Source organism: Haliotis rubra, unplaced genomic scaffold, assembly GCF_003918875.1.
Source record: "Haliotis rubra isolate DU_JTF1 unplaced genomic scaffold, ASM391887v1 Scf971, whole genome shotgun sequence".
Classification (NCBI taxonomy): domain Eukaryota; kingdom Metazoa; phylum Mollusca; class Gastropoda; order Lepetellida; family Haliotidae; genus Haliotis; species Haliotis rubra.
Genome location: NW_025767714.1, coordinates 288,819 through 360,135, shown reverse-complemented (window position 1 = coordinate 360,135; position 71,317 = coordinate 288,819). Strand labels below are relative to the sequence as shown.

At 40.6% G+C, this 71,317-nt stretch overlaps 1 protein-coding gene and 1 long non-coding RNA gene across 2 annotated transcripts; both read left to right on the top strand.

Annotated features, from left to right (window-relative positions):
• The first annotated feature begins 11,218 nt into the window (after positions 1-11,218).
• LOC124265337 lies at positions 11,219-25,385 on the top strand. Its single transcript, XR_006895428.1, has 3 exons — positions 11,219-11,232; positions 16,451-16,453; positions 25,306-25,385. It is a non-coding gene; the product is annotated as an uncharacterized LOC124265337 (long non-coding RNA).
• A 21,856-nt stretch (positions 25,386-47,241) lies between these two features.
• Positions 47,242-52,174, top strand: LOC124265335 (transmembrane protein 267-like). The gene is made up of 3 exons (XM_046700119.1): positions 47,242-47,664; positions 51,588-52,045; positions 52,076-52,174. Exons 1-2 carry the CDS (start codon positions 47,284-47,286, stop codon positions 51,942-51,944), a joined length of 738 nt encoding a protein of 245 aa, XP_046556075.1. The 5' UTR covers positions 47,242-47,283; the 3' UTR covers positions 51,945-52,045; positions 52,076-52,174.
• Positions 52,175-71,317: the final 19,143 nt, after the last annotated feature.

The following is a 71,317-nucleotide window of genomic DNA, read 5'->3' as shown; positions in this document are numbered from 1 at the left end:
CCTCACTTTTAATGGACCGTATCCATCAGTATACTGCTATACACCTCACCTCACCTCATCTCACCTCACCTCACCTTTTGGACGGTATCAGTATACTGCCACTTCTCATTTCTCAAATGTTTCCAGACATTTGCGGACAATCACTCATGTCTACTCCTGATATGGTGAGGCGATGGCCATATTATGCAGGAAATGAGACACTTGACGATTCTACAATTCAAGATGGACTTTACTTGGCCGCAAACGCTGGGTCACTTCTCGACTATCCCCTGGAGTTGGACTTTGTGGCGGGAAGTATCCCATCTGGCAGAAAGGTATCTTGAAACATCATATCCTATAACAAACTTCACATGAAGGCAAATGATTTGAGTTGAGTTTGACGTCGCATCGGCATTTTTCAGCCATATAGCGACGAGACCAAGTCTGCATGCATAGACATTTTAAGTGCAAAGCTTTTTATTTTTAAAATCCATTTTTATTCAATTCATTATTATTGACAAACAGAAAATGTCATAGCACCAATTTTAAAACCACGAAATAAGTCATTTGCTGTACAGAGATACAATTGATGGTACAAGTCAACTACCCTCAAGTAGTTAACAATGAGATGTCCGCTCACGTGGGAAAATATATCTTTTAGATTTCTCTCGCTTCATAGTGTGAATCCCTCGCGGTCGAAAAGTCCACACAGTCAAGCAGAATATGCTTGATGGTGAACAGTTCGTCGCAAGAGACACACATGAGAGGTCCATCCCCATCCGATTTCAGCAGATAGTCATGAGTAAACTGACTGTGGTATGTACGTTAGTTTTAAATGCGCTCAAAAAGTTTTAGGAATATTTTAAACAAGTGATACCCAGTATACGCGTATGCTTTTGCATTAAATGCATAGCTGGTTTGAAGTTAAAGCCCATTGAAATAATCCTTGAATTCCGAATCCGGATACATTATAATGATTCGAGTTTGACGAATCCTTGTTGAATTCATTGAAGGACCAATAAAATATCGAATATCCTTAACGATGCATGAATGAACTGCGACCTTCCGCCTGGCGATGCTCTCAACGTCCGTTACCACGAGTCCATTTTACGAACTTTGATAAAGTTTTGAATGCTCCAGATCTCAAAAGGAGCAGTTTTCAGTAAACCGCGCCCATTTCGACCTCGATGGCCTGGACCGTTGGTTAGCTCTTGAAATAATGCCAATCCCAGTTATGATTCCGATGTTTTGCTATAAATCATTCGGATTATTCATCCAGAATCTTTGATGACATTAAAGTCCAGAAGTTTGTCCGCCCGAAGTCATGTCGAGTTTAGTCAAAGAGGATAATATTTTTATCTTTGTGGTTCTACTGATGAGCGATCCTGGAACGTCGGCAGCACCAAACCATTTAAATCAAAGAATAAACCCAAACCGCATGATGTTCATACAGCCATTTGATAATATCCAGCCCAATTTGTCGCGACCGAACTGATTCGGACCGATGCCCACGAATAAATCACGAGTATACGCGGACGACACGACGTCGACGCATATGATCCGCAGACGATCGTCCCCATAACGCATGCTGATGTTCCGATTCCATCCTCTCGTCCCATCCCATTGCAACCCCATCATATATGATCCATTTTGCCAGACTTTTGTGCAGATGCAGCGATAGTTTCCGCCCCGAAACACGACGCTACCGATGCCTTAATCCCGGTAATTGAAGATCGAGGTGCAGCAAAGCCTGGCACGAAGTTTCCTGATCATCCCTACTGCAATAGCGTCATCAAAACCTCCAGATACCACGCGTTTGAGTAGTATACATATCGCCAACTGGTGTGGTGCGGTTACATAGGAAACAGTAGTTCATAGACAATGCTTTGGTTGGAAAGACTTTCAGATGGTTCCCGTCAGATATCCATGCATAGTATTAGTGTGTGTGGTGTGGTGGTGGGTAGGCATGGCTACTTTATAATACAACTGGAACTTCATCTTTACAGAACTGAAACAAGGCAGTTCAGTTGTGTGCGTCCAGAACGAGAATGACACATGTTTCAAGGAGTTTGAGGTCAAGCGACAAGATTGCAGCTATATCACCATATATGAACTGAGAACTGAAGTGAAGGGCAGTGCCTTCTGTTTACGTGAGTATTATAAGCTTTTTAACAATTTACATAAGATTTGTTATAAAATATTTTCAGGCTCGTGCTGCTCCCCATCATATCCTCATTCCAATCCGACCCGACCTGTTTGTCTCTCCCTTTGATTATCAGGCTTGTTAATAAATATAAAACCAAAATAAGACTGAGAAAACACAAGCCATACCAATATAAAACAGTGAACCTGACTACGCAAGTCACTTATTCACCTCATAGGATGATCATGTTTTGCTAAGCACCAAATCTAATCCAGAGCATCACATGGAGAGACAAGCATGGGTTGCTGAAGATCAAATCTAAGTTGGCCTGGCTCGGTTAATGCCTGCTGCTCACAAACGCTGTCATACATCTCACGTCTTGCATTATTTTACAGGGATGTTGAACAAGTTTTATACTGGTATGGCTTGTGTTTTCTCAGTCTAATTTTGGATTATATTTATTACATTTACTTGTTCGTTTATTTGTTTGCTATATTGTTCCTTGTTGGTTGAGCGTGGGTTGTTTTATAGTGTTGTTTTGTTGTTTGTTGGTCCGGTTGAACAATGCAGAGTGAGTAAACACCAAGCAACAACAACAACAACAACAACAATATCTCATAATATTAATTAATAAAACGCAGAATAACCAACTCGAAACGTCGAATATAGTGTGTAGTCCCGAGTGAATGTCTGTCGGCAAATTCTCAGGATTAGCACCGTGCTTTGTTCATCATCAACTTTCAGCTTCCAGAAGGTGATTATCCATTAATCTTCACAATTATGCTGTATGCAGTAATCACTCTGACAATATCATCACATATATTCAGTGTTCTCATTTTCCAGAGCCCAAATTCTGTCGGACGTCTAGTTATCTCTGTAGGAATGGCGGTACATGTATAGAAGAACGCGATGGCGTTTCTTGCCAGTGTCGTGATGGCTACTCTGGACCAACATGTGAAGGAGGTAGGTCTACTTAACCCACATGGTCGTGACCTTATTCTTAAGGGGCGACATTCAAACTGCTCTTGAATAACTGAGTGAGTATGGTTTTGCGCTGGGTTTTGCAATATTCCAGCGATATCACGGCAGAAATGGGTTTCAGACATTACCCTCGTAAGGGAGTTAAACTCGGGTCGATGGCGTGACGAGTGAACGCTATAACCACTAGGCTACTCCACCACCCTGGTATTGTTCCGCTCATATTCTTGGCTTTGATTTTGTATTTGAAACAATTTGGTCCGAAATTATTGAAAACGACAAAAGACAGAATGGTTCCACTTTTGTAGTAAACCCCTTTGTTACCCATCTTGTGATATCGACACACCTACCACCCATCCCCATCCCTCCCCTTTTGCTTCAGTAATTATCGTCTCGAAATTCCAATTATTTTCTCGTTCTTTCGTTTATCTGCTTGTTATTTCAAATCTCTTGGTAACTTGGTTCAATGCGTGTCATTGTTTACACAACAAACAGCCCTTCAGTTGGAAAGTTTAATGGCTTAAACATCTCAAATATGTCACATATACACAAATATACTTATATATTCTTCCGAAAATGGTTGCGGCCTTGTTTGCGAATACTGACCGCGTTTAAGGTAATTATTTGTAAAATGTAACAGAATGTTGATACAGCTGTGTTAGAGAATATATACGCCTTATAGTTGTGTGGCTTAACGTTGTTTGAGCTCCATCCGATGTACAAACACTCTACAATTGTTTGTGTTGACCTTCTCGTTGAAGATCCATGCAGCATCAGCAGACCCTTATCTCGAATAGATGACCGACTGCCTTCTAACCACGTGGTCATCGAAAGCGACGACTTTACCTGGCACCTGGGTGGTACAGTGTAGCTCCAGGAATAAAACACTTAATCGTGCACCAAAGTGTCCCTGCCTGTGGAGCCACCTACCCAGCGTGGAGTGCAGGTGGGTGACAGGCAATATAGTCATATCTCTGTGAAATGTGAGGAGCGGAGGTCGGTAACGTAAAATGAGCTGTGTCGCCTGTTATGTGTAAGGATCTGTAGCCAGTTTTATAATGTCATGTTTTGTTATAGGTTGTAATGTTTTATAGATACATGCTTGTTTTAAATACTAAATTAGCTGTTTTTCTGTCCATTTTGACAGATTGCCATGTGGTTTATATGTGTATTCATTTTAAATATAAAATGTTCTCGTCACGATATAGCTGAAGTATTGCCCAAGTGACGTAAAATGTTAGCCCAATGCCTATCTTCTAAAGTAGACAAATGTGGTTGATGCTGATGTGTCATATCGGATGCTATGTAAATAGCATTCCCGTCACAGGAATCCGTCGATTGCCCAATAACAAAGGGTGTGGTGGCAAGCTGTGCTTGCCGTAAAGGCGACTTAATGAATCGGGTGGTTGAAAGCGAGTCACTTAACCCAGAGGCCTGTACCATTGTTCAAGATATCTATGACTGGATTGCCTGGTCAAGACATAATTATTAAAATGCCACAGTCATATTGGTGGCAACTATGCATGTGTAGGGCATAATACTTGCTTTTAAATTGGTGTTGTGACGTTTCCTATTGTGAATAATACTGTTGTAAAGAGAATGTATTTTAATAAACGCCTTTAAACTTTGTGCTTCAAATGAACTTGAATATATTTGCAGACGTGCCCTCTTCGTTATACAATCCGGGGTAGAATAGGTCTCAACTCACTCACTCACTCTTCTCTATACAAATGCCGATACAACGTAAAAGTTTAACTAATATTGTTGAGTTAAACAGCAACCATATTCAGGCTATCAATCAATCATCCTATCTTAATTATGAGCAGGTTGTCCTCGTGTAGCCGGAGTGCTGAGTATGTCAACCTGTCAACTCCAAAAGTCGAAAGAGGCGACTAAAATGCAGACATTTAGTATCAGATTGTTTGGCATTTTACCTATGCAGGGTGGACCATGTTCATATCATCAACCACTAGGTTTATCATGTCTACATGTTGGATATTGCAGGCTTCACTCATTCACTCATTTAATTTTGCAGGAAGATGGCGACCCTGTTCAGGTCTACATGTTGGATATTGCAGGCTTCACTCATTCACTCATTCAGCCTTGCAGGAAGATGGCGACCCTGTTCATGTCTACATGTTGGATATTGCAGGCTTCACTCACTCACTCATTCAGCCTTGCAGGAAGATGGCGACCCTGTTCATGTCTACATGTTGGATATTGCAGGCTTCACTCATTCACCCATTTAATCTTGCAGGCAGATGGCGACCCTGTTCATGTCTACATGTTGGATATTGCAGGCTTCACTCATTCACCAATTTAATTTTGCAGGAAGATGGCGACCCTGTTCATGTCTACATGTTGGATATTGCAGGCTTCACTCATTCACCCATTTAATTTTGCAGGAAGATGGCGACCCTGTTCATGTCTACATGTTGGATATTGCAGGCTTCACTCATTCACTCATTTAATATTGCAGGAAGATGGCGACCCTGTTCATGTCTACATGTTGGATATTGCAGGCTTCACTCATTCACCCATTTAATCTTGCAGGCAGATGGCGACCCTGTTCATGTCTACATGTTGGATATTGCAGGCTTCACTCATTCACCCATTTAATTTTGCAGGAAGATGGCGACCCTGTTCATGTCTACATGTTGGATATTGCAGGCTTCACTCATTCACCCATTTAATTTTGCAGGAAGATGGCGACCCTGTTCATGTCTACATGTTGGATATTGCAGGCTTCACTCATTCACTCATTTAATATTGCAGGAAGATGGCGACCATGTTCATGTCTACATGTTGGATATTGCAGGGCGTCACTCATTCACTCATTTAATCTTGCAGGAAGATTGCGACCCTGTTCATAATAGCAACTACAGGTTTTAGTCACCTAGTCTCACTAAGCAATCTGTCGCCATGTATACATATTGCACTCAATCACTCACGTAATCTTGCAGGAAGACGGGGCAACATCGAATTGATGTGTGAAAATTTGCTGATGTTTCCTGCAGCCTTCTATATGTGAGCATGACAAAGACTTGCGCAAACACGAGGGTTTTTACACTACCAGCTTCTGCGAGTCATTGTTTCGGTAATGATTACTTAGGAATCAATAATCTAAACATTGTCATACAACATAAGATTGTATGCTGAGTGTGTTAGTGGAGCATGTGTCAGAGTCTCCATACACAAACGTTCGTAGCGTTACGCCCCATCGTAACTATATAGTGAGTGAGTGAGTTTAGTTTTACGCCGCACTCAGCAATATTCCAGCTATATGGCGGCGGTCTGTAAATAATCGAGTCTGGACCAGACAATCCAGTGATGAACAGCATGAGCATCGATCTGCGCAATTGGGAACCGATGACATGTGTCAACCAAGTCAGCGAAACTGACCAATCGATCCCGTTAGTCGCCTCTTACGACAAGATAGTCGCCTTTTATGGCAAGCACATGGGTTGCTGAAGACCTATTCTACCCCGGATCTTCACGGGTCGTAACTATATACCTTGTTATGATCAAGAAATGATGGTGTACGGCCCAGGTAACTATATACTTTTATTATGATCAAGAATAATGGTGTACAGCCCACGTGACTATATCCTTTATTAGGATCAAGAAATAATGGTGTACGGCCCACGTAACTAAATGCTTTATTAGGATCAAGAAATAATGGTGTACGGCCCACGTAACTAAATACTTTATTAGAATCAAGAAATAATGGTGTACAGCCAACGTAACTCAATACTTTATTAGGATCAAGAAATAATGGTGTACGGCCCACGTAACAATGTTGTATCGTCAATGCAACATTTGTGTATCAACATGTAACAATGGTGTTTCATCCATGTAACATTTGTATATCATCCATGTGACAATGGTGTATCACCATGTAACAATGGTGTATCATCCATATAACAATGGTGTTTCATCCATGTTACATTTGTGTATCATTCATGTAACATTTGTGTATCATCCATGTAAGATTTGTGCATCATCCATGTAAGATCTGCGCATCATCCATGTAACAGTGTGTATCATCCATGAAACAGTGGTATATCATTCATGTAACAGTGGTGTATCATCTATGTAACAGTGGTGTATCATCCATGTAATATTTGTGTATCATCTACATAACAGTGGGGTATCATCTATGTAACAGTGATGTATCATCTATGTAACAGAGGTGTATCATCTATTAAACAGTGGTGAATCATCCATGAAACAGTGCTGTATCATCCATGTAAGATGTGTATATCATCTATGTAACAGTGGTGTATCAGCTATGTAACAGTGGTGTATCATTATGTAACATTTGTGTATCATCCATGTAAGTTTTGTGTATCATCCATGTACGATGTGTGTATCATCCATGCAAGTTTTGTGTATCATCCATGTACGATGTGTATATCATCCATCTAATTATTATTAGTTTTATTATTACTATAGGATATTTATATAGGCGCACATATCCACGGACTAGTGCATGTTCAAGGCGCTCGTAACAGTGTGTATCATCCATGTAACATTGGTGTATCATCCATGTAACAATTGTGTATCATCCATGTAACAACTGTGTATCAACCATTTAACAATGGTGTACAATCCATGTAACAGTGGTGAACAATCCATGTAACCATGGTGTATCATTCATGTAACAATGGTGTATCATCCATGTAACAATGGTGTATCACCCATGTAACAGTGGTGTATCATCCATGTAACAGTGGTGTACAACCGATGTAACAGTAGTGTACAGTCCATGTAATAATGGAGTACGATCGATGTAACAATGTTGTATGCTACATGTAACAATGGTGTATCGTCCATGTAACAGTTGTGTATCATCCATGTAACAATGGTGTATCATCCATGTAACAATGGTGTATGATCCATGTAACAATGGTGTAAGCACTATCATTAACATATTACAGTGACGTATTCTTCAGATAAACCTTCCTGCTTGCAGAATGCCGCCCTGGTCCCCTGGATATCCTGGTCATAGAGGATGTATCTTCGTCCATCATGAACAGTAATAATTACAAGATGATGAAGTATTTCATCATCAACATTTTCAGATACCTGGATATCGGCCAAAGGGGCAACAATGTTGCGTTTTGTCTTTCGCCAAAACGGCCAAGGTGGGTTTTCATTTGAATACCTATAACAACCGCATGGATGTTATGAAAGCTATAGCAGCTAACCATGGGAGGGTGGAGGAACGCTCGTCTCCAGCGCTTTGGAACTCTCAGTGTCTGATGTCTTCACGTACCACAACGGCGACAGGGCTGATGCAGACAACATCGTTTTGCTCTTCACTGATGGTATCTACAAGGACGAAACCAGTCTCGAACAAGACCTTGAAGCTTTGAAATCAAGGGCCGAGATATATGTGGTGACAGTCGGTCCGGTTGTGAGCAACAGCACAGTGGTGGAAATGGCAACCTCGCCAGATCACATTCTGAAATACGGTGATCCATCAACAGCGACTGTGATCACTTCTGCACTCAACCCCGATCCTACATGCGGTGCTGAGCAGCAAACTGTGAATGAGGGACCCGACTAAAATAAAATAATAAGTTGCACTTAGCATATTGTTTTATCTGTTTTCATTTATCTGTTATCTTATGAGTTTTGCAGCCATTGTTATCAACAACATGGAGACGCTGTCTTCCAGACACTGATCAGACACATGTCGTTCTTGTCGACATAAGACACTGGCTGAAGTACCCTGATCAGATCATATACCCTTATCAGGCACACATTGTTCTTGTCGACATAAGACACTGGCTGGTGTACCCTGATCAGATCATATACCCTTATCAGGCACACAGTGTTCCTGTCGACATACGAGACTGGCTGATGTGCCCTGATCGGATCATATACTCTTATCAGGCACAGAGTGTTCTTGTTGACAATGCGACATTGGTTCATATGCTATAATCAGACAGAGCTACTGGCTAATGCTACATCGTCCTTACCCTTTGCAACAGATCATACACAGTGTGTTCTTATTCGACATCGGTACAATACCTCGTATGCACTTATTAGACACAGGGTGTTCTTGTCGACATGGGTACACTACCTCATGTACACTGATCAGACACGGTGTGTTCTTGCTGACATGGGTACAATACCCCATGTGCACTGATCAGACACAGTGTGTTCTTGTTGACATGGGTACAATACCTCGCATGCACTTATCAGACACATGGTGTTCTTGTCGACATGGGTACAATACCTCATGTACATTGATCAGACATAGTGCGTTCTTGTTCGACATGGGTACAATACCTCATATACACTGATCAGACACATGGTGTTGTTGTCGACATGGGTACAATACCTTATGTACACTGATCAGACACAGTGTGTTCTTGTTCGACATAGGTACAATACCTCATGTACACTGATCCGATACATGGTATTCTTGTCGACATGGGTACAATACCTCATGTACACTGATCAGATACATGGTATTCTTGTCGACATGGGTACAATACCTCATGTACACTGATCAGATACATGGTATTCTTGTCGACATGGGTACAATACCTCATGTAACACTGATCTTGACACATGGTGTTCTTGTCGACATGGGTACAATTCGACATGGGTACAATGATGAAATCAGAGGATGTTCTTGTCGACATCGGTACAATACCTCGTATGTACACTGATCATACACTGTGTGTTCTTGTTCGACATGGGTACAATGCCTCATGTACACTTATCAGACACATGGTGTTCTTGTCGACATGGGTACAATACCTCGTATGCACTTATCATACACAGTGTGTTCTTGTTCGACATGGGTACAATACCTCATGTACACTGATCAGACACATGGTGTTCTTGTCGACATGGGTACAATACCTCGTATGCACTTATCATACACAGGGTGTTCTTGTTCGACATGGGTACAATGCCTCATGTACACTGATCAGACACAGGGTGTTCTTGTTGACATGGGTACAATACCTCATGTACACTGATCAGATACATGGTGTTTATGTCGACATGGGTACTATACCTCGTATGCACTTATCATACACAGTGTGTTCTTGTTCGACATGGGTACAATGCCTCATGTACAATGATCAGACACAGGGTGTTTCTGGCCTCAAATGCCCAGTCATACAATACTTCAGGAAGGTGAAACTTCTAGTATTCTTTATATGGCGTGATCAAACATTGTTGCATCAGACATTGTTCTTAAGCACTTGGATGTACTTCTTCCATGTATCACAAGCATCGCGACCAAGAGTCTTGAATGTGGATCATTCCCAGAGAGTGTCAGCTCTTGTCAAGCCTCTCCCTCAAGAAGGACAACCTGGATCCATCAAACTTTAAAATATCCTCAAAAATTTAAAATATCTCCTATCTAAAAATCATCGAAAGGCTTTTCATATTCGCCTCAAAGGTCGCATTGCAAATAATTCTCAAACAACACAGGTTGTAAGTAATGCGGTTTCAGGTATAGTCCATTGAATATTTGGTTTGAATTCAATAACATCGTTCATAGAATTGAGAATTTAATCACCAAGCTTGATTGTGAAACCAATATAATGTGTGGCGATTTAATCTCGTACAAAATCAGGATATAGATACATAAAACTACAAGCACATTGATAATCCAAATCCAGAAATGTTGTCGTCGACATGTTAGAAGGACTTAACCTTTACGATCATTGGCGCGAAGCTAATTTGAACACAGAAAGATACACTTGGAGAAAATCGAAACCTCTTAAACAAGCCAGATTAGACTTCAAAATCTCGAGAAATCTGAGATGTAATCTGATATACTGACAGGTTATAGATCTGACCATTCAATGATACAACTAGAACTCTAATTCACAAGACTGGAAAGGGACGTGGGTTCTGGAATAGCTTGTTACATAAGCCAGAGTATGTTGGCAGTTACGAAATCTATCAGAGATACATTTGATGATACAGTAGAGTTGATGCAGAAGGGGAAAACATTTAACTATTGATGACCAACTGTTCTTCAAAGTACTTTTGTGTAATATCCGAGGTTCAACTTTAAAATATTCCTCTATAAAGAAACGTGAACGGTTGAAAGAAGAACAAGAAATTAACGATTGACTTGAGAAACTGGAAATTTCGTTAGATGATAAAAAATCAGGACAAATAAACGAACATACTCTTAAAGAGATAAATGAACTTAAAGACAGGCAGTTAGAGATAAATAAAGTAAACACGGAGGGAATTATGATTAGGGCTAAATCGAACTGGCAAGAAAAAGAAGAGAAAAAAATAGAAATTCGTTGACAAAGCGATAACAAAACTGAATAATGATATTTCTCTACTCACCAATACTGAGGATATCATTAAACGTGTGCATTGTTATTACAAAACAATTTTATTCTAGACAAAGCTCAAAAGATATAAAAATTCAGGACCCTTTGAAGAATCAAATATTCCCTAATCATCGAATACAAATTCTCTATCACTTGAAGGAGAACTCCAATATGATGAAGTTCTTAATGCTCTGAAAAATACGAAAATAGCAAACGCCCTTGACTTTCTGGTTACATATCCGAAATGCTTAAATTCGTTTGGAAGGATATTCATACATTTTTTATAATCTCGTTGAATTATGCGTATCTAAATTGGGAACTATCCGTCAGTCAAAAACAAGGCCTTTATTACATGTTTACCAAAAATGGAAACACCTTAAGAATACATAAAAACCTATAGACCCATATCCTTACTAAATATATCATACAAAATAGCATCCGCAACGATTGCATATCGTATAAAAAGTATACTACCAACTATAATTAGTGGGGAAACAAAAGGATGTGTGAAAGGGAGGTATGTTGGTGATTGCACTAGACTGGTAGCAGACATAATGGAATACACCAAACAAATGAGCTTACTAGGTGTCCTTATACTAATCGACTTTGGAAAAGCTTTTGACTCTGTTGAATGGAAATTTATTGAGAATCGTCTGGACTTATTTAATTTTGGACCCTTTATTACACATTGGATTAAAACATTTTACAATGATATAATGTCTTCTAGTAAATGTTTTTTTCCAGTCAAAGTTTGAATATTTCGAGAGGGTGGAGACAAGGTGATCCACTTTCACCATATCTTTTCCTTATCTGCACAGAAAGTTTGGCACACATGTTGAGGGGAAATAAAAACGTAAAGGATATGGAACTTTTTGAGATTGAACATTTATTATCGCAATTTGCAGATGACAAATGGACCCCCAAAATCGTCAGAAAACAAGGCCACCATGGCGCAGGAGAGAACGGCCTCTGAAATGGTTCTGTGAGAGAAAAAAATGGCCAACATAGTTGCACCAAGATCAAAGGGGATTAAATGACTATATATATCCTAAGTTATAGAGAAGAAAATGAAGACAACTGTTTATTAAAGTGTAACATGTTGTACATCATAAAAAGCATCATAAGATATAAACATTAAAATTGAGTACAGGCTGAACACCAGCCCATTTCACCGCTAACTTCAGTATTTGGAGTCTTACTGTTAACACCTAAAAAGAACCTACTTCACGGTTCTGACGGCATTTATGCAGTTGAATTGTCTCAGCTTATATCAAACTTATTACTTTGTCAAAAGCTTTTTGTATATCAATGAAACAAACATATGTAGACTGACGTTTCGACTTCCGTCACTAATGGCAGAGTGTAGACTATAAATATGTTCAGTGGAACTACGTTTAGAAGGGAAACCGTTTACTGCCTTTTCGCACTGTGACTACGGTACATTCTTCACCTTTTGGTCATCTTGCCATAACCTCTTCACATAAATTACAATAAAAATGTATTCTTTTAGCCTTGTATAACCCTTGGATGACGCTAATTGAATAGTGGTAAAACTCAAGAGATCCTTTTCAGAACCAAGCGGCAGCTCCAAAAGGTGGACATACACACCTTCAATGTTTCAGACATGGAAGTCTAGGTGGCATATACTGTCAAAGATCTTGGTGTCCTACTGGACCCAACACTCACCGTGGAAGCTAAGATTAACAGCGTCTGCAAGACTTGCTACTTGAATCTGCGAGTGATTGGGACCATTCGTCCCTTGATCACCTTGGAAGCTGCTAATTGTCTAGCTAGATGCCTGATACTGAGTAGACTCGACTACTGTAACAGCCTCTATGTAGGACTCCCTGATGTGTTCCTTGACAAACTTCAAAAGGTGAATAATACGATAGCAGAAAGCGTGACCCTCACCTCAAAGAAACCCCACAGGGATTCTGTTCTGTACGAAGCTCCACTGGCTTCCAATAAGAGCAAGGATCCTGTTCAAAATTCTCTGTCTGACGTACAAATCTCTGCATGAGCAATCTCAGAGCTGATATCAACCTATGTCCCAACACTGGAACTAAGGTCTCAACACCAGAACCTACGGACAGTGCCACAGTACATACTCAAGCGCTTTGGTGAGAGATCTTTTGAACATTATGCCCTCTATATGTGGAACTCTTTCCTTATGACCTTAAACCTTCTCCAACGTTTGAGTCATTCAAATCGAGTCTCAAAACATATATTTTCCGCAAGTTCTATGAATCATACTAACTTCGTCATCATCGCTTCCTGTGTACATTTTAATTGTTGCGCCTTGACCATGCTGCAAGCGTGAAAAATGACAGCATTATAAATGTGCACTATTAATACTTATGCTGTCGACAAGAACACCATGTGCCTGATCAGTGTCTCCATGTCAACAACAACACCTGTGCCTGATCAGTGTCTCCATGTCAACAAGAACACCATGTGCCTGATCAGTGTCTCCATGTCAACAAGAACACCTTGTGCCTGATCAGTGTCTCCATGTCGACAAGAACACCTTGTGCCTGATCAGTGTCTCCATGTCAACAAGAACACCTGTGTCTGATCAGTGTCTCCATGTCAACAAGAACACTGTGTCTGATCAGTGTCTCCATGTCAACAAGAACACCTTGTGCCTGATCAGTGTCTCCATGTCGACAAGAACACCATGTGCCTGATCAGTGTCTCCATGTCAACAAGAACACCTTGTGCCTGATCAGTGTCTCCATGTCGACAAGAACACCTTGTGCCTGATCAGTGTCTCCATGTCAACAAGAACACCTTGTGCCTGATCAGTGTCTCCATGTCAACAAGAACACCTTGTGCCTGATCAGTGTCTCCATGTCAACAAGAACACCTTGTGCCTGATCAGTGTCTCCATGTCGACAAGAACACCTTGTGCCTGATCAGTGTCTCCATGTCAACAAGAACACTTGTGTCTGATCAGTGTCTCCTTGTCGACAAGAACACCTTTGTGCCGGATCAGTGTCTTCATGTCAACAAGAACACCTCCTGATCAGTGTCTCCATGTCGACAAGAACACCTTGTGCCTGATCAGTTGATCAGTGTCTCCTTGCAGTGGTCAGAACGCATAATCAAAGATAAAAACAATATGATACAGTATGCAACTTACTTTTTTATTTCAGTCGGGTTTCCGATCGTCGGATCAACGTCCCTCGTACACAGTCTGCTGGCTGGCACCCCATGTAGGATCAGGGTTGAGGGCAGAAGTGATCACAGTCGCTGTTGATGGATCACCGTATTTCAGAATGTGATCTGGCGAGGTTGCCATTTCTACCACTGTGCTGTTGCTCACAACCGGACCGACTGTCACCACATATATCTCGGCCCTTGCTTTCAAAGCTTGATAATGGTGAGATTACAAAATAGATCGTACCTATGTAATGTGCATGACAAAAATAAATTTGCCTTTTCTAATTTTAAAAATACTGTAATGAAGAAATATTTATTTTAAGAAACACCTTTAAACTTTGTACTTAAAGTCTAGCTTGTGTATATGTTCAGACACGATCTCGTCGCTATATGGATGAAATAATGCAGATGCGACGTGACATTTTAAAATTCACTCCTACTCACTCAAGAACCCATGTTATGAGAGAAAGTGAGTAAATGAATTCAATAGCAAAAATAATCGGTTTTCATTAGATGTGAAAGATTAGATTAGAAAGCAAAGTTGAAATAATGTAGGTGCATGTACCACTTGGCACAATTGGTTTGTACCAGGGCGGAGCGTGGTACAATACTGATGGAGGTCTCAGACATGTACCACTTGGTTTTACCAGGAGCATGGTACAATACTGATGGAGGTCTCAGACATGTACCACTTGGTTTTACCAGGAGCGGGGTACAATACTGATGGAGGTCTCATACCGATACCCGTCATATAGCTGGAATATTGCTGAGTGCGGCGTAAATCTAAACTCACTCACTCACTCTCAGACTGATGCTGAAACTAAATACATAATCTGTTATGTGGTTTCTGGCAAGCCTAAGGGATGCAACACAAATTGTGGAACCTCAGACAACTTGGCCTCCAGTGCCCAAATCAGACGTATGTGACTTTTTTCACAGTCAGGGGCACTGGAGTAGCCGAGTGGGTAAAGCGTTCGCTCATCACGCTAAAGACCCGGTTTGATTCCCGCATAGGTAATATGCGTGAGGCATATTATTGGTGTCCCCGGCGTGATAAACCTTAGAAATTGCTACAAACGGCGTAAAACTACACTCACTATTAGGTAGTCACAATATGCTGACATCCTGTCGATGTGAAATTCCAAACTTAAGCGTATTCATTCCACGATTTCATTACTTTGTATGGCAATTAATTCAACGAAGGAACCCTACAAGAAATATATACATTTTGATAAAGGTCTTGATGAACTGTGTGTTCGATTATTAAAATCAATAAGTGACACGTTTTCCCGAGAAATGGCGTTTGTATGATAATTAATTCAACGACGAACATCTACAACGATTATACTTTGCAATAAAGTTCGGCATGAACCACGTGTGTGATTGGTAAAGCAATAAGTGACACGTTTTTCCTATAATTGGCGTTTAGAATCGAAAATAATTTGTGGAAAGTGCCACGGCAGCAGTATGGAGACACTGAATCTAGCTTTGTCCTTGGCAAACTGACATTTCATCACTATCGTAATTAAAAGCGACCTGTATATATACCGGTGTATCCCACCCTGACAATACAGTCCACGATGTTGCTGCTAAAGGTAAGTTGGTGATGGTGCTCTGCTCAGTCAGGAGATTAACATGATGTTTTGTCAACGTGGGTTACTTGCAGATTGTCTGAGTGTTCATAGATTTGTGCCGTCTTAGCAATATTCCAACAATGAGGGCGACCAGAAATGGGCTTCACATTGAACCAATGTAGGCAATCGAAGCCGGGTTTTCGGTGTAACGAGCGAATGTTTTATAACCACTAGGCTACCCACTGACCCTAACTGTACACCTAAGCGACTATTTGAGGTTAAGGGAGAAGGTGTCTGAGGCATTTCCTTGAGAATATTTCGTCTGTGAGTGGTTTCCTCACAACTGTGATGGTATAACAAGACCCTGTAAGTCAATGAATGTTTGTTTATATCTACCATCGTTTTTAACCATGGTCCTTTTTATGGTGGCCTAACTTCGGTTGCTGGTGACCGATTGACGGATAGTGACTGGTAGTATAAAATGCAAGCTTGTTATGTACATGTTTACCCTGTCTTAATATATTATTTAAAAATACAGTTCGCTCTACCACCATGTATAGTGTAATAAAACGAACTTTCGCCCTGAACTATTATAGTTAAAGTACGAGGACGCTTGCGTCCGAGTGCTTTAACGTTATAATAAGTTACTTTATTACACCATACATGGCGGTAGAGCGAACTGTATTTCTCTTCTAAGATGCCAAATTTAAGACTTTCTAAGGATAATTACGATTAAACTAAGGCAGAAAACAAACGACGGTGTCGATGACGTAAATTAAGAATGCTCGCACAGGGCTAACTGGTGCGCTGTTCTATTGATGTGTCATAAGTTTTGATCAGTACATCTGATGAAATGAAGCTGACTAGTCAAGCGACATTCCACGATTCTATTGTGGGAATTTAAACATTGCGAACGTTACCGTGTCGCTGAACACTTGTGAGTCGAATTGACACATTTTAACCGTCGTAAAACATAAACGTAATGTTTCTACCAGTGATGTTAGCTGCGATGACGTCATGCTTACATTGTGACGTAATGTAAAATGGTTCGATTACGAGGGGCACACTAGAATGGCGCAGTGACGGGATAAAGTCATTCAATTGTTTCGTCATCAAAAACTATACCTTTATTGTCTGATAATGTATTTTATTTTCGATTGTTCTAACCGCTTGGCATCTTAGAATGTGTATTAATAGGTGGGTATGGCGGTTGAGACTCGTCCAGTGATTACAGACAATAACAATTTTCTAACGATCAAACAACTCATTCTCTTTCGTCACGTCAGGCAATTGCAGATTATTCCCAAAGCAACCTGAGTTTCAAATGATTAAGTTCGGGTTTCAAATGGTACATTAACCAGGTAATGAGAGGTTTCAAATGATAAGTTAAACTGGGCAAAGTGATGTGTGAAATGGTAAATAACCCTGGTTTCAAATGGTACATTTAACTGGATAGTTGGGTTCAAAATGATACCTATTACGGGTAAATGGGGTGGTTTTTCACATGCCCTGAACCTTTCGGACTTCAAGGGGTTATTAGTTGATTACATTTAGAGTAATGCCTTAGGGTCTCATGTTCCTCTACTAATTCTGATCGTGTCATTAGCTAATGTCACACTCTGAATGCATATACAGTCAAATCCCGATGAGTCGAATCTCTTGGGACCAAGCAATATATTCGACTTAACGATGTATTCGAGACATAGGTATGTCTATGAGGGTAGAAAAAAAGATGATCCAGTCCTAATTCATCCGCCAAAGCATTTGTTTATCTAATGATTCCCCTATCACTAACAGGGGGCACCTTATCAGTTCCAGTCTGATTAGCACAGACAGTGATTTCCGTAAAACTCACTAACTCACCCGTCAAAGGCGGAAAGGTGTGAGCCGCGCTGGTTTGTTAATTGGATCAGTTTGCTACACCAATCAACTTCTCATTGACTGACTTCGGCTTATGTATACAAGATTGCTGTTGTTTGAATCTCACGGGACCAAATTTTCTTCTCGAGTCCTCGTGTGTATTTATGAGACGAATTCGTGCAACCGGTATTCAAATGATGACAACTATAACAGGGAATGGTCGGGACCGACAGGTACTTCGAGTTATGCATAATATTCGAGACACTGGCATTCGACTCATCGGGATTTGACTGTATATAGACTTTTATTCATCATAATTGTTCCCTTGAGAGGGTATGTAAATCCTATGTCATTCTAAGTTTTTTGTCCTCCGTTGTTTTAATCGTAAAATGCATGCTTGTTTTAACCATTGGCTCCATTTCTCAACAATCGCCTGCATGTTGAGGGGTGGCGTAAATCTTGAGGAAGCTGAAGTACTGTTTGTTCCAAAGAACCCCAGTAAGGTGGTGTACTAATAGCTTCTGTTGTCTATAGCTCGTAGCGTAATGGTGTTTATGTAATATTGATGTATTAGGGTGTTTTAGTATTTGAGCACAAAAATGTAACAACATTCTTAGTTTTTACAGTCCTTTGTGACAGATGTTTATCAATATAACAGTTCTCGGCTCTGTTGAAGAGACACTGCCGATATGGCGCTACATTCCACTTATATTTCTTCAGGAAATGATTCCGCGGATCCTGCTCATGGTGTTCCTGTTCTCCTTTTGTTCCGGCCAGAGCAGAGATGAGGGCGGAGAGGAGGGCGCCGAACCATATAGAGGTGACTCACATCTACTGATAATAAACTGACTTTTCGTAAATCGTAAAAATTGTTCATTGTCCATTGATTCCGACATTTTCAAAAAGTTTGTGTTTCTTAAACGGTGTCAAATATTGATGATGCCGGGTGTTGTGAGAAACATATGAAAACAATGGTAAATGCAGGCTAAACAAAGGTTCGCTGATATGAACGTTATCACCTCACCTCACCTCACCTCACCTCACCTCACCGCTAATCTAACAGGTTTTTAATCATAGGATATGTGCTATTTAAAGGAGCACACCTCACTTCACCTCACCTCACCTCACCTCAACCCGCCTCACCTCACCTCACCTCACCTCACCTCTTGTGGACGTTTATATATCAATCAGTATACTGTCATTTCTCATACATGTTCATATGTTTCAGATCCCTGCACACAAAAACGTATTTATCTTAAGGATATTGTGAGGCGATGGCCATTCTTTAAAGGAAATCAGACAATTGACGATTCAACGCTTCAACCTGGACTATATCAACCCTCATTCGCTGGGTCACTTCTCGACTATCCCCCTGGAGTTGGACATTGTGGCGGAAAGTATCCCATCTGGCAGAAAGGTATCTTGAGACATCATCTGTAACTTACTTCATATGAAGGCAAATTAGGAAGCCCATGGTTCCAAGTATGCTCACCACCTGTAGCATTTTACAATGCACTGTCGAATAATGATACTATGACCTCATGGGACGGTAGCCTTGTGGTTAAAGCGTTCACTCGTCACACCGAAAATCCGACTTCGATTCCTCACATGGGTACAATGTGTGAAGCCCATATCTGATGTTCCCCGCCGTGATATTGCTAGAACATTGCTAACAGAAATTTTAACTGGGGCAATGCGATTTTCTCAGATGAAAGTTCTGTGTGGCTGTTTCCTAATACACTGAAATTCTGGACCAAACAAACTGAAAAACCTTTGTATCAGCGCCCAAAGTACAGTCCGAAATTTAACGTATGGGGTGGCATATCTGTGTTAGGGGCAACGCCCCTCTGTGTATTGCTGAAATATTGCTGAAATGAAAGAAGAGGTGGCCCGATATTGGGACAGCATGGACCACGACTTTCCAACTTCTTTGATCAGTAGTATGCCCGCAATCGCATTGATTAAAGCCTACATTGCTGCCCATGGTGACTTGACAAGATACTAACTGTTCACCTGTCTTTGAATCTGAAGTTATGTTCTGCTAATATTCACATTTAATACGTGAGTAATGAGTGAAAAAATCAAAAAAAGATTACAATCTTTAAATTCTCAATAATTACTGGTTGTACTGTATCTCATGGGTACTTTACGATACACATGAGTCTATATCTTTACAGACAGCAAAATTGGCATATCGGTGGTATGCGTTCAGAACGAAAATGACACGTGCTTCAAGGAGTTTGAGATAAAAAATGGATACTGCCATAATGCCTACAGATATGAACTGAGAACTGAAGTAGAGGGGAGTGCCTTCTGTTTCAGTGAGTAGCATCCTTTGTTTTAACAACCAACATAAGACATGTTATAAACCATATTCAGCCTCGTGCTGCTCCCCATCATACCCTCATTCCAGTCGGACCAAACCCGTTTGTCTCTCCATGTGAAGATCCTCTTATATTTGGTCTTCAGCAACCCATGTTTGTCTTTCCATGTAAAAGATCCTCCTATATTTGGTCTTCAACAACCCATGTTTGTCTCTCTATGAGAAAATCCTCTTATATTTGATCTTCAACAACCCATGTTTGTCTCTCCATGTAAAAGATCCTCTTATATTTGGTCTTCCGTAACCCATGCTTGTCTCTTCATTGAAAGATCCTTTTATATTTGGTCTTCAGCACCCCATGTTTGTCTCTCCCTATGAATATCAGGCTTACACTGGTATACAACAACCCATGCGTGTCTCTCCGTGTGAAGATCAGGTTACATTTAGTCTTCAGCAACCCATGGTTTTGTCTTCATATGAACATGCAGTTACTTTTGGTCTTCATCAGCTCATGCTTTTGATTCCATGTCAAAAATCTGGTTAGATTTGGTCTTCAGCAACCCATCTTTGTGTCTCTATGTGAAGATCCGGTTAGATTTTATCTTAACAAACCCACGCTTGTGTCTCCGTTTAAAGATTAAAGGTTTGGTTCTTAACAAAACATTATGATCCTAAGAGTTGATTAAGAGATTTGGGTACAGACTCGAATACTTGCAAACGCATCTCATGCCAAGCATCATTTAACAGAGATGTTGAAAAAGAGTTTTAGATTGGTGTGGCTTGTGTTTTCGCAGTCTAATTTTGGTTTATATTTATTACATTTACTTGTTCATTTATTTGTTTTTATATATTGTTCCTTCTTTGTTGGGCTTGTGTTTTCTGATTTTAATTTTTGTGTATGTATGTATGTATGTATGTATGTATGTATGTATGTATGTATGTATGTGTGTGTGTGTGTGTGTGTGTGTGTGTGTGTGTGTGTGTGTATGTATGCATGTATGTATGTATGTATGTATGTATGCATGCATGCATGTATGCATGCAATGTCAAAAGACCATAGGTAAATTTCACATGTTCTATTTCTTAAAATAGATAACCCCACCTATTTGATTTATGTAATAATTTTCTTATCCATCCAAGCTTTTGGGCAGCAATTTTCTCTTTGATACCTTTAATCCACCATGTTTAGGCAGAGATGTAATAATGTCCCTTTTAAACTTGTCTGGGTTTCCTTTCCAAATAAATCTAAAGCATAGCTTTCGAAGTTTAACTAAAACATGATCTGGAGGATTTGGGAATGTAGCAAATATGTGATTTAATTTAGGAAACAAGGAGTGATTTCAAAACTGTCTTTCTTCCAAAGGGAGTGAGTTTTTTTCATAATTTGGGACTATTGATCAAAATAATTTTGTCCAACCATACTTTCTAAATCGATGTATAAATGAATACCTAAAAGTGTAACTTCAGTGGGAGACCGGTCTTGATCTCTTTTCTGATCCTATCCAAATGAGCTTTGTTTCTTCTATACTATTTTTTAACCCGGAGAATCTTGCAAAGAATTGTCATGTATTTAAGGCAGCATTAAGTCATCTTTCAGAACTATCCAGTGTCATCGTCGTATCATCAGCAAATTGTGACATAATGTATTCAATAGTGTCAATTTTTATTTCTCTTATATGCTTATTATTTTTTATCATTAAAGCCAAAATGTGTACACGAACCAAAAATATATATGGCGACGAAGAAACCCCTTGACGACAGCCCCGGGTTATTTTAAAGAAGTGTGATGCAAAGCCATTAACCAATACACTAGATTCAATATCATGTTAGAAAAGGTTTACCCATTGAATCAAATCTGGTCCAAAGTGATAGGAATTGAGAACATTGAGAATATTTTTCAGGTCAGCGGAGTCAAAAGCTTTCCCAAAGTCAATCAATAGGAGTAGTCCAGGGATTTGATATGCTTTGGTATGTTCCATCAGGTCATAAATTAGTCTAGTTACTTCTCCTATGTATTTTCCAACGATAAAGCCCCTTTGGTCTTCATTGGTGATATTTGGAGAATAGGCTTAATTCTGTTGGCAATGGTTGCAGCAGCAACCTTACATGATATTTGGAGAAGCGAGATGGGTCGCCAGTTCTTTAAAAAACTCTTAGGCGTATTTCCTTTTGGAATATAAGTTAGAAGTCCCTGTGTCTGGGAGACAGATAAGTTTCCAGGCTGAAAAGTAAAATTCAGAGATTTAATCAATAATTCGCCAAGACAATTCAAAAAATGTTCTGTTGTAAAATCGCAAGGACTTGGACTTTTATCTTTTTTCATATCTTTTAAGGCTGTCAAAATTTCACCTCTTGTTAATTCGCCTTCGATACTAGTTGTTTGTTCATTACTAATATCTTCTAAAAGTTCAGGGGCGGTGAGGTAGCCCAGTGGTTAAAGCGTTGGCTCGTCACGCCGAAGACCCGGGTTCGAATCCCCACATGGGTACAATGTGTGAAGCCCATTTCTAGTGTTCCCCCGCCGTGATGTAGCTGGAATATTGCTAAAAGTGGCGTAAAACCAAACTCAGTCAGACAGTCTAAAAGTTCATCTAGATCTATATGACTTGCATCTTGTTGTGTATAGTTTTTCATAAAAAGATTTCACCTCCTTTGATAGAGTAGCAAGGTCATTTAGGGCTGTTCCATTACCTTTTTCTAATTCTGCAAAGAATTTATTTAAGAAATTTCTGGCTTCAAGTTTCAAGAAGTATTTTCTTGGTTTTTCACCCTGTTCTATGCATTTAGCCTTTGATCTCACTAGCATCCCTTGTATTTTCTTTCCATTGATGGCATCTAAATCAGTCCTAATTTGTTAATCTCTTTTAGCATATCATTTTTTGCTATGTCTGTATCTGATTTATCTTGTCTGATTCCCAGGGGGACTAATTGTGATTCCAACTTGTTTTCTGGATGCAACATAATTTGTTTTGAGTTGGGGCATAATAAATTGTCTTTCCTCTAATCATTAATAGTAGAGTTTCCCATAGTCATCTATCATCAATATGTTAAGTCATTATCCTTATTTTCATCATTGATTTTGTATAGTGTACATTTCTTTGTGGATTTAATCATTTCCACATATTTTCTATCATGCGGTAAGGAATTGGTAAATGTCCAGAAGCTTCTGCCACGAGGCATATTTGAAAGTGTGAGTGATAATTGTACGAGGGAGTGATCAGGTCCTAAACTAGGTGATATATCACAGTGTCTAATGGCTGATAGCCTTTGATGAGAGATTAAAAAGAAAACAAGTCTAGCTTGTTTCAAAGGGGTTGACTGTCTCCTTTCACCAAACTTTTGTTCATTCCAAGGGTCTTTAAGATCCAGATCTTCCATTAGGTCTAATACCTTTTTGTCTAGCCTTGGGATTGTTTATGTGTTTGTAGTTGTATGTGTCTGTTGATTGATCTTGTACTAGATTCCAGTCTTCACGTACTATTTTTTTTTTCATCTTCAAACTTTTCGTCAGCATCCATAATATTGTGGAGAAAAGGCTGGACAATCATGATTAGGTCCATTTATACTAGTAATAGTATGCTTTAATTCATCAATATTAACAGAAAGCGCAACAAAATTGCCATCGTCATCTGTAATAGTATTTAGAACATTGAATTCAAAATTATTGTTGAATTGTTTTTTTGTGTGTGTTTTGATTAAACTTACAACAGGTTGGTAGGTAAAAGAGGGAGGAAGCATGGAGCCAGGCTGTTTGTTGGTTTGAGGTTTGTTAGGGATCTTGTAATTCATGTTTCATAATTTCCTTCATGTTAGATGGATGAGCGGTTGGTTGGTATTGGTGTCATTTTGTTGGCCTAAATCTGTATCTTGGAGTATTTCCCATTCTTAATATACAGTGCATGAGTCTGATATCACAGTGTTACATAATTTGAACTGTCAGATCTCATCACACTGATCTATCCACGATACAGTGGACTGCTTCAGATCAACTTGTCCAACATATTCACTAGTAAAGATTCAACAGCCTTTCAATCTGTGAAGTAACTGGGCTATATTTCCTGCCAGGGTAGACTGATCATGTTTTTGCTCATGAGTAGTTTTGCGATTCTACCTGCTGAAAGGTCAGTTGGAGCCATATGATGTCACAGAATTGTTGTAAATAATACAATATGACGTCATGCCGTCGCAAAGTGGTACAAATTTGTCTGAACAATACAGTGACTTGAGTGAAGACTTTTGGGTAGAGCTGACATTTGGCATGTTTTTCGGCATCTTTCCTCTTAAATTCTAGTTACACAGAATATTATTTCTCACCGACTAGAATTAACACCATGCATTATTCATAATTTCTAACTTCTAGCTTCCAGTAGGAGATTGTGAAATTAATCTTCACAGTTATGCAGCATTCAATAATCATTTTGCCAATATCATCACAAGTGTCTATGTTGTCATTCTTCCAGAGCCCAAATTCTGTGAATCGGCTAGGTATCTTTGTAAAAATGGCGGTACATGCATAGAGGAACGGGATGGCTTTTCTTGCCAGTGTCCATATGGCCACTCTGGACCAACATGTGAAGGAGGTAGGTACTTCTTCTTTTTAAGGGTCGACATTTAATATTTTTGGTCGAGTGTGAAGCGAAAGACAGATACACCAGTGCAATTCGTCACTACTAAAATGCGTCTACAGCTAGCGTTTCCTCGGGAAATGGCTCCGAAATATTTATATCAAATTTCCACGTGTTTTGGTGGAAATATGCGTATCATGATACGTATCGTATTGTGAATTATGTATCGTGAAATGTATCGTTTGGCTCATATACTTGTCTTCGATTTTGTATTCGTAAAAATTAGGTCTAAAATTACTCCACTTGGGACTACTTCCATGGAATAAATTACTTTGTTAACGAACTAGCGATATCAATTTTTTGGCCCATTTAATTATCTTCTCGTAATGTTGAGTACTTTCTCGTTGCTTCGATTATTTTCTTGTTACTTAAAATTTCTTTCGAAAATTCGAAATTTCAAATATTATCTCCTTATTCTTTTTCTTCTCTCGCAATTTCGAGTTTTTATATGTCCATAGAGATTACAAGCAACCAGAACTTGGTTCATTGCGATCGTATTCCGCCAATCGTTGCTCGCAATATTGATCACCCAATTATCAGGTTCCAGACTCGATTGTTGATCCACATAGTAATGAGAAGCTGCCCCATCTTCAGCATTGCCTGCTTGTCTGAACAGGCGGCCAAAAGGTTCGGGGTCAGGTAACTCGGTTCAATGCGTGACATCGTATTCTGACAGCGTCAATCGTTGCTCGCAATATTCATCACCCAATTGTCTGGTTCAAGATTCAATTGTTTACACGCCACCGTCGTATTGCTGGTCTACTGTGGGGTAAACACGATCGGTTGATAAAACAGCTGTGTTAGAGATTCTGAATATATATGTGTGATCTTATAGTCGTGTGGCTTAACGTTGTTTGAGGTCCATCCAATGTTCCAACACTCACAATTGTTTTTGTTAAACTTCTCTTTGAAGATCCATGCAGCATCAGCACACCCTTACCTAGAATGGATGAACGACTGCCTTCTAACCACGTGGTCGGCAAAGTCAGTGACGCGTACCTCGTGGCTGGGTGGTACAGTGTTCCTAAAGGAATGAAACCGCTTAATCGTGTGCCAAGTATCCCCTCTTGTGGAACCAAGAGTCCAGTGTGGAGTAGAGGTGGGTACCAACAATACAGTTCGTATCTCTATGAAATATGTGGAGCGCAGGACGGTAACGAGAAAGTAGTTGTGTCGACTATCATATGTAGAGAACAGGTTGGTAACATAAAGGTCGACTATCATATGTAGAGAACAGGTTGGTAACATAAAGGTCGACTATCAGGTCTCGAGAACAGGTTTGTAAGATAAAGGTCGGCTGTCATGTGTAGAGAACTGGTTGGTGACATAAAGGTCGGCTATCATATGTAGAGAACAGGCTGATAACATAAAGGTCGACTATCAGGTCTCGAGAACTGGTTTGTAACATAAAGGTCTGCTGTCATCTGTAGAGAAAGGGTTGGTGACATAAAGGTCGGCTATCATGTGTAGAGAAAAGCTTTGGTTACATAAAGTTCGACTATCAGGCTGGTAAAATATGCATATATGTCGACTATCATATGTGTTTGATTATTTCAAGTATCTGATTAATTTAATGTTGTCAGTTTGACAGTCCTATAATTGTATTGTAACACTCTACATTATATGATAATTCTAATAATTTATTTATATAGAGCCTGGTATCCATATCACTAGTTGCTCACTGGAAGCTGTAATCAGAATCTGATTATTATTAATACCCCGGATAACCCAAGCTGCCTGTTAGGCGCTAGAAGGTTAATTGCCACATGACTTATCTCACCGGGTACCCATTTTCTGCTGGGTTAACAGAGGCAATTTTGAACAAACACACTTACCTAAGGTGAGACCACATCTACCACATGTGCTTCATCGTGGGGCTTGATGTCCTAGAAACTCTGCCAAACACGGTCACCCATCCAAGGACAGTCCAAGGTCAACGTTGATTTGTGTCCTGAGATTTACGCCCAGGACCACACACCACCACATGTGCAGATTAGATGTTAACTATATGAAAATGGAAAGACGACTGATTTCTGTTATGGTTCATATGTACCTTGCCCGTCATAAGAAACCAGTGCATTGCCAGATAATGATAGGGTGTGGCAACCTGTGCTTGTCGTAAAAGCGACTTCATAAATAGGGAGGTCAGTCCCGCTGACTTGGTTGCCAGCGAGTCACTGTACCCGGCGACCTGGATCGGACATCAATCACTGGACTGCCTGGTCAAGACTCAGGTTTTAAAAGCCCATAGTCATATTGCAGCCATCTCGTTGTTAACTACTTAAAAGAAATTGCTCTGTTCCATAAACTATGTATGTGTATGACAAAAGACTTGTTTTTAACTTTGGAGCTGTGACGTTTCCTGTTTGTGAACAATACCGTAGAAAAGAATATGTATTTTAAGATAAGTATTTTAATTCCTTCAAACGTTGTGATTAAAATGGACTTGTGGAAATGTGCAAACTTTTTCTCGTCGCTATAGGGTTGAAATAATGCCGATGTGACGTAAACTTTTAACTCACTCACTCCATCGTATGGCTGGAATATTGTTGAGAGCGCCATTAAACAGCAAACACTTTCACACTGTCAATTAGTGTCATCAGGGGGCGGAGGGTAGCCTAGTGGTTAAAGCGTTGGCTCGTCACGCCGGGTTCGAATCCCCACATGGGCACAATGTGTGAAGCCCATTTCTGGTGTCCCCTCCCCGTGATGTTGCTGGAATATTGCTAAAGGGGCGTAAAACCAAACTCAGTCAGTCAGTAGTGTGATGAGGTCACCATGACGAACAGATTGTCCTCCTGTTGTCGGAGAGCTGAGTATGACAACCTGCAAATGTTGAAAAAGGCGACTAAATTGCGGAGTTTGGAATCATACCCGAGCCGCGTGGACTAAGTTGTTGATATCACCCCTTAGGCTTATCATGTCTACATGTTGGATATTGCAGACTTCACTCATTCACTCATTTAATCTTGCAGGAAGATGGGGCAACGTCGAATTCATGTGCGAAGAATCTGTTTACTCTACCTGCTTTTCCCCATATATCGCCATGACAAGGACTTGCGCAAACACGAGAGTTTTTACTCTCCGAGTTCCCTCTTGGAATGCTATTAATTATTGTTTTGGTAAGGATTACTTAGATATCAATGTAACACTGGAGGATAATTCATGTAACAATAGTGTATCGTCCATGTAACAGTGGTCTATCATCCATGTAACAGTGGTGTTTCACCCATGTTACAATGGTGTATGGTCTATGTAACAGTGGTGTATCATCCTTGGAACAGTGGTGTATCATCCACGTAACAGTTGTTTAACATCCATGCAACAGTGGTGTATCACCCATATTACGATGGTGTATCATCCATGTAACAATGGCGTATCACCCATATTACAGTGGTGTATCATCCATGTAAAAATGGTGTATCACCCATATTACAATGGTGTATCACCCACATTACAATGGTGTATCATCCATGTAACAATGATGTATCATCAATGTAACAATGGTGTATCACCCATGTAACAATAGTTTACGGTCTATGTAGCAATGGCGTATCATCCATGTAACAGTGGTGTATCACCCATGTAACAGTGGTGTCTTATCCATGTGACAATGGCATACAACAGTGGTGTACACTCTATTTAACAATGGTCTACGATCCAAATAACAATATGTTATGTTCCATCAGTCACATATTACAATGGTGTATCATCCATGAAACAATTGTGCATCAGCCATGTAACAATGGTGTATCATCCATGTAACAATTGTGTATCATCCATGTAACAATGGTGTATCATGCATGTAACAATTGTGTATCATCCATGTAACAATTGTGTATCATCCATGTAACAATGGTGTATCATCCATGTAACAATTGTGTATCATCCATGTAACAATGGTGTATCATCCATGTAACAATGGTGTATCATCCATGTAACAATTGTGTATCATCCATGTAACAATTGTGTATCACCCATGTAACAATGGTGTATCATCCATGTAACAATGGTGTATCATCCATGTAACAATGGTGTAAGCACTATCATTAGCATATTACAGTGACGTACGCTTCAGATAAACCTTCCTGCTTGCAGAATGCCGCCCTGGTCCCCTGGATATCCTGGTCATAGAGGATGTATCTTCGTCCGTCATGAACAGTAATAATTACATGATGATGAAGTATTTCATCATCAACATTTTCAGATACCTAGATATCGGCCAAAAGGGCAACAATGTTGCGTTTTTGTCTTTCGCCAAAACGGCCAAGGTGGGTTTTCATTTGAATACCTATAACAACCGCGTGGATGTTATGAAAGCTATAGCAGCTAGCCATCGGGAGGGCGGAGGAACTCTCGTCTCCGGCGCTTTAGAACTCTCAGTGTCTGATGTCTTCACGTACCACAACGGTGACAGGGCTGATGCAGACAACATCGTTTTGCTCTTCACTGATGGTATCTACAAGGACGAAACCAGTCTCGAACAAGACCTTGAAGCTTTGAAAGCAAGGGCCGAGATATATGTGGTGACAGTCGGTCCGGTTGTGAGCAACAGCACAGTGATGGAAATGGCAACCTCGCCAGATCACATTCTGAAATACGGTGATCCATCAACGGCGACTGTGATCACTTCTGCGCTCAACCCTGATCCTACATGCGGTGCTGAGCAGCAAACTGTGAATGAGGGTCCCGACTAAAATAAAATAATAAGTTGCCCTTAGCATATTGTTTTTATCTGTTTTCATTTATCTGTTATCTTATGAGTTTTGCAGCCATTGTTATCAACAACATGGAGACCCTGTCTTACAGACACTGATCAGACATATGTCGTTCTTGTCGACATAAGACACTGGCTGATGTACCCTGATCAGATCATATACCCCTATCAGGCACACAGTGTTCTTGTCGGCATAAGACACTAGCTGATGTACCCTGATCAGATCATATACCCCTATCAGGCACATAGTGTTCTTGTCGGCATAAGACACTGGTTGATGTACCCTGATCAGATCATATACCCTTATCCTTGAAGCTTTGAAAGCAAGGGCAGAGATATATGTGGTGACAGTCGGCCCGGCTGTGAGCAACACCACGGTGGTTGAAATGGCAACCTCGAGGGACCACATTCTCAAACTCGGTGATCCATCAACGGCGACTGTGATCGGGTCTGCCCTCAACCCTGATCCTACATGCGGTGCTGAGAATCAAACTGCTGTGTATGTGCGCCGTTGATCTGACGATCGAACCCGAATGAAATAAAAGAATAATTTGCATGCTGTATCATGTTGTTTTTATCTCTGATCATGCGTGTGAAGTTCTGTACACTACAAGAATTGTGAGTGACTTCTTTAAGGCAACATCAGATGTTCTACAGCCATTATCAACAACATGGAGACACTGACTCCCAGACACTGTTCAGACACATGCTGTTCTTGTCGACATACGTCACTGGCTCGTGTACACTGATCAAACACAGGGTGTTCTTGCCGACAACATTGATACAATTACTCATATACACTGATCAGACACAGCGTGTTCTTGTCGACATGGATGCAATAACCCATATTCTCTGATCAGACACAGGGTGTTCTTGTCGACATGGATGCAATCAGTCATGTTCACTGATCAGACACAGGGTATTCTTGTCGACATGGATACAATAAGTCATGTTCACTGATCAGACACAGGGTGTTCTTTTCGACATAGAAACAATAAGTCATGTTCACTGATCAGACACAGGGTGTTCTTGTCGACATGGATACAATAAGTCATGTTCACTGATCAGACACAGGGTGTTCTTGTCGACATGGATACAATAAGTCATGTTCACTGATCAGACACAGGGTGTTCTTGTCGACATGGATACAATAAGTCATGTTCACTGATCAGACACAGGGTGTTCTTTTCGACATAGAAACAATAAGTCATGTTCACTGATCAGACACAGGGTGTTCTTGTCGACATGGATACAATAAGTCATGTTCACTGATCAGACACAGGGTGTTCTTGTCGACATGGATACAATAAGTCATGTTCACTGATCAGACACAGGGTGTTCTTGTCGACATGGATACAATAAGTCATGTTCACTGATCAGACACAGCGTGTTCTTGTCGACATGGATACAATAAGTCATGTTCACTGATCAGACACATGGTGTTCTTGTCGACATGGATACAATAAGTCATGTTCACTGATCAGACACAGGGTGTTCTTGTCGACATGGATACAATAAGTCATGTTCACTGATCAGACACAGGGTGTTCTTGTCGACAATGATACAATAAGTCAGCTTCACTATTCAGACACATGGTGTTCTTGTCGACATGGATACAATAAGTCATATACACTGATCAGACACAGGGTGTTCTTGTCGACACGGATACAATAAGTCATGTTCACTGATCAGACACATAGTGTTCTTGTCGACATGGATACAATAAGTCATATACACTGATCAGACACAGGGTGTTCTTGTCGACATGGATACAATAAGTCATGTTCACTGATCAGACACAGGGTGTTCTTGTCGACACGGATACAATAAGGCATGTTCACTGATCAGACACATGGTGTTCTTGTCGACATGGATACAATAAGTCATATACACTGATCAGACACATGGTGTTCTTGTCGACACGGATACAATAAGTCATGTTCACTGATCAGACACAGGGTGTTCTTGTCGACATGGATACAATAAGTCATGTTCACTGATCAGACACAGGGTGTTCTTGTCGACATGGATACAATAAGTCATGTTCACTGATCAGACACAGGGTGTTCTTGTCGACATGGATACAATAGGTCATATTCTCTGATCATACACAGGGTGTTCTTGTCGGCATGGATACAATAAGTCATATACACTGATCAGACACATGGTGTTCTTGTCGACATGGATGCAATAGCCCATGTTCACTGATCAGACACATGGTGTTCTTGTCGACACGGATACAATAAGTCATGTTCACTGATCAGACACAGGGTGTTCTTGTCGACATGGATACAATAGGTCATATTCTCTGATCATACACAGGGTGTTCTTGTCGGCATGGATACAATAAGTCATATACACTGATCAGATACAGGGTGTTCTTGTCGACATGGATACATGTCTGAGACCTCCATCAGTATCATACCACGCTCCTGGTTAAACGAAGTGGTACATGTCTGAGACCTCCATCAGTATCAAACCACGCTCCTCGTAAAACCAAGTGGTACATGTCTGAGACCTCCATCAGTATCATACCACGCTCCTGGTAAAACCAAGTGGTACATGTCTGAGACCTCCATCAGTTTCATACGACGCTCCTGGAAAAACCAAGTGGTACATGTCTGAGACCTCCATCAGTATCATAACACGCTGCTCGTAAAACCAAGTGATACATGTCATACCACGCTCCTGGTAATACCAAGTGGTACATATCGGAGACTTCCATCAGTATCATACGACGCTCTTGGTAAAACCAAGTGGTACATATCGGAGACTTCCATCAGTATCATACGACGCTCCTGGTAGAACCAAGTGGTACATATCGGAGACTTCCATCAGTATCATACCACGCTCCTGGTAGAACCAAGTGGTACATATCGGAGACTTCCATCAGTATCATACCACGCTCTTGGTAAAACCAAGTTGTACATGTCTGAGACCTCCATCAGTATCATATCACGCTCCTGGTAAAACCAAGTGGTACACGTCTGAGACCTCCATCAGTATCAAACCACGCTCCTGGTAGAACCAAGTGGTATATGTCTGAGATCTCCATCAGTTTCATACGACGCTCCTGGAAAAACCAAGTGGTACATGTCTGAGACCTCCATCAGTATCATAACACGCTGCTCGTAAAACCAAGTGATACATGTCATACCACGCTCCTGGTAAAACCAAGTGGTACATGTCTGAGACCTCCATCAGTATCAAACCACGCTCCTGGTAGAACCAAGTGGTATATGTTTGAGATCTCCATCAGTATCAAACCACGCTCTTGGTAAAACCAAGTGATACATGTCTGAGACCTCCATCAGTATCAAACCACGCTCCTGGTAGAACCAAGTGGTATATGTCTGAGATCTCCATCAGTTTCATACCACGCTCCTGGAAAAACCAAGTGGTACATGTCTGAGACCTCCATCAGTATCAAACCACGCTCCTGGTTAAACGAAGTGGTACATGTCTGAGACCTCCATCAGTATCATACCACGCTCCTGGTAAAACCAAGTGGTACATGTCTGAGACCTCCATCAGTATCAAACCACGCTCCTGGTAGAACCAAGTGGTATATGTCTGAGATCTCCATCAGTTTCATACGACGCTCCTGGAAAAACCAAGTGGTACATGTCTGAGACCTCCATCAGTATCAAACCACGCTCCTGGTAAAACCAAGTGGTATATGTCTGAGATCTCCATCAGTTTCATACCACGCTCTTGGTAAAACCAAGTGATACATGTCTGAGACCTCCATCAGTATCATAACACGCTGCTCGTAAAACCAAGTGATACATGTCATACCACGCTCCTGGTAATACCAAGTGGTACATGTCTGAGACCTCCATCAGTATCATATCACGCTCCTGGTAAAACCAAGTGGTATATGTCTGAGACCTCCATCAGTATCATACCACGCTCCTGGAAAAACCAAGTGGTATATGTCTGAGACCTCCATCAGTATCATACCACGCTTCTGGTAAAACCAAGTGGTACATGTCAGAGACCTCCAAAAGTATCATACCACGCAATATTACAATGAACACACCGAAAGTTGTAATTATTTTGGTTACAAACAGTTTCATTGTGGTGAGATTAGTACAACATATATTGGTTACCGTGGAAGAAATCAATAAATCGGATGATGAGGTTTGAATGATGATTTGGAATGACTAATGTCTAACACTCATCAGTGCAGTGAGTGAGTGAGTGAGTTAATATTTAACGTCACATCGGCAATATCTCAGCCATATCGTGACGAAAACAATTTATACAATATAAAGAGAAAACATTTTGAAGATTAAAACCTGTTGACGATGGACAGTAAAAATACTAGAGAATCACAGTTATGCATAAAACTAGCGAGCAAAGCTAAAACAATACAGTATAAAACCCTGGCTATAGATCGCCAACAACTAAAGGTAGATCATCATACTAGGAACCATGTGGACTTACATTACTTTTGCTACCTGCATGGATCCTAGTTGGATTTACACCATCCCTTCAGCCGCTGGCGATTGTAGGAAAATGTAGCCGACAGTTAAAAGAACAAAGATACTACGTTTAAAATATGGTAAATTTACATTTTACTTTGAAAGTTGTGGGACCATCATTGGAGTAATGTGACAGAGTTCTTTCAATAGCTGCGTTTGAACGCTTTATTCCAGTGATGAACACAATGAACATTGGGAAACAATGGTGACATGTACCAACCATGTCTGTGAGTCGTTTCTACTATTATCTAGACCATATAATTTAAATAGCAGCATCATGAGCATTGATGTACACAAATAGGATAGTAAGTTAACCAAGCCAGCGAGACTGACTACCCGACCACTTAGTCGCCCTTTGTTCAAGAATGGATTGATGGAGACCAATTCTGTCCCAGATGTTCACAGTTTCTTAGCAATCGGACATACTGCGCTGTGAGAGTCGCCCCACTGACCACTTCGTGCTGACTCAGCGATATCATGGCTGTATATGTAACGTGACTTGGAGAAATTTGCTACAAAATCGAACAATGGTTTGCCTCAGCTCATTACTCATTACTCACAGATTTCATTACTCATTACTCACAGATTGCATCACGTATTTGGAATATCATCGAGAGCCTCCATATGGATATGAACTTTGTCATAACTAAATTACATCTTATATTTAAGAAAGTGTTTAAAATGAACGACTACGCTAACGAAATTGAAGTGCACAAGATCCGGGTCTCACACGAAGGATAAGGGTAACTTGCCCGTAGTATTCAACATGGAAGAAATATGTAATAGACATTAAGCAAGCTGAATAAACTGAAGGACTTTACAGTTAGCTATCAATATCTTCGCTTGCCGTTAACATGTCAGCTTTATGCTTGTAGTTTAACGCTGGACTCTTAAATGTTCCAGCTGTATTGCGAATGTATTAGACAGTCCATCACAGCATGCACCAAATCAACCTGACAACCCAAACGCGTTCGGTTTTTAAATTACATTTAGCGGTCTTAAATCAACGATAAAGGACCGCAAAATTGAAAACAGAGTAGCTTTATCTTCTAATTCGCCTCATGCATGATGAAATGACTAATGTAAAAAGTACAATTGGATTTTCTCTTGGTTCCGGAATGCAATTCCCATGTAGGCAGCACCAATGCTGTACATATAAACATCCACTGCATATACGTACACCATGTTTGAGATAATACGTATTTGAGGACAGTGCTTCAGGCGCTTCATCCATGGGCGTGTGGTCAGTCTATACATCTTCTGTGAGTTGTAGTCGTACGTGACGAAAGTCACACCTCTTCCCTGTTTTTTGCACATCCAAAGCTTTCTCTGAGGACCTAGGATAGTATGAGCATGTATAGCAGACATCTCTCGAAGGACTGATGGTTTAGTTATGCTTCCTATCTTCTTATACGTTGCACCATCATAGCGGCAGTGGCAAATCGTCATGCGGTCCGCTACCAACCAGTATATTTTTCGTGTGTAGACATCATGGGCAAATGACAAAACATGACCAGATATATATGTAATCTTTCTTGTCCGTTTACACTCAATGTCACCTCTTATCACCTTAAACACTTTTAACCTTTGCTTTGCAATGAATATGATCCTGACTTTCTTCCTGTCAAGGAAAAAGTAGACAATGTTCCGTGTCTTTGCTTGAAATAATGTCGTTACATCGCGACTAGCCCTTCTGTTACATGCTCTGATTATCCGTGAACTTTGTGCAACATAGTAAAAGTAACACTCGTGAAAAGAATGATAGTTAGTATTGTTGAATTGAAGAAAGCTTTTTTTATGGTCACGATACTCAATGTGATTGCTCATGAGATGGTAATTTGTCATTTTCTCCTCATGTGTGGATACTGCGTAAACGTTTCGCATGAAATACGGTCTGCAGGGACACTGAGATCTGGCATCTGGTTTAGCTGTAATATGTACAGCTGAGGTTGTCATTTCCACATTTCTGTTCGAGAAAATCTTACTTTTCAAGTTTGTTCCCTGTGTCTGCGAATTTCTTCCTGGTCTGATTTGGTGAAGAACACGTGAGCTGGTGTACACAAAGGGCTTATGTTCCTGCATAGCAATTCTGTATACGTTGCACGTTGGTCGGACACTTTGGTCACTTGCAGACTTGTCACTTGTGGGAAATACAGACGTGTTTCCATGGTGATGAGCTTCTTCCAGGGGACACTTGCCATAGTTGTTGTTGGGATACACCTTACATATTGTCCGGGAATCGGAATCGGTCACAACCAAGATATCGCTGTTGAACCCCAAGGGTCCATTCTTAAAGCAGGCGAAAACACGTCCTCCATGTGATTTCGAGCCTTGGTTCTTCGGTGTTAGAGACGTGTCCAGACCCTGGCAGGACTTGTAACATAATAAGCAGGAAATTTGAACAAGTACCAGTGGTATTGGTCCCATATTGTCCGCTCCTTCAGATGGCAAACAAATATATGCTTGGTGGTGATTCCAGTCCTAAGTGATAATTTTCAGGCTGTGCCAATTCTGGAGAAGGAGGTGTGATGGTCGGGTTGGTGATATTAAGCCTCTGAGAATCAATATGTTATTCTAACCATACGCTACAAATGCTTTAAGAGACGCTATGGGATCAATGTGAGGCAAGTTAAATTTATACAAAGCCAACCCAACTCCCTCCTCTCCTGAAAATGGTAGACCCTTTCTCACTTACGTATGAGAACAAGATAGAAATAGACGTTAATGGGGTTTTTTCAAAAGAAGATTGCAGATTAAAGATTTTTCGTTTTTAATTATCAGGCTCTGGTGTTATCAGATTGATTCAATCATGATCCGTAAATGACCTTTAAATGGAAAAGAACATTGATAACATCAAATCAAGGTATCTCTATCGTGTTGATATTTCTTGTTATTGACCTCTGGATCCCCAGTAAGGTGGTCAACCTTTGGTTGTTGGTGGTTTATAGCCTAGTTTAAATTGGTACCATTGCATCTATTGGATCTACTCTCTTCTTATTTTAATGATGGTCAGGTTGGTTTTATGTTCAAAACTGTCATACACCTATTTTACTGTCCTTTGTCGACAGACATCTTGAAATGATTACCTTGTTTTCATCGCCATATGGCTGTAATATTGCCGACGCGATGTAAAAATTTAACTCACTCACTCACTTGTTATTTAGCTAATAGCAATATATGTTTAAATTTCTTCAATTTTGATGGTAGGAAAATGTTACTTTTTATAAGAAAGTGAGTGAATGATGTGCGTTTCAGTTTACACCATCACAACCAGTGTGATCCACAGAAAACATCGACATCTTGTTCATGAACAGAGGTTTACACCATCACAACCAGTGTGATCCACAGAAAACAGTCGACATCTTGTTCATGAACAGAGGTCTCCGTCCAACACGACAGATGGAGTTCATTTTGTTGAATTCCAAACATATATGTATCGCAGACCTGTCAGATTGCCATGGACAAAGACAAGTTGTGTCAGACCATGAGATGTGATTTCACCCTATACCATGACCCCTCCGCCACCAAATTGTATGTACACCTTTACCCTGCCAATTGAGCTGTCAAGATGAAATTTCGATTTGTCACTGAACAAAACGCCATCGCAATCTTGTCACCAGTGCCGTTTATGCTGTCTGCATGAGGCATGACGTGCCTGTCGGTGACCTTGGAGCAAAATTGGACGTATTGCATCCGTTGGGGCCGGATGTTGTGCTCCCTCAGTGGGTTCCGTACGGTCCTGGATCTGATTGGATGTAAGCCATGAATGGTCCGAGCAATCAAACTGGCAGTCTGGGATCGATTCCTTGGATGGGTCGGCCGAATGTGATTTTCTTGCATGCGTGGACGGCCGGTCTTGTGATCCCATTACTTTGAAAACGTTCCATAGAGATGAGCTCGTGTTCCGATGGTCACCAAAATGTCTGAATAGTTCATTAAGCATACCCAGGGCGCGGAGACACTTTTTCGGTACGCCATGGCACGTACCAATTGTAACATGGACTTTCACGGTTCTGTTTCATTAGAACCGAATTACAGCATGTTCTGTCTACGTATCCTATTTCAAAAAGACAATTTCTTGGCAATATATCATGCAAGATTTGATGTTGGAGTGAGTGAGTTTTGTTTTACGCCGCTGTTAGCAATATTCTAGCAACATCACGGCGGGGAACACCAGAAATGGGCTTCACACAATGTACCCATGTGAGGATTCGAACCCGGGTCTTCGGCGTGACGAGCCAACTCCTTAACCACAACGCTAACCCACCGCCCCTTGATGTTAGAAATATCGCACTTTAGTCATGTTCTTGCAACTAACGAGAGTAAAAAAGTTGGTTTCCACTTGGAAACGTTTCAAAGGTTTCAAATGACACGAATTGTCCATTATTATCTAGAAGATCATCGATAAAATGTATCCATTCCTTTTACATTCATATCAAATACACCGGTATTTCCTTTGTGTATGTTCTCAATATATTGTTCTTGGATACGCTTACCATTTAGGAGCTCTAAGTCGATGTTATCTGCGAATGTCCACCATTCTTTACTAGGTTCTACACTAGTTATCTTGGTGATCAGTTGTAATCTAGAAATCTAGCAGGGTATTTCGGATGCATTAAAGGGTCCAGAAAAGAAGGAATAATGGAAATAACTAATCATATCACTGATAAGTTTTTTATGTATGACTCTTGGGTGGGTCTTTGTAAATTTAGTTCGTGTACGTCTTTGAACCCATTCGCTTTGTTGACGCCAAAAAATTATTCAGTGTTCGAGCATATGTTTTAATTGCTTTTTTCACCGATTCATACGTTAAGAAATTGGTTTTTATTGAAAACGTTTCGGAAAATTCTTTATATGTGAGCAGTCTGCTTTCTTCATGTATTAAATCGTTCACAAAAACGACACCTTTTTTTAACCACTCACGATACAGAAAGGGGTGGCTATCAATTCTGATATTGTCGTTATTCCATAAGGATTGGCATTGTATTTCTTCTTCATTTATAATTTCTCTTTTACACATGGATATAAAGTTCGAATATTCTAGAAGTATGTCTCTCCAAACGGAGTTAGTTGAAGAAGCAATTATTTCATTTTGTATATGGTAGCTATCCGTCAGTAAAACTTGTGTCCTGATTTTAAATTGACTGGTGAAGAGAAGCGTCCATTTGAGGTCATGACCGCTGATTCTCTTTATCCATTTTAGTTTTTGTGATGATATAATTTTTCTAATATTTGGTGTTTTTATCCCCCCATGCTCTGGGCTTAACATCATTACATCTCTTTTAATCTTGTCAGGTTTGTTTCTCCATGAAATTAAAACCCTTTTTTTAAAGTCTTTCAATGACACATTTTGGGGGATTTGGTAGAGCTGAGAATAGGTGGTTAAGCTTAGGAAGTAGAAGTGATTTTAGAACAGTATTTCTTCCGTACGGGGTTAAGGTACGAGCTGACCATATGTTCATTTGCCTTTCAATCTGAGCTAGTTTTTCTTTGTAGTTTATTTCAACCATATTAACAAGATCAATATCGAAATGTATTCCCAAGAGCGTGAAGTCTGTTTGTGACCAGTCAAAATTCCATTCTTTACACATCTTATATCGGGATCTCTTTTTGGAGCCTATCCATATTCGTTTAGTTTTATCTACGTTGACTTTCAAACCTGAAAAACGGGCAAATAGTTCTAATGTACTCAAGACTGTATAGAGGCATTTCTCTGATCCGTCTAATGAAAGTGTTGTATCATCTGCAAACTGTGATAGAAGATATGTTATACTTCCAAGTTTAATCCCCTTTATATTTTTGTTGTTTCGTATCATGATACCCCGGATTTCTACACACAACAGAAAGATGTACGGCGCTAGCGGGTCCCCCTGGCGGCATCCCCGACTTATTTTAAAAGGAGTTGACGCAAATCCATTTACCAAGACTCTCGATTCAATATCATTATAGAATGTTTCTATCCAATGTGAGATACTGGGTCCAAAATTAAAAAAACGTTAATACGTTACTGAGATAGTGTCTATCTACTGAATCAAAGGCTTTATCGAAATCAATAAGAAGAAGTAGGCCAGGTATCTGGCAAGTTTCAGTGTATTCCATTAGGTCATAAATAAATCTGGTTATCTCGCCAATATATCTTCCCCTGACAAAACCCTTTTGGTCTTCATTAATAATACTAGGTAGTACATTTTTTATTCTGTTTGCAATTGCTGCAGCTCCAGCTTTGTATGAGGTATTTAGTAGGGAGATAGGGCGCCAATTTTTCAGAAATTTCTTTGGTTTATTAGCTTTAGGTATACATGTTAACAATCCATGTTTTTGCGAGATCGATAACTTTCCATTTTTATAACCACAGTTTAGTGAATTAAGAAGGAATTCTCCTAAATCTTTCCAAAAGAATTTAAGAAATTCTGAAGTAAAACCGTCAGGCCCTGGGCTTTTTTCATTTTTCATGTTTTTAAAAGCGTATGAAAGCTCGTTCATTTTTAATTCACCTTCCAGGTTACATTTATCATGGTCATTTATAACAGGTATGTTTTCGCTTTCAAATAGTTTGACCAGATTAACATCGGACTGGCCCTGTGCAGTGTATAATTTTTCATGAAAGAGTTTTGTTTCTTGAAGTAATTGTTTACTTTCTGTTATAGTTGTTCCATCATTCCTTTCCAAAACAGTTATAGACTTATTCAGGAAATTTCTTGATTCTAACTTTAAAAAATATTTTGTTGGTTTTTCCCCTTTTTCGACCCAAGTTGCTTTAGATCTTATAAGCATTCCGTTTATTTTATGGTTGGAAATTTCATCCAGCTCCTGTTTTAAAACATTTATTTCATTTAGTAGAGTTTGCTTAGTGTCACCATCCTCATTAAGGTCTAGTTTCTTCTCTAGTTCATCTAGCCTAGTTTCTAAGTTCTTTTCTTTTTCATTTTCAATTTTCTTTTTATATGAAGAGTAGTAAATTGTTTTACCCCTGATCATGAGGAGTAATGTTTCCCAGAGTAGTTGATCATCAATAGAGTATTTGTTTGGTTCATTATCTTTTTTATATTGGTCCAGTGTTGATTTAATCGTATCTTTTACTAATTTTACGTATTTTCTATCTCGAAGTTCCAGAAACCCTTTCCCCTAGTTAAGGTAGAAAAGGTCATAGACAGAGAGATAAGTGAGTGGTCAGAATTTATACATGGTAGAATAACGCTGTTGTTAACCGTGGATAGTAGTCCATGTGAAATCAGGAAGAAATCTAGTCTCGCTTGTTTGAGGGGGGTGGGTTGACGCCAGGTGAAGCGTCTAATATCGTAGTTATGTTCACGCCAGGGATCTTTCAGGTTGAATTTATCAATCATTTCAAAAACTTTATCCCTTGCCTTTGGATTATTGATGTGTTTATAGTTGTAAGTGTCTAGTTGTTTGTTCATAACAAGATTCCAATCTCCACATATACATATTTCATCACTATCAAACTTCATAATTATGTCCATGATATTCTGGAAGAAATCTGGATTATCCTCGTTAGGTCCGTATATGTTGGCTACGGTATAGGTTACTTCGTTAACTAAAATCTTAAGGGCAACGTAGTTTCCAAACTCATCTAAATCGCTCTCTAGTACTTTGAACTCGAAGTTGTTATTAAATAGTATAGTAGTTCCCCTAGCATTACTTCCGAAGCAACTTATATAACACTCATTATATCTCCATTGTTCTTTTATCTTCTGAATTTGATCAGGTGTAAAGTGTACATCTTGCAAACAATATGTATTTCCTTTTTACTTTCTTAGGAAATTGAATACCTTTTTACGCTTTAACTTATTGTTTAAGCCCCTGCAGTTTTGAGATAATATCTTAAGAGTTTCCGCCATGTTTAACTATTTGTTTAATCCCAGCCAATCCGGGGTCAAAACTACTCTTAAGAGTGGGTACAGTAGCTATTTCAATACATTTTGCCTGTTTTTTTGGTGTGGGATACTCCCGGTTTAGAAACAAAGTAACTGAAAGCGGTATCCCGCTTAAACATTTAAAAACACAAAATATACTAAAACAAAGTATATCGTGATGAGAGGTAAAGCTACCCCACAAATATCCCTCATACATAAAGTAAATACAAAAGATGACTTCAAAGTTTTACAGTATTGAATAGTGGTTGCACGCATACGCTTGTAGGATCAACACGCAATGACAGTAAGAAGTTCGTGCTTGTACATTTCAGCGCGTTTCAGCTGCCGTGCGTTTGAAGACTGCCACATCGTACGAGTACAATGTTATATTCAACAAAAGCAGAAATCTTTACGGATATAAGACATTTACTTCTGATGATTGTTATTTTGTTTAGTTTATCTTGTATGGATAATTCGTGTGATACGGGTGGCATAATATAACGTTATTAATTTGCATGTTTTGGAGGTTTATAAGCTTGTGTTATAGCGTGTATACAGTCCAAGTCCTTTCCCATACACGTACTTCATATTGATAAAGAACATAGTGATAACAAAGCTATCTCCACACGCACACTTTGGCATATCTCTCGTACATAGAGTAAATACAAAGGATGACTTGAAAGTTCTTCAATATTAAATACTGATTACACGCATACGCTTGTAGGATCAACACGCAATGACAGTGAGAAGTCCGTGCTTGTACATTCTGCTTGATTGTGTGGAAGACTCAAATGCAAGAGATTCGCATTAATAACCAATATATCTGAATGATATGTTTCCCGCGTGAGAGGGTATCTCATTGTTAACTACATGAGAGAAAATGATCTCTATCGTAAGTTGTGAGTAAGTGAGTGAGTTTTTACGCCGCACTCAGCAATATTCCAGCTGTATGGCTATGTGACTATGTATATGTATATGTGTGACAGGTTGCTGGTTCTAAATTCGCTGTTGAGGATTTTATATTTGCAAATAATAATGTAATAAAGAAATATGCATTTAAAGAAACTCCTTTGTTCTTTTGTAACTAAAAATGTATGTGTGTAGACTTGGTCTCATCGCTATATTGCTGAAATAATGCTGATGCGGGGTTAAATTTTAACTCACTCACTCACGCAGTGTCGGTCACTGGTTCGCCTGTTCTTATTTACACGAAGCAACTGAATGCAGGGTTAAACTGAAACATATTGAGTGAGCTCGTTCGTGCATGCGTGCATGCGTGCGTGTGCTAACATTCAACGTCTTATCGGCATTACTTCAGCCATACAGTGAGTGGGTATTAATTAACATGCGTACACAAATTTATTATAATAAAAGGTATATTCAAAACGCTGGCTGGTTGGTTTGTTGTTTAACGCCACACAGCAATATTCCAGCTATATGGCGGCTGTCTGTAAATAATCGAGTCTGGACCAGACAATCCAGTGATCAAGGAATTTCTTCATATATACTTTAACATAACAGTATTATACACTAAAACACTATCACGCCATTTAAAAAAAATACATCAGCAATAAAGAAACCCAAGCAATTAGTTACACATATATAATTCATGATTCAATTAGTTACACATATATAATTCATGATTCAGACCCGTTTATATCAATTAGTAAAGAATGATAAGCTCATTCACGCTGGTGAACAGATTTACTGTCCATTGTTCTTGAAACAACCTCATCTGTTTTTAGCAGCTACTCGTTAGTAAACCGCCTGTGGCAAAGGCCACATCGTCGTAAAATGCCCTCTGTGTTTTGGAAAGTTCGTGAAGCTTATTTTTTCCTACCTGGGTGTCCCACCATTTTTGCATGAGGTCGCGAGTATAACTTTTGATAGTTGGTTTTAAGTCACTGTACGGGATCCGCAGTGGAGATAAGGGCTTGTTAAGAGCTGCTGGAGCTGCAGCTTCGGTTTTTCTATTACCTGCTATGCCGACGTGACCCGGCAACCAGCACAGGACGATGTCACATTGGCCAGTAGAGATTTGGAGAATAAATATGTCCCCAGTGAAATTAATGTTTCCCGTAATCACTCGTACCTCGTGGGTTATTCTATATATTACCCGTTCTGTAATTAAACCGAGAAACCAGTACTTTTTTATTCAAAGCCGCATCTTCTTATGTAAGTGTTTACAACTAAATCAGCTGATCTGTATTAATGTGCGGATGAAACAAAACTGCTCACGCCTAATGGAATCCCATACGAACCATATTATAGTACTGTAGAAAACGGTATGAAAAACAACACAATTCAAGAGGTTCCAAATTACTTTGACGGCGATTTTATCAACCACACACCTATGTAAATATTAAGTTTATTTCAACGAGTACAATCACATATTTAATATTTAGTCGTAGATCGCAAATGTGTAGCCTAGATCTACTCGTGACAGAAAGTGGGTGACTGTGGTTGTATACGACACAGCAAACAAGTGTCAAATTTATTAACTTATAAAACAGTGAAAATCTGCAAGAAAACAATATAACGCAGGGTTGGTGAACGTTTTTCTTAGAAGACGGTACATAGAGAATACTACACGAGTTCTCATTACTTACGAATTATACGAAACGAGTGTCCTTCCTATGGTATCTGAAACGAGGTCAGAAACCATAGGAAGGTCACCGGTTTCGTATAATTCGTATGTAATGAGACCGAGTGTGGTATTTTATTTATTACCCACGTCTTACATGCATTAAATTGACAAAACAGCGTACTTTTTTATTGTTATGTTTTGAAACCGAAACCGGTTTCATAAAGGAGTTGCGGAAGAATATGTTTCTGTAGTTCACTTTTGCATGACGTCACACTGTATTGACGTCACTACGCCATTCTCGTCTGCTCCATTGGTAACCGACGTCACGATGCATGTCAGTTGTCATCGCCTCCTACAGTAAACTACTCCGTAGGACCCCTTGTCTTGGTTTGCAGTTGCTTCACTTGGTTAACATCACTGGTGGAAACATTACGTTTATGTTTTTCGACGGATATAATGTCTCAGTCGACTCTCAATTAAACAGCAATACGGCAACGTTCGCAATGTTTACATTCCCACAATGCATTTAAGTTGTAGAATGAATGAATTCACGTGTTTGTTATGAATGAACAAGTAGTTCCGTCACAACGTGACCTAATTGAGAGGTCATCGGTTATCCAATCAAATCGTTAGAATCTCAGGTGACGTCGTTATGACACTCGTGTGACGTACGAGATTAGTATCCAACTACCCATACGTTGACCACGTGGGTAATAAATAATTATAAACGTTTGTCAACAGTTTGCTTAAACGGACTTTGACCTATAGGTTTTGGTTCGCGTCAGTGTCCTTGTCAGGAACAATAAATCTAACTTCAGCAAAATACGCCTTTTCGGTGCAGGTGGTTGGTTGAAACAGGGAGACTCTATAAGGTTGTAGAGTATCCCTGGTTGAAAGAAGAAGCATTTGAAATATTGAAGTTGAAGCTTATGAAGAGTAAATAGAGTATGAACAGCATGGATATCATGGGAAACTGAATTCATCTGGGACATGACTGATTGGGACTGATTCGAATGAGGTGAGGTGAAGTGAAATTGGGTTTGACGTGTTTGAGAATATTTCGCTCATATGACGACATGCATGCGTGTGTATGTGTATGTGCGGCTGCTTGTACTAGCCCACACTTAAGCTGGTTTTATAGTGCTAGCCCACTGAGATACCATGCCGCAGTGAAGCATGAATACCCCACTCAGACACAATATACTTACTCCGAGCCGACCAGTCCTTGTTGTACCCATTAATGCCGAGCGCCAGGCAGGGACCAACAAGAACCATATTTTAACGTCTTTTGGTATGACGCGGTCGGGGATCGAACCCTCGACCTTCGGCTCTCCGGGCGGACGCTCTAACCACTACACCACGGAGGCGGTATGATTCGGTTGAGGCTTCGTCGCATATTGTAGACAAGCGAGAGACAGGCAAGTGTCACGTGGATTTGAATCACTTAAGAGAACACACAAGTTTCAATAAAATATTTCAATCCATATGACGCGCACGTAAAATCTGATGACTCATATGCAAGGTCATATTTGTAGCTTATTTGAATTAAAAACGCCAGTGTCTTATCGGAAACACCGACAAAATAATATGTAAGTTATTCAGGGTTACATTTCCTCAGTTTATGGAGCATACATGGTAGCTATTTCTGTTCATGTTCCACGCGGACTTTGAAACCACATTTGGAGGGATGCACCTGATTGCCAGCTCACAAAGTCTGCGATCTAGCCCAATCATTCACAATGGCGTCCGATGACGTGGCGTGCTGGCTAAAATATGTACGTAACTGAGAAAGTCTGTCCCACAAATTATCAATGATGATATTTTATGGAGAAGCATGCACAGTGTGATTGAACCACCCCACTCCCCACACTCACCCCCAACACACACACACACACACACTCCCGAACACTTATGTACAATGTACAAAGTAAGTAAGTAACCCCTACGTGTCATGAATAAATTCAATGACCCCTCCCCCACAACACACACACACTTCCCGTAATGATTAAGCATCAATTTTTAATATGTTTATATACATAATTGATGACCCCCGCCCCCAAGTGACACCCCTTGAAATCATCAACACACACACGCACGCACGCACGCACGCACGCACGCACGCACGCACGCACACACACACACACACACAAACACACACACACACACACACACACACACACACACACCTGGCCATAATTTATGAACAGTCCCTGATTGCATGATATGATTACACAAGCCCCAGCGACTCATTACTGTGGTTATTCTGAACTTGACACCCTCAAATAACCACTCGTGTTGTGTTTGTCTTTGCCGCAAGATTAACATCATGATCGTGTCAGCACTTGTCTATTATATGGTCTCTGCAAATATTTAGCATTCCACTTTCTACTTTCCAACACATTTTGCCTTGTATGGCCAAAAATATCTATTTTTGCAAGTAATCCAACTTTATTAATCGCTACCGGTGACGTACGTCTTACGTTTTCTACAGCAATCGCAAGCTCAGTTGATTTTCTGCGATCCTAATCCGCTTTGTTTATCCGACTCATTTTATACGAAGAGTTAACAACCGGAAGTGTATGTGGCGCGAGACACACTTCCGCTGTAAACAAACACATGTTTCAGACGTTGTTTCGTGCAAACGACAATGCATCCAATTCCAGACGAGAAATCAGGAAATATGACTCCAGATGAAGTAACGAAACGGGTTTATGCAATGCTACTGTCGCCATTAAACCTGATATTCGATGACAATATAAGTAAAACGAACACTTTGGTGTTGATAGTCGTGCTCTTCTCAACCTGTCTGATAGGGGATAACAGCTTGTCTTACATCTACAGCACACATCTCTGGGCTCGGGCAGGTATTGACAGTGCTACACATGGGCTGATAGCTTTATGGTCCTGGGCGTTGGTGGAAAATGTCAACTTTGACCGCTACAAACTTCTCAACTGCCTCCTGTGTGCCGTGCTGGCTGTCAGTGTTGACCTGGATCATTTTTATGCCGCAGGGTCGTTCGATATCAAGGTTGGTTGGTTGTCAGCAGGTTATAGAACGTGGGTTTTCCCGTTAGTATAAAGTTATCACTTTGATGTTAACAACACATTTGGGAGATATAAACATTGAATCCATCAATTATTTTCACATGGTTTAGATAAATACATCAGTAATAATCTTGTACGTGTTACTTACATCTGTACATCGTACTGCAGATGGATGCTAATTGCATTGATAACGAGATTGTACAGACTCTATTATTTACAGATTGCTACTATATGGCTGGAATATTGCTGACTGCGGTGTTGAACAACAGACAAACTAAATCCAATACAGATGAAATGCTCATTGGTGATCAGAAAAGAAGCATACTGTGTGTTTTGTTTGTTTGTGAACTGCAGCAACTGCTAGCCTGGATCAGACTATCCAATGATGGGTAATGCATGTGGGTATATGACGATGCACAGTCACCGACAACAACAACCGGACGCGTCTTGTTGATAAGCGCAGTTTGAACCTGCGAAGATTTGGGTTAGATTAGAATTAATCATCAGTTTTTATTCCGGTTCAAACCTTCCATGTCTCGTGATTCCATTCTACTCCAGATCGATGTCATCTTCAGATACTATAAACTTTAACTCACTCACTGATACTGATCGAACGTATTCCTGTGATGAAAGGCTCACTCACTGTCACACTCACTCACCCACGCATCTAACCACTCACTCACTTACTCACTCATTCACTTCAATTATAAACCTGATTAAATTGCAACTTGCTCAGTAAACACAAGGACTTTTCAATCAGGCCTGACAAAATTTAATCATGTAAGTGACAAATCATTCTTCCTCACTGAGTGTTAATTTCTATGAAAGATTTAATGTTTGTCTAGAGCATATACCGTGTTCTCGCAATAATGAATGAGTGATACACATCACCACTTTTGTCTTGTTGGTCTTGTACTCATGAAGATCTGGGTTAGAATTGATATTCGGTAATCCATGGTTGTCGTAAGAGACGACTAACAGGATCGAGCTGACTTGGTTGACACTTGTCGTCACATGTCGTCATATCCTGATTGCGTAGATCGATGCTCATGATGTTGATCACTGTATTGTCTGCTACGAACTCCTGCAATATAGCTGGATTATTGCTGATTATCAACCAACAAAGAAATATTGCAGCTTAAAATGTGCACTACATTTAAATTAAGCGAAATACTGCATTTGATGGCCAAATATTGGTAAGCATAGAAAGAGTGAGTGAGTGCATATGGTTTTACGCCGCTTTTAGCAATATTCCGGCAATATCACTACGAGGGTCACCCGAAATGGGCTTCACACATTGTACCCATGTGGAGATTCGAACCCGGGTCTTCGTCGTGACGAGCGAACATTTCAACCACTAGGCTACCCCACCACCCCAGCATAGAAAGAGTGCATCTGCATTTTCCCTGCCATATCGGGACAAGATACATACTGCAATAACAAAGTCTAAAGGAACCTCTCAAAATAGATATTACTTCATAACATCATTTTTGCAAAGAGATAGGGGCGGTGGGGTAGCCTAGTGGTTAAAGCGGTGGCTCGTCACGCCGAAGACCCGGGTTCGAATCCCCACATGGGCACAATGTGTGAAGCCCATTTCTGGTGTCCCCCGCCGTGATGTTGCTGGAATATTGCTAAAAGCGGCGTAAAACTAAACTCAGTCAGTCAGTTACAAACAGATAAAGTTACAGCACCAAATTTAAAAGCAAACAATTTGTCATTTATATCGCATAGTTACAATTTATGATACAGATGTATTTCTCTTAAGTAGTTCAAAGCATGGTTAAAGGGTACATAGCATATTGGTGAAGTGCCCTGGTAAATGTTCAAATAAGATGTCTGCTGAGAAGACATATTTGATTCGATGAAAACATTCTTTCAAGTCCACAGACAGCAGTGAGTCTACCTGACCACCATCATCCCAGTGTCTGTGTCATGTTATCATACACTCTGATATACTCTATCTGTCCACAGGCAGCTGTGAGTCTACCTGACCGCCCACCTCTCCATCTGACCGCCATCATCCAAGTGTCTGTGTCATGTTATCATACACTCTGATATACTCTATCTGTCTACAGGCAGCCATGAGTCTACCTGACCGCCCACCTCTCCATCTGACCACCATCATCCCAGTGTCTGTGTCATGTTATCATACTCTCTGATAAACTCTATCTGTCCACAGACAGCTGTGAGTCTACCCCATCATCCCAGACCACCATCATCCCAGTGTCTGTGTCATGTTATCATACTCTCTGATATACTCTATCTGTCCACAGACAGCAGTGAGTCTACCTGACCGCCCACCTCTCCATCTGACCACCATCATCCCAGTGTCTGTGTCATGTTATCATACTCTCTGATATACTCTATCTGTCCACAGACAGCAGTGAGTCTACCTGACCGCCCACCTCTCCATCTGACCACCATCATCCCAGTGTCTGTGTCATGTTATCATACTCTCTGATATACTCTCTGTCCACAGACAGGTGTGAGTCTACCTGACCGCCATCATCCCAGTGTCTGTGTCATGTTATCATACTCTCTGATATACTCTATCTCTCCACAGGCAGCTGTGAGTCTACCTGACCGCCCACCTCTCCATCTGACCACCATCATCCCAGTGTCTGTGTCATGTTATCATACACTCTGATATACTCTATCTGTCCACAGACAGCAGTGAGTCTACCTGACCGCCCACCTCTCCATCTGACCACCATCATCCCAGTGTCTGTGTCATGTTATCATACTCTCTGATATACTCTCTGTCCACAGACAGGTGTGAGTCTACCTGACCGCCATCATCCCAGTGTCTGTGTCATGTTATCATACACTCTGATATACTCTATCTGTCCACAGGCAGCTGTGAGTCTACCTGACCGCCCACCTCTCCATCTGACCACCATCATCCCAGTGTCTGTGTCATGTTATCATACACTCTGATATACTCTATCTGTCCACAGGCAGCAGTGAGTCTACCTGACCACCATCATCCCAGTGTCTGTGTCATGTTATCATACACTCTGATATACTCTATCTGTCCACAGGCAGCTGTGAGTCTACTTGACCGCCATCATCCCAGTGTGTGCGGCTGTGTCATGTTATCGTACACTCTGATATACTCTATCTGTCCACAGGCAGCTGTGAGTCTACCTGACCGCCATCATCCCAGTGTCTGTGTCATGTTATCGTACACTCTGATATACTCTATCTCTCCACAGACAGCTGTGAGTCTACCTGACCGGCCACCTCTCCATCTGACCACCATCATCCCAGTGTCTGTGTCATGTTATCATACACTCTGATATACTCTATTTGTCCACAGGTAGCTGTGAGTCTACCTGACCGCCCACCTCTCCATCTGACCACCATCATCCCAGTGTCTGTGTTATGTTATCATACACTCTGATATACTCTATCTGTCCACAGGCAGCAGTGAGTCTACCTTACCGCCATCATCCCAGTGCCTGTGTCATGTTATCATACACTCTGATATACTCTATCTGTCCACAGGCAGCAGTGAGTCTACCTGACCATCATCATCCCAGTGCCTGTGTGATGTTATCATACACTCTGATATACTCTATCTATCCACAGACAGCAGTGCGTCTGCCTGACCGCCCACCTCTCCATCTGACCAACATCATCCCAGTGTCTGTGTTATGTTATCATACTCTCTGATATACTCTATCTATCCACAGACAGCAGTGCGTCTGCCTGACCGCCCACCTCTCCATCTTACCAACATCATCCCAGTGTCTGTGTTATGTTATCATACACTCTGATATACTCTATCTATCCACAGACAGCAGTGCGTCTGCCTGACCGCCCACCTCTCCATCTGACCAACATCATCCCAGTGTCTGTGTTATGTTATCATACACTCTGATATACTCTATCTGTCCACAGACAGCAGTGAGTCTACCTGACCGCCCACCTCTCCATCTGACCACAATGATTCCAGTGGTGTCTACAATATTATGGATTCTTGGGATGGTGCTGAAAGTCCGCTACTTGAAGAAGTTATCTCTCATCTTCCTGACTGCAGTCCTCTCCCACCACTTCCGTGATGCCACCAGGGAAGGACTCTGGCTGGCTCCTTTCTCAAACACTCATGTGGAGTACTGGACGTATGTAGCAGTTACCATGGTGATCCCGGTGCTTGTCAGGAAAGTTTTCGTCCGTTTCTTGTCAGAGAAGAAAGTATTGTACAGCAGTGTAGAGACAGCTGCCATGATACCGACCATTTTCACTGCCAAGTATTGATAGCCATGGTTACATTGATGTTCCTTGGGGGCATTCACAGATGAGACTGTTGCCATGGTTACAGTGATACTGTAATCCTTTATTGACAGATGTTGGCTCATGTTACTGATACCAAGATATATTGATAACAGTTACACATACTGACTGTGTATATACGAGATGAGATTGTTGTCATGGTTACAGTGATACTCTGAAGATATATTGATAACATGTTACACATACCATACTCTGAAGAAGTGTTGATAAATGTGACGCATTTTATGGCTGCATTTATAGTGTGAGGATTCTGTGATGGACTGATCTGAAGAAGTGCTTTGCTGAAAAAATCATGGTTGCATTTATGGTGATACTCTGAGGACTGTTGTCATGTATTGATAAATGTGGCGCATTTCATGGCTGCATTTATAGTGTGTTGTCATGGATTGCTGTGATGGGCACTATACAATTTGTCATGGTTACAGTGATATTCTGAAGAAGTGTTGATAAATCTGACTCATTTTATGGCTGCATTTATACTCACTGTGTGAGGATTCTGTGATGGACTGTTGTCATGGTTTATGCGCCTGCTTGATATTTGTTCTGAAGCAACAGATGTTAATGAAAAACTCTGACTCATTTTATGGCTGCATTTATGGTGTGAGGATTCCGTTGATGGACTGTTGTCATATTTCTTCGGTGACATTTAGAAGATGCATGATAAAGTGGAACACATTTCATGGCTGCAGCCGCGTAGATCAATAGTGGACTGCAGTCATGGTTACAGTGATATAGTGCAGTTAATAGTATACAATACAATTATCACATTGAATTGGTGTGTTTATCAGAACAATAGTGGTTAATTGTTGCAATTGCAATATATGTTGTTGCATCGATACTTACTTGCTGTCATGGTAACAGTTGCTATTACATTTACTGTTGCTGCCAAGTAAGCAATATTCACTCTGCCTCACTGTGGTTACTATGGTCATGGTAGCGGGCAGTTGCTTTTTGCCATGGTAATGTCGGTTACTTGTCATAACAGTTGCGTCTGCTTGTTATTTGTTATCGTAGCAACAGATGCTGTGATAATGGAACCAACTCTGGGTGGGGGCCACTAAAAGAAGAGCATTATATCGTTGTTCTATATTTTATGTTTTTGGTGGGGTGGGTGTTTATCTTTTTGTTTGTTTCTACAATGGATTTTGTACAACATTTCTTCCTTAAGTGGCATTTAGAAGCTGGTATGATGAAGTGGAACACTATTTATGGATAGACAACTTCTTTGTTGCAGTAGTAGTTGCGACGTTTCGGTGTAGATCCTAACACCGTTATCAAGCAAATGATACACAACACGAACGAAATTATAGGTTTAACGTTGGCTTTTAGCCTAGCCAATGGACCCGTGAATATCCGGGGTAGAATAGGTCTTCAGCAACCCATGCTTGCCACAACGGCGACTATGCTTGTCGTAAGAGGCGACTAACGGGATCGGGTGGTCAGGTTCGCTGACTTGGTTGGCACATGTCATCGGTTCCCAACTGCGCAGATCTATGCTCATGCTGTTGATCACTGGATTGTCTCGTCCAGACTCGATTATTTACAGACCGCCGCGATATAGCTGGAATATTGCTGAGTGCGGCGTAAAACTAAACTCAATCACTCACTCTCTCCTAGCCAATGTCGCCGGCGGTGTAGGTGGGGTTTTAGATTAATTAATAATGTATTTATAAGGAATAAACCACCGTACCCAAAAAATGTAAATGTAGGAGCTTTAAACTAACCTGAATTTTAAATAAAACGTTTATAAAAATATAGCAAAATAAGGAGCACTGAAGGCGGTAAGGGTTTTGCCTGGGGTGGCTGGGGTGGCTGTATTATGGTAGGTATAAGATAGTAGGTTTATTGGTTAGATAAGGGTATAAGGGTGTGGGGGATGAGTGTGGTTGACTTAGGGGTGGGGGGGGGAGGGCTGTTTGTAAATGCTAGGTTGAAGTATGAGCTGAGAGCGGTAGTGTACTGTTAGGTATGGGTTAAGGAGAGGGGTGTTATGTCATGACTATGGTGGAAGTATGAGCTGAGAGCGATAGTGTACTGTGGGGTATGGGTTAAGGAGAGGGGTGTTATGTCATGGCTATGGTGGAAGTATGAGCTGAGAGCGGTAGTGTACTGTTAGGTATGGGTTAAGGAGAAGGGTGTTATGTCATGGCTATGGTGGAAGTATGAGCTGAGAGTGGTAGTGTACTGTTAGGTATGGGTTAAGGAGAAGGGTGTTATGTCATGGCTATGGTGGAAGTATGAGCTGAGAGCGGTAGTGTACTGTTAGGTATGGGTTAAGGAGAGGGGTGTTATGTCATGGCTATGGTGGAAGTATGAGCTGAGAGCGGTAGTGTACTGTTAGGTATGGGTTAAGGAGAGGTGTTATGTCATGGCTATGGTGGAAGTATGAGCTGAGAGCTGGTAGTGTACTGTTAGGTATGGGTTAAGGAGAAGGGTGTTATGTCATGGCTATGGTGGAAGTATGAGCTGAGAGCGGTAGTGTACTGTTAGGTATGGGTTAAGGAGAAGGGTGTAAGGTGTCATGGCTATGGTGGAAGGCATGAGCTGAGAGCCGGTAGTGTACTGTTATGTATGGGTTAAGGAGAAGGTGTTATGTCATGGCTATGGTGGAAGCATGAGCTCGAGAGTAGTAGTGTACCGTTAGGTATGGGTTAAGGAGAAGGGTGTTATGTCATGGCTATGGTGGAAGTATGAGCTGAGAGCGGTAGTGTACTGTTATGTATGGGTTAAGGAAAAGGGTGTTATGTCATGGCTATGGTGGAAGTATGAGCTGAGAGGTAGTGTACTGTGAGGTATGCGAAGGAGAGGGGTGTTATGTCATGGCTATGGTGGAAGTATGAGCTGAGAGCGGTAGTGTACTGTGAGGTATGGGTTAAGGAGAGGGGTGTTATGTCATGGCTATGGTGGAAGTATGAGCTGAGAGCGGTAGTGTACTGTGTGGTATGGGTTAAGGAGAGGGGTGTTATGTCATGGCTATGGTGGAAGTATGAGCTGAGAGCGGTAGTGTACTGTTAGGTATGGGTTAAGGAGAGGGTGTTATGTCATGGCTATGGTGGAAGTATGAGCTGAGTGGTAGTGTACTGTTAGGTATGGGTTAAGGAAAAGGGCAGTTATGTCATGGCTATGGTGGATATGAGCTATGAGCCGAGTGTACCGTTGTCATGGCTATGGTTGAAGCATGGCTATGTATGAGCTGAGAGCGGTAGTGTACTGTTAGGTATGGGTTAAGGAGAAGGGTGTTATGTCATGGCTATGGTGGAAGTATGAGCTGAGAGCGGTAGTGTACTGTGATGTATGGGTTAAGGAAAAGGGTGTTATGTCATGGCTATGGTGGAAGTATAAGCTGAGAGCGGTAGTGTACTGTTAGGTATGGGTTAAGGAGAAGGGTGTTATGTCATGGCTATGGTGGACTGACTGACTGACTGAGTTTAGTTTTACGCTGCTTTTAGCAATATTCCAGCAATATCACGGCGGGGGACACCAGAAATGGGCTTAACACATTGTGCCCATGTGGGGAATCGAACCCGGGCCTTCGTCGTGACGAGCCAACGCTTTAACCACTAGGCTACCCCACCGCCCCGGCTATGGTGGAAGTATGAGCTGAGAGCGCTAGTGTACTGTTAGGTATGGGTTAAGGAGAAGGGTGTTATGTCATGGCTATGGTGGAAGTATGAGCTGAGAGCGGTAGTGTACTGTTAGGTATGGGTTAAGGAGAGGGGTGTTATGTCATGGCTATGGTGGAAGTATGAGCTGAGAGCGGTAGTGTACTGTTAGGTATGGGTTAAGGAGAGGGGTGTTATGTCATGGCTATGGTTGAAGTAGTGGCTGTGTGTTAGGTGGGTTGAGCGTGGTTGCTATTGTGTGGGGGAGAGAAACCGGATCGAAATGTTAGGAAGGGGCGAGCTGACGACGGACGGCCACGCTGGGGAATGTGAATTTGGATCCCTTGCCTAAACAGTGAGGGGAGAGGTGATAAATTTGTTTAAATTTGTATAGAATTTGTTTGGGATGGTCTAATTTTTACCCATTAAGTTGGAGTTTGTGAGGAAAGTAGATATAGCGTTGAATATGTTGGGTGGGTTGGGTGGGTTGTGTGGGTTGGGTAAAAGGTGAATGTTGTTGTGGAATTTGCTAGGTATGGAGTTGTGTAACTGATTGATGTTTGTTTGTTGCAGGTGGCAGTGTGTAAATATATGTTCAATTGTTTCGGGTAGTTTGCTGTGTGTGCATAGTCCCTCTGGGTGTCTGTTTTGTTTATGTAGTGGATGGTATAGGTTGGTGATGGCGGTGATTAATCTCGTGATGAGTACTGTAAACGTATTATATTTCGCGCAGGTTTTATTTTCGCTCTTTTCGCGCAAAACATTTTAGCGTGAAAATTTATACACCGCGAATAAACCTGTCATTCATTCAGTCTAGCCACGCTCGCCCCTGAGTTGTTACCATAACACATCACGTTTGAAGACAGAAATCAACGGGAATCTTAAAATGACGACTGATTATACTTAACTGTCGCTGTAATGGATTTCCCAAAACATAATTAAATAATGAGCCAAATCCCATTGCCGAATTAGCGAAAACAGCAATGTGTGTTGTGGCCGCCATGGAAATTGGTCACATGACATGGTTTGATACAAAACAGATTACCGTGAAACGACTCGGAAAGAAATAATGCAGCAGTATTTTATTTATTCATTAAGATTTTATTCACCAGTACATCATGAAGCGAATAGTCACTAACACACAATCATCTCATTCACAACAACCCGGCTTGTTTGAAATCACAAAGAGCTTCATATACAGTATATCTGTGTGTTTGTTGTTTGAGGAGGTAGGGGTTTTGCTGATAGGTTTTGTTATGATGGATTTGACCCAGGTGGATTTGTTTGTGTTGATGTTGTGTTGGTAGGTTTGGTTGAGTGTGTGTGATTTAATGAGTTGTTTGGTTTCTGTGTTAGATGTGTGGAAGTTAATGGTTGGAGAGGTTTCAGTGGTGGCTAGTTTGGCCGCAGCATCTGCTATGGTATTACCTTGGTTGTGTGTGTGTGCCGGGATCCACATTTATATAAGGGCGGCACGTTTCTCCTATGTATGAGTCACCACAGTCGCATTGAATGTGGTAGACAACGCCTGAAGGGTCATCAATCAACCCGGCAATCAACAGAGATCAAGGTTATTACATTCCCACGGCTTACGATCAGCTAATCAAGCCTAATCAAGAATAACCCACCCTTTGTCTACTGGCTTCAATCATTCCTATCACAACAAGTCTCATGTCAACACACCGTACATCAACCTCTTCTATTGTATAAACCAATACCCGCCATGTATATATTTCTCCTTGTGCAAATGTTGTGTATCATTTGCTTGATAACTGAGTTAGGATCTACACCGAAACGTTGCAACTACTACTGCAACAAAGAAGTTGTCTACCCATAAAAAATAATCCACTTCACTTTGTACAACATGTTGTGGTAATTTTACAGGACACAAAACGTGTTATGCAAATAAAGACATGCACACTAAGACATGGAATCTTGATAGAGTTGTCTCCCTTCCAGTAGAAGGTTGTACAGTGTTATGCCTGATTTGTGGTGTGCGCGTATGGGGAGAGGTCAGGTCATTGTACTATCTAGATTACTTGAAGCCTGGGGTCGATCTGACTTTGTTAAATATTTTGACGAGGCATTGGGGTAGCCTAGTGGTTAAAGCATTCGCTCGTCATGCCAAGGACCCGGGTTACATTCCCTACATGGGTACAATGGCTGCAGCCAATTTGTGGTGTGGGTTGCCATGATATTGCTAAAATATTGCTTAAAGCAGCGTAAAACTAAACTCACGCAATACATTTGTTCTACATAGGTAATGTTTAAGTACCTACAAAAAATGACTTTTTATCAAGCTTTTGCCGGAATTTACACATGCATAAATCATTTATGATATCTGTACAATTGATGATGTATTTATATGTGTGACACATGTCATGGCTGCATTAACAGTGTGAGGATACCATGACCTTCTGTTGTCATGGTTACAGTGATACTCTGATGATGTATTTATATATGTGACACATGTCATTGCTGCATTAACAGTGTGAGGATACCTTGACCTTCTGTTGTCATGGTTACAGTGATACTCTGATGATGTATTTATATATGTGACACGTGTCATGGCTGCATTAACAGTGTGAGGATACCTTGACCTTCTGTTGTCATGGTTACAGTGATACTCTGATGATGTATTTATATATGTGACACGTGTCATGGCTGCATTAACAGTGTGAGGATACCTTGACCTTCTGTTTTCATGGTTACAGTGATACTCTGATGATGTATTTATATGTGTGACACGTGTCATGGCTGCATTAACAGTGTGAGGATTCCTTGACCTTCTGTTGTCATGGTTACAGTGATACTCTGATGATGTATTTATATATGTGACACGTGTCATGGCTACATTAACAGTGTGAGGATACCTTGACCTTCTGTTGTCATGGTTATGGTGATACAGTATTTGAGAACACACTATACATCTTTTAGTTAAAATGAGTTTTTGTCAGAGCAATAGTGGTAATGGCACTGTGAGTAGTATCTATATTTACTTGTTGTCAAGGTCAGGTGGTCTGACCCTCTGCAAATAGCTTCAACATTGCTGATGCGGCCTTAAGCAATATTCACTCACTCAGTGGTTTGTCGTCTTGGTAACAGCACTTGCTTTTTGTGATGGTAATGATGGTTACTTGTCAGCAGTCAGCAGTTGTGGTTGCTTGTTGTCATAGCGACAGTTATTTGTTTTTGTAGCAACAGATTCTATGATTATGGAAACAAGCCTGGATGGGAGCCAGTGAATGTTTTGGTTCTATGTTATGTTTTTGGTGGGTGTTTATCTTTGTATTCCTATTACAACTGATTTTGTGCAAAATTACCATGTTGTGGTCATTTTACAGAACACAATTTCAACACATGTTATGCAAATAAACCTGTGAAGACACTATGACATGAAATCTGGATAGAGTTGTCTCCCTTCCAGTAGAACGTTGTACAGTGTTATGCCTGATTTGATGTGTACATGTATGAGGGAGAGGTCAGGTCATTGTACTATCTAGATTACTTGAAGCCTGAGGTCGATCAAGTCTGCTTTCTATACACCTTTGTATGATACCATTTCCCCTGAACTGTCAGTCTCTGTTTCTAATACTTGCTTGTGATGTAATTAGCTATTGTAAATATCTTGGAGAGGGGTTTAATAAGTTGCAAGAATTATGTTTAAACTAAAAACTTCCTTTCAAAAGTTGAGACTCACTAGTGTAAATATAGCAACTGTTTTAATCTAAGTTTTGCAAAATATCCTATACTGTTTAAAAGTACCGTTTACACATGAACAGAGGTATTGTAAAACAAATTCGTAACGTTGAAAAGATTATAGTTATGAGTCAATAAATGATAAAAATCAGTGAACATTGGCGAATTCTTAACAAAATTGTGCACAAAAAACGCAGCTGTTCACATGCACGATATGTGCACATGCTTTTCAGCAATTCGATGCATTATCCTCGTGCAATTCATCTGCATGAGGTTGCAGTTGGTTCCCCCAAGTTAGTGGAGAAATCAATCTTTGATGAAACCATATATATATATCTACATAACATAGTCAATGTTTTAAGTGAGTCTGAACTTTTGAATATTGTTAAAAACGGCGTAAAGCCATTGTCAGTCAGTCAGTCATACTGGCAGAACACCTTTACGTGTTATTCACGGACGTGCTACGGGGCAGTTCTGCGGTGAAGATATCATTGAAGCATTCTTAGTGCCAGGATTACACACGGTTCGTATTGCTTCTGAGAACCTCCAACTGGAGAACACAAACATCGTACTATAGCCAACATTCAGTCCACATTTGTCATTTATCGAACATATGTTGTATATCCCTGGACGGGGTGTACATCACCGTCTACAGCCACTGACCACTGACCACTTCCCACGAACTTGGCGCTGCTCAGCTGACACTGGAAGTTTGATTAGGAGTATGCCTCGTCGAATTAGGGATTGTCAACTCAACTTTAGACTAAAGCCAGATTCATTCGATATTGATGAATGTTTTCATGGTGAATGACGCGATGGACATCATACAAATCCACCCAACATAATTTCAGGCAAAGCTGGAATAAATGTTTGTTTTTTAACGCCACCCTCATCAATATTCCAGCTACATGGCGCCGGTCTGTACGTACTCGAGTCAGGACCAGGCAATCTAGTGAACATCGATCTTCACAAGAGGGATACGATGACATGTGTCAACCAAGTCAGCAAGTCTGACCACCCAATTTCGTTTGCGGCTCTTACGATAAGAATGAGGTGTTGAATAACAATTCTAGCCCGGATCTTAACTGGGATCATCCTACAAAATCTACGATCATCTGACGTCCATGAAGTAGTACTAATACAAAACTCATGATCGGGCAGATGTCTGTCTTTTACTATTTGTGCTATTAAAGATAAATAAAGCTGTGACAACAAATTGTTCATAAATATCCCCTTTTTTGTTTGACTGAGGAGCAATGAAAACGTTATCAGTATTTTCTATCGTATAATAGTCCAATAAGAAAACAAAAGTTATTAGTTAATGAAAATACACCTTAGCTTGATAATGGTCTTATGCCATTGTGTGTAAAGACAGATTGGGTTCTGTGCACAACATTTTGAGCAAAACGCCAGAACATATCTTTAATTGGTAGTCTGTCATGCACGTGTACCATGATTGTCCTCTTCGAAAACCCAGCGTGATTTGACATAGGCACCCATATGAACCATGCCACGGTTAACACGAGATCAGAGACATCAAGCCATTGGGAATGCTGCGAGCTGGCACTTCCCAGACCTACGTCGCCCATCCATCAACTGTTAGTCGTCTCATAAGGCGCTGCCATTCACTGGAGGACTGGCTACGCCTATGCGTTCAACGAACGGTATACTGTTGTTTCTTATGAGTCTCGCTTTAACAGATGTACGCCAACGTGTTTATGGACGTCAAGATGAATGGTTTGTGCGTCCCTTTCTTATTGAGAGAAATCGCTTTGGTGGAGGAGGAGTAATGGTTTGGGTGCCATAAATGCTCATTTTCGTTCACAGTGTTTAATTGTGCATGACAAGTTGACGGCATGGCGTTACGCCGAGGCTTTTCTCCAGCCAGTTCTCCCGTTCCTGAGACAGCATGGTGGTAACCGACTTGTCTTTCAGCACCACAATACTCGGCCACGCACAACCATCCTGACACGGAATTTCCTTAGAGACAACAATGTGGCAGTCATGCAATAGCCCTCCAGGTCACCATACAATAGAGCACCTGTAACACGAACTTGATAGGCGTGAGAAACAGCAACAGATTCCACCCTGCAATGTTCCTGTGCTCCAACAGAACTGCGATATGAAAATATCACAGATTACTTTTGGACAGACAGTATAATTGTACTGGGCTATATCTAAAATTCTAATACGGCCAATTGCTATCTTAACCATGCGCACAAGGTTATGCTTACTCTTACAAAGCTCATAGATTCTGCATCGTCTCCAGAGGTTCCGCCGAAGATCATCATCAGGATGAGCATGACATCCAAAACAGGTGAAGAGAGACCCATATCTCTTTACTTTTTCGAGTATTTCCTTGACAAGAAGGGAGGTGGGGTAGCCTAATGGTTAAAGCGTTGGCTCGTCACGCCAAAGACCCGGGTTCGATTCCCCACATGGTTACGATGTGTGAAGCCCATATCTGGTGTCCCCCGCCGTGATGTTGCTGGAATATTGCTAAAAGCGGCGTAAAACCAAACTCAGTCAGTGAGTCAGTCATGCTTACCCCACTGGGAATGTCAGTCTTTTGAATGCAGTTCGATTCCAAACGTTCAGTTGATGTCTTTTATCTCGGCATTGGAGAAGATTCATCACCGCATATGTTATTGTCAACAAAGACGGATAGTGGTTTAAGTTACTCTTCTCACAATATGACACCATGAACATTGATCTATGGAGTTGAGACATGATCATGGACAGTTCAGTGAGTGATTGAGCTAAAATCTGTTAGTTGGGTTGAGTTGGGTTTTACGTCGTCACATCGGCATTATTTCACCCATATCGTGACGAGATCAAGTCTTCATTTATAAGCATTTTAAGCACAAAGTTTGTGTTAAAAAAACATATATCTTCAGTACATTATTATCTAAAAACAGAAAATGTCATAGCACCAAATTCAGAACCAAGCAATTCGCTATTCACATTACATAGTTACAACTTATGGTACAGGTTAACTTACCTCAGGTAGCTAACAATGAGATGCCCGCTCACGTGGGAAAATAGATCTTTCAGATTTCTCGCATTTCAGCAGATAGTTATGAGTAAACCGACTGTGGCCTATTTGACATCGTCGAAAAATTATCTCATCACGTCTTGACAGACAACCCAAGTACGTATAACCAATTGTTGGTTTCAATTCATGAAGTTTATTTATTTCTACACCATTTTTGCATGTGGTCCCGAGTACAGCTTTTGGTAGTGGGTTTGAAATCACGGTGCGGGGTCAGCAGTGGAGATAAGGGCTTGTCAAGAGCTGCTTTAACTGCATAATCTAGTATAGAGCGAACCAATAATTTGTACAAGTTAAGGAGGGTAGTCTGATCCCCCCTGTGTGGTAAGAATGTCAAGTGGGAAAATAATGACACGGAGTAAAAACTTATACTCACACTCTCACTATGCTTATCAAGCTTAATATCTTTGGCCTTTTAAATGCAATATTTTGCTTGGTTTAAATATATTCACGCTTCAAACTATAATATACATGTAGTTTGTTTGTTGTTTAACCTCGCACTCAGCAATATTTTAGCTATATGGCGACGGTCTGTAAATAATCCAGTCTGGACCAGACAATACAGTGTGATCCGTCGTTGCGGGTGAGTGCTCAGCTGGTTACACACATGTTGAGACAGGGGTGTTATATTGTAATATTATGAACTTCTTTGAGTGGCATTTTAGAAGTTGGGAAGTACAAAATAGAACAAACTTTATGGATAACAACTTCTTTTTATTCGTGAGTGCATGAGACGTTTCGATACAGATTCTTGTACCGTTGTCCGTTGTCACGAATAAAAAGAAGTTGTTATCCATACAGTTTGTTCTATAATGTTATGAAGTTGTTAGGTAAGGGGTGTTCTTATACAACCTCGTTAACAAAGAGCGTCCCATGATAAGAGGGGACTCGTCGCTGAATATGCTCCAAGACGAAATGGAGACAGATCATATTTCCAAAGATTGTAGTAACCAAACTGAGTGACCTCCCATTTAGTGTACTATGTCAGCTTGCCCCAATCTATGAGTAAGTCACAAACAACAAGTCACGCCTGATGTAGTGTTAAGAATACCGTCTGTTATATCTGCTGCTACATTAAATCTTCAAATTACAGCCCCCACGACGCCAAGTTCCAATCATGTCATGTGGGGGGTAACATTTGTATATGGTGTTCGCTGAAAGGCCATTCATTGTGATTACCACAACAGCAATAATGCATCCGAAACTTTTCATCATAAAAAATTAGTGTGGTCATGCTACGTGACTAATTGTGGTGTTGATCGTTGTTCAAGGTATAAACACCCGGGTGGTCTGACTCAGATTTAGCCATTTACAGAAACTGGAATATTGTGGATATGGAAGAAACTCACACACTTCGACAGTAAAGTCAAATGTCACAGATGAATCCTTCTTCTGAAACTGTTGCACATGGCCTTTTCCTCATGAGAAGCTCAAACATCACGATAAAAAACTACTCATGGTTCAGTTTACCAGTCCATGTTGTGATTAGGTAATAAGCTTCCTTAGCATAAAGAAAATGTTCACTGTTAACAATTACTAAGGATGAATATTGCCACTTACTATAAAGGTTGATATTAAAAGAACCTTCTACCTTGAAAAAAAGGTGTTTGTTGTCATGTTAATGGCTTCACGTGTAATGTGACAAGGATCAGCAGCTCACAAGACTTTCTCCTTGACTCCACCAAACTGTATATACATGTTAGATAATAGTTTTGCCATGTACTGATTACAGTAATAATTTATGGAACTATTTTCTGTGTTTTCCGTGGAAACCTGACGTACCATTGATTCTAAGATGCTTCGGTGAAAGATCAAAGGCCCCGACAGTAGTTTATCAGACGATTATGTGCACTTTTTGCATTACGTCACAATATATTGGTGTCACTGTGCCATTCTAGTCTGCCCCCGCGTAATCGAACTTTTTTGCATTACGTCACAATGTAAGTGACGTCACGATGCATGTCAGTTGTCATCGCCTCGTACAGTAAACTACTCCGTTGCATCCCGTTTCTTGGTTTGCAGTTGCCTCATGCAGCTAACATCACTGGTGGAAACATTACGTTTATGTTTTCCGACGGTTAAAATGTCTCAATTCGACTCACAAGTTTTCAGCAACACGGTAACGTTCGCAATGTTTACATTCCCACAATGCAATCGGGGATGTCGCTTGACTACTCTGCTTCATCTGGATGAACTGATCTAAACTTACGTTGGTAGTAGAAATGCGACTTTCATATTGATCCATATAGTTTACGTTAATCACAGATGTAACTAAATTAATTCAGAGAAGATATTTAATCCGAACGTAAACCGTCATCAAACTGTTATCATTTTTTTTTCTGGAAACGTTCGTCTTAACGTAGGGGGTCAGACACATCAATCGTTTGTTTTCTGCCATGGATTAATCGTAATTATCCTTAGAAAAGTGGTAAATTTGTCATGTTAGAAAAGAAATACAGTTCGCTGTACCACCATGTATAGTGTAATAAAGCACACTTTCGCCCTGAACTATTATGACGTTAAAGCACTCGGACGCAAGCATGGTGGTACAGCGAACTGTATTTCTTAAACCTGACTGCCTCATGATGCACACAATGAAACAGCTAAACGTAAAATTCTGATCCATTTTAAAATAGCAAAAGGCACATATGTGGGACATGATTAACTTGTTAGTTAAATCTGGTGAACATAGCAAGTATTCTTTCGGTGATACACTCCGGACAAGATAACAATCAAACACATATTGCAATTGTACCAATGAGCAGTTCCAGATGCTACCATGGGAAGCAGTCGAAATGGTCGGTTGATGACACTTCACTGCTCGTACTCGATGTCAATGAGTGCAGACAGAAAACGCGTGTGGACCTTTTGGTTTACTTTTGTGGTTACAATGTCGATAAACATCATGTGTTGGCCAGTTTCCGGGTGTTATTGAGTATTTAAAGCTTCATTTGAAACCTCCGGCCAACGCCCTAACACCGTCCAAATGAACAAAACTCGCATTTCACACAGAAAGGTCAGGGAAGAAAAATGGGTGTTTTCATTTTGGAAAGGTTCTAATTTTGGAAAATTGAACAACAAATAAATGCCAGAATGGTCAAATTTCGGCGTTTGGAAAACATGGCTAACCATGATAGCTTATCTCTACCACCAAATCTGGAGTGTTCCCTATGTACTAACGTCATTCAACTTAATTTATAGAGCCACCAGAGAAATATTTAACGAAATTCAGGTCATGTCAAACTGAACAGTACTTAGTTGCCACGGGTCGGATCCTAACTGCATATATGTCCCGGGCAGCTGAACTTGTACGTCTTAAACAGTATAGTGATTCAGGGATTATCCTTACACCTACACTAACTGGTCAGTGTGACATCTTAAATTCACAGATGTCAAGACGGCTTCGGACAAGATAACAATCAAACACATATTGCAATTATACCAATGACCAGTTCCAGATGCTACCATGGGAACCAGTCGAAATGGTCGGTTGATGACACTTCACTGCTCGTACTCGATGTCAATGAGTGCAGACAGAAAACGCGTGTGGACCTTTTTGTTTACTTTTGTGGTTACAATGTCGATAAACATCATGTGTTGGCCAGTTTCCGGGTGTTATTGAGTATTTAAAGCATGGGAATAATTCATTTGAAACCTCCGGCCAACGCCCTAACGCCGTCGATTCCAAATGAACAAAACTCACATTTCACACAGAAAGGTCAGAGAAGAAAAATGGTGATTCATTTGGGAAAGGTTCTAAATCTGGAAAATTGAACATGGTCAAATTTCGAACAAGTTCTTATTCACCGTTTGGAAAACATGGTTAGCCATGATAACTTATCTCTACCACCAAATCTGGAGTGTTCCCTATGTACTAACGTCATTCAACTAATTTAAAGAGCCACCAGACAAATACTTAACGAAATTCATGTCATGTCAAACTGAACAGTACTTAGTGTCAACGGGGCGGATCCTAGCTGCATATATGTCCTGGGCTGCTGAACGTGTATGTCTTAAACAGGATAGTGATTGATCTGTTTGATTGGCATTTAGAAGTTTGTGACTAATAAGAAACTAAGATTCTTTATGGATAACAACTTCTTTTATTTTATAAAGCGGTATATACAACAGTATAAGAATCCATATATAATAAAAGTTGTTATCCATAAAGAATCTTACTTTCTTAGTATAGTGATTTCTGGGGTTATCACTCACTGGTCAGTGTGACATTGTAAATTCAAAGATGTCAAGACGGCTTCGAGCAAAGGCAGCAGTGTCAACATCAACTGCTCGTGTGTTTATTGTGGCTTAGTCTTAATGACACGCCATCAAGGATACATGTAACTGAATTTATTTCTTCGCACAATTTAGGGGTTTGTATTAAATGACAAGGTGGACAATGGACAAAAACCTTGAAGAATTTCTGTGAGTTAATGTCTGCTCACAGACAAAATGAGAGGGTATCCACCTATCGAATCGTCAGATCTTGTACGATCAACTCCCGAAGCCCTGCATAATCATGGGCGACTTGAACGGCCATAACCCCCCTATGGGAGATTACCGATACAAACAACAAGGGAAAGGTCCTTGAAGAATTTCTGTCCAATAATGATCTATGCATCTTCATCGATGGATCAAACACTTGTCTCCATCCTGCCACTGGAACATACTCTGCTCTTGACCTATCACTTACGGATTGACCTTTGTGGAAGTAACCACTTCCCAACAATTCTTACCCCTATCAATCCACAGATGAACCACCTTCGATAAGCGGAACTTTACTAGGCCAAGTGGCCATTATTCCAAACCCTACGTTCTGAAAAACTTAAACCTGAAAATTTCAGGAATGTTCCTGATCCCATGGAACTATTTTCAGACGTCCTAAATGCTATTTGAGACAAAACTATTCCTAAGTCCTCTGCAGATCCAAACATACGCAAACCATGGTTTGATACAAACTGTAAACAAGCTAAGAAAATATGAAGAAGGCGGAAAAATACTTCTGACAACATCCTACTGTGCATAACCTGAATGCCGTTAAAATGACAAATGCCAGGGCAAGACGTACATTTAAAAGAACTAAACGCCGGTCCTGGAGGAAATTTGTGTCCAAAATCAACTCCCGCACACCGATGTCCAAAGTGTGGAACATGATTCAAAAGATTAAGGGCAAAGGATCCAAATCTGGTGTTCGCCATCTCAAAGATGGTGACTCTCTTTTTAACAAATAAACTGGAAATTGCAAATGAACTTGGCGAAACTTTGACAAACTACTCCTCCTCGTCAAATTATAACCCCACGTTCCAGAAATACCAAACCCAACAAGAAAAGAAATAAATCAATTTTAACTCTGATAATGGTGAGGATTACAATGAAACGTTTTCTATCAATGAATTACCTACTGCCCTTGGGCAGGCTCACGACACTGCGGCAGGAGCTGATGATATTCACTATCGGCCTCTGAAACCCTACTGAATATATTTGATGACATTTGGACAACCGGCAACTTTCCTCCCTCGTGGCACAATGCCATTATCAGTACGGGTGGGTTCCACATTGTCTGATTATTTCCACCAAGATCAGGGCGTCCCTCAAGGCAGCATCCTGTCTGTCACACTTTTTAGCATAAAAAATTAATAGCCTCACTAACGTTTTGAACAGATGTGTTGATGGGTCCCTTTTCATGGACGATTTCAATGTTTCATGTTGTGGTAAGAACATGCATGCAATAGAAAGGCAGCTACAACTCTGCCTTAACAAAATCCAAAAATGGGCCAATGAAAATGGCTTTAAGTTTTAAAAAATCCAATTCAAACTGTATTCATCTTTGCCGTGAATGCAGCTGCACAAGGATCCAGACCTATGGTACTCCCATCAAGGTAGTAGAAGAGGCCAAATTCCTGTGACTCATATTCGACGGTCATTTGACATTCTTACCACACATAAGATATTTGACAATAAAGAGCTTAAAGGCCCTTGACTTGCTAAAGGTCGTTTCAGGTCACAGTGGGGAGGGGATCAGACTACCCTCCTTCACCTGTACAGATCATTGGTTCGCTCTAAGCTAGAATACGGCTCCATTGTCTATGGTGGACGATGCAAAAGCATTTTAGAAAATTTAGATTCTATCCACCACCAAGGCCTTAGGCTATGTCTTGGAGATTCTAGGACCTCTCCGGCAGACAGTCTATATGCGGAGGCGAACGAACCTCCCCTTGAACAACGCCGCATTAAACTTTCACTGCAGTATATCACTAAATTACGTTCAAAAAGAGTCCAATCCAGCATACAATTGTGTTTTCAACCCTCTCTATGAAAACTTGTTTCCTAAACTGCCAAGCCTGGTTCCAACACTTGGAATCAGAATTCAACTACACATATCTGCAGCTAAAGTTGATCTCAATATCATAGCACCCTACCCACTCCTGTCTTCACCACCCTGGCAGACTGTGAAACCACAGGTCGATTTCAACCTCACTAAACTCAAAACGTCCGAAACAAATCCTTTGGTGTTCCAGCAGGAATACAACCAGTTAAGTTCCAAGTATGACACCCATAGATCCATTTTCACAGACGGATCCAAGGATGAGGGCCATGTTGCCAGTGCTACAGTCATTGGATCCAAGACTGTCTCCTCCAGGATTCCCGACAACAGTTCCATTTTCACTGCCGAGGCCAAACCTATCTTTTCAGCTTTGACCTATATTAAACAGCAGAATCATTCCAAAAACTTCATCATTTTCACAGATTCATTATCTTGCCTTCAAACACTTCAAAATGTTACTTCAAGTCACCCAATTATTCTGGACATTTTAGAACTTTACAACGACCTCTCTTCTGGCCAATGTGACATCGTCCTCTGCTGGTTGCCGGGTCACGTCGGCAAAGCCGGTAACACAAAAGCCGATGCTGCAGCAAAAGCAGCTCTTGACAAGCCCTTATCTCCACTGCTGATCCCGTACAGTGATTTCAAACCCACTATCAAAAGCTATACTCGGGACCTCATGCAAAAAAGATGGGACACTCAAGTAGGAAGAAATAAACTGTATGAATTAAAGCCAACAATTGGTTATACCTACTTGGGTTGTCAGTCAAGACGTGATGAGGTAATTTTACGACGATGTCGTATTGGCCACAGTCGGTTTACTCATGACTATCTGCTGAAAACGGATGGGATGGACCCCTCATGTGTGTCTCTTGCGATGAGGTTTTCACCGTCAAGCATATCCTGCTTGAATGCGTGGACTTATCGTCTGCAAGGGACTCACATTATGATGCCACAAATCTGAAAGATCTGTTCTCCCGCGTGAGCGCTCATCTGATAGTGAACTACCTGAGGGAAGTTGATCTGTATCATAAACTGTAACTGTGTAATGTGACTAACAAATTGCCTGCCTTTAAATTTAGTGCTATGCCTTTTTCTGCTTTTAAATGACAATGTAATCAATATATGTCTTTGAAATAAAACTCATTGTCACTCTGTACTTACAATGTTTATTAATGCATACTTGTTCTCGTCATTATATGGCTTGAATAATGCCAATGTGACGTAAAGCCCAACTCAACCAACTCAGCAACACATCCAAAACGACCTTTTATCCGCGGCCAATCACGTTTTACCAAGATTTTACTTTTTTCCGGACGCTGAGAAATTTACACTCCTCTTTAGCTGTGAACGCCTTTTACAGATATGTGCCAAAAGCTGCTTTAATATACTTTTAATGCGTCAGAAGTATTTGTACAAATAATGTATATTTTTATTGCATTTATCATTGTCTATCTATTTAACGCATATTCATTTCATACAGTATTTCAATAATTATTCTATGATGTACATTTCATGTTTCATATCTCGTCTCTCATAACTCCATATAGGACTGGCATATATACTTTTGTCACTGTATAATTGGAAGGTAATGTTTTATGTGTATATATGGTGAGACGTTAATAAACAATCTGTCTGTCTGTTTTTTTTAAAAAATGACTATTGCCGGGAAGAGCACATTTCAATTACATGTCTGTAGCCGGTAAAGCCACATTTCCAATAGATTAATTAATTAATGGATTACCGTAACCGGTAAAAGAGTGCCCCATTTATGATATGGAAGATAGTAATGCTAAAATGTTATGGGCCCAAACATGTTGTGTACACTTTTCGTTGGAATCGACCATATATAAGTGACTTCTTATTCACTCCATGTCAGAACCTTGGCAAATGCACAAGTTCGAATAAACTTCATTGAGAGTGTGAGAGGAGGCAGGCATTTGTACTGTAATGGCCTTAAGTTTCGGTGTAAGAGCAGTCGTGGTGAAAGAAAATACTGGTCTTGTGTTGTTGCTGACCAAGCTTCTGATAGTTTCTTTTTTTATGAGTCCAGAATTAAATTGTGACGTGTTATATGCATTTTAATAAACTCAAAAGCATACTTGTTTTCATCGCTATATGGCTGAATAGGGTATGTGTAGTCAGGTATTTTAGTTCATTCAATGTAGTGACGTCAGTCACTGAATTGTCTGGTCCCGACCCGATTACATACACACGTCATATAGCTGGAATATTGCTGCGTGCGGCATCAAATAACAAACAATTAACTTTATTCAATGATTCTCACGATCCATTTTATAGATAGCAGGTCAAACCTCCCAATCAATCCAGCAGACCGGATTCTTCAAATTGTTAGCAGGAGATTGATATGCCAGAATTCTCTATCTTAACATGATTTACGGGCAAAGTTAAATGGAGAATGATACTCATGGTTGTTTCTGAGAATCGTGGCAAAAGGGTGTAGATTTGAATAGTTACTGAAAGAAGAAACCACCACTCATCCATCGAACACTCATACACTCACTCAATCATCCACCCACCCACAAATTTTTCAATTTTTGTGTAGAGCCAATATCCGTAAACCGATCAAAGGCGCTTTGGCTCTAAGATAGTATTGATATCACATAGAGTTCAAATGCTTCAGTGAAGAGAGAAGTCT

Coding starts and splice junctions, on each gene's coding strand:
- LOC124265335 (XM_046700119.1), top strand. CDS start 47,284: ATGCATCCAATTCCAGACGAGAAATCAGGAAATATGACTCCAGATGAA. Junction 47,665..51,587: donor CAGGGTCGTTCGATATCAAG/GTTGGTTGGTTG, acceptor ATCTGTCCACAG/ACAGCAGTGAGTCTACCTGA.